The 72,089-nt window shown below is 34.9% G+C and overlaps 1 non-coding gene and 1 pseudogene across 1 annotated transcript; one reads left to right on the forward strand and one right to left on the reverse strand.

Moving 5' to 3' along the window:
* Positions 1–8,044: 8,044 nt before the first annotated feature.
* On the forward strand, positions 8,045–30,947 carry LOC107868886 (annotated as a pseudogene).
* LOC124898266 lies at positions 29,464–29,568 on the reverse strand. Its single transcript, XR_007055241.1, has one exon. It is a non-coding gene; the product is annotated as a small nucleolar RNA R71 (small nucleolar RNA).
* Positions 30,948–72,089: the final 41,142 nt, after the last annotated feature.

Genomic DNA, 72,089 nt, shown 5'->3' on the forward strand with positions numbered 1-72,089 from the left:
TATGTTATTTAGAGGTTGTTTCTTTGAGTATCTCTGGTATTCCTCAGACTTTAAGTAGAGTTTCACAGTCAATACTGTCTTTCACTTATGGTATTCTAACTTCAGGGGTGCAACCCTTTTTTTTGCTACCCCTATGTATATAGCTTACTAGATTTTAAATTTCTTTGAACGTTTTGATTCTATGATGTCTTTCGATGATCAAAAGGGGTTCAAAAGGTTTATTTGCTTATCTCCATATAAGTTTAGTAGTGTGATTAGATAGGATGCTTATGAGTTTCTAATTGATTTCTAGAAGTGGTTGCATAACCTCAGATATCTCGAGTCTCATAGTGTTGCTTATACTACTTATCAGTTGATCGATATGGATAGATAGCAGTGGAGGTCTCTTTCAAGTAGTAGACCATTAGGTTCATCTGTTATGTAATGGACCCAATTTGTTATGCTTTTCTAGAGAACTTTGTGCCTTATATTTTAATAGATCAAATAAGAGATGAGTCTTATTAACTAGAGTAAGTCTTTACATCTATTGTTAGATATAAGGCACACTTTTATGGTTTATCTAGGTATTCTACCAACAATATCTCCACAAAGCCAGAGAAGATCAAAAAAGTTCATCAAAGGAATGAAGGGTCTTTATTAGTTGGCTATAGCTCTTATGGTAGTATGATGAGGTTTATTTTATTGTATTTTTAAGAATTGATTGAGTTAATTACTTAGGCTACTAAGGATGGCAGCAAGAGGGTGCACCAATAGGGTGAGTTTAGTAAACATACATCCCTAGGTAGGAATTCCTCTAGTAGATATTTCTATTATTATAATAATAGGCCTGTTCATGCTACATTATAAGAATCAGGTGGTAGTCATATGGGTTTCGCGACTCTAGGTAGCTAGGTATCATGTCATGCGGTTGGAGGTTCCAGTTTTAGTTCATCAGGTAGAGTAGTTGTCCTATTAATTTTGCCTCTATAGATTATGTCAGGAAACAAAGAGTGTTATGTATGTTATAAGGTTGGTCATTTTATGAGTAACTATCATCGTTGTATGGTTGTTCCTACCCAATAGAATTCTCAAATTTAGCCTTGCCCTACTCTTATTTTTATATTCAGAAGTATTTCATAGAGTAGTGAGGGTGGTAGTAGAGGTTCTTGAGATAGATCTAGGATATATCGTGGTTGTAGACATAGGGTTGCTTAATTTAGGACAGACATATTCAGTGTTATGCTATACGAGAAAAACCTAAGGCAGAGACACTAATGTAGTTGAAATGGGTATCTTATCAATTACCATCATTTTTCATGATATTTAACATTAGTTCTACATTCTCCTATATGTGTACAAACATTATAATTTCTTTGGCATTACATATGATACTCTTGTTGTACCTCCTTGTGTTTCTACTTAGTAGAAGAATCTTTAGTAATGGATTAGGTGTAATGAACTAATGTAGTAACCTTTATTGGGCATGGGACCTGGGTATACTTGATTAACCCAGATATGGTTTATTTTGATGTTTTATTGTGTATGAATTGGTTATCTCCCTATTATGCTATTTTAGATTAATATGCCAAGCTCGTGACTCTTGATACTCTAGGTGTGCCAAGGTTATCTTTGAAGGGTACTCTTAATTTAAGTCTAGAGAGAGTTATATCATTTCTATGTTCTTATCACATGATAAAAGAAATGTCAATATTTCTTGGGTTTCATCCATAATACTAGTGTTGCTTGTCGCTTTCTTTGGATTCAGTTCAAGTTATTAGAGAATTTAATAATGTGTTTCCTCTATATTTTTCTCGTATTTCTTTGAATCATGATGTGGTGTTTGCTATTGATCTTGAGCCTAGCGCCAAGCCCATTTCCATACCTTTCATAGAATGTTCATAACTAATTTGATGGAATTAAAAGAGTAGTTTAAGGATATTTTGAGTAGGGTTTTATTAAACCCAATATATACCCGTGGGGTGCCACAATTTTATTTGTGAAGAAGAATTGTTCTATGCATATTTGCATTAACTAACAAAAGTTTCACAAGGTGACCATTAAGAATAAGTATCCTCTTTCTCGCATCAATAATCTATTTTACCATCTTCAAGGTGCTTTGGTATTTTCAAAAATTGACTTGAGATTTAAGAGTCTAGCTTATCTGTTAACATAAAGAACCATTGGTCTTAGAGGTTTAGTCTTTAGCTACCAATTGGTTAGACTTAATATTTTTAACACTTGAGCATGTGTTAGCCTTTATTGAGGCTTGATCTTTGTTGATAGAGTATAGGTATAATGATGATAGCTTGATGGTGATTTATGATATGGTGTTGAGTGGTGAGGCTAAGGTAACATCTTTTGATTCAAATGGTGTTTTAAAGATTAATGGTTGAGTTTTTATGCCAAGAGTTAGAGGATGGGTTAGATTGATCTTAGAAGAGGATTGTTGTTCTAGATATTCTAGTCTAAAGGTGGCAAAAATGTATCAGGATCTGAAAAAGTATTATTGGTTGATGGTAAAAAGAAGGATATTGTAGAGTTCACAGCTAAGTGTTTGAATTACTATCAAATGAAGTATGAGCCTCAATGATCGGGCGGTACAAAGCAGATGATTTCCATTCTCGAGTAAAAGTGGGAAATAATCACCATGGATTTCACTTCTATCCTACCCCTTACTTTAGCAAAGTTGGACTCCATTTGGGTTATTATGGATTGAGTTACTAAATTAGCCTATTCATACATTTAAAGGATAATTATAATATGGAGAAGTGGATCAAGTTTTACATTAGGGAGGTTATTCTATTATATGGTGTCCTATATCTATTGTATCTGATATAGGTATTCAATTTACCTCAGGTTTTTGGAGTACTATTTAGAGTTAGTTCGATACTCACCTTGATTTGAGCATAACATTTCATCCTTACATAAATGGTCAAATTGAAAGAAAAATTCAGGTGCTATAGGACATGTTACGAACATATGTAATTTACATTAAAGGACATTGAGACTAGTACTTTCCCCTTATGGAGTTCGCTTACAACAATAGTTAACATTCCAATATTTAGATGGTACCTTTTGAAGATTTATATAGGCAAAGTAGTAGATACTAATGTAATGGTTTGACTCATTTATGTCAATCTTAGGGTATAAATTTGTTGAGGGATTTGATGGATCGTGTATAAAACACCTTGGGTTTTGGTCCATAGGAATTTCTTAGGTTATGTAATTTCAGGACATTATACGACTTAACATACTAGTTATATAGTGAGGGTACAGGTTAGGTTATCCAGTTGTATATTGTCCTGTTTGGGTAGTTGAGTTTCTAGAATGGGTATGACTTATATGGGTATGAGTCATATGGTGGGTGATAGGTGTAAGGTGGGATTTTGTTCACTTAAATGGAAACCTAGAAACTTAACTTGGATATGAGTATAAGTAGCTGACTATGAGTCTTGAGATAGGGTGCGAGTGGTATAGTCCAACTTCTATGTTGGACAGTGTCAACCCCTCTTGATTTTACCTAAGTCATAGGATAAGGGTACTTGTCATATATTTAGGTACGATTGGGGATTCGTGGTCACATGTTTCTTAGTGTTGGGGGTCTAAGTGATGCCTAGGGTACGAGTGGTGGGTACTACTCATATGATAGTGTATGGGTTGTATGGTGGAGTCTTACCCGCCTGCGGGAATTTTATACAATTTAAGTTAGTGGTAGTTTAGACATTTCCTCTCTAAAGCTATTAAAGCCCAATGAAATATATCACTCCTAGGATATCATTTACCCTAATATTCTAATCTTAAACACATAAACTTTCTCATATTAACTCAAAGGCTCTTGGGTCAAGGAACGCTAGGGTTTTATCAATAGGATCAATTTTGGGATTACAAGGGTGATATCTCTTCGTTATCTTTGTAATATAAGGCATGTTTCTCCTACCTCAGTGTTAGTACAACTAAAGGCATGTTTTTATGAATTGTTTTCATAACATAAATGTTGTATGGTTTTGGGTTTTCAAATATATGATGAGGGATTTTGTTAGACTGGTTAGTAATGGTTTCCCATGTATTTTACTTATAATTTTCTTATTATTGTGGTGGTTTGAACATTTGGTTTCATGGGAATGGTTAATTGGTACTTGGTTTTGGCCATTGGAAATACTATGGCCCCAACATGTTTGATGAAATGCCTATGCGAATGTTTTTGGTTAAATTGTTGGACTTTCATTCAACTATTGCATGATATAACTTGGTAATGGAACCCTAAATGGTTTAAATGGATAAATGGTAAGGTATTTTTGGTTATGATGGGTTTAATGGAAAGCCTTGTGGGGTACAAGGGAACCCCCCAACTAAGTATAATAATGATCACTTGTGGGGTACATTGGATTCCCCCAAGTCAACTTTATAATGTAATATATGGGATATAGGAATCCCTTATATTTTAAAAGTCGGCTAAGAAGATTATTTGCAAGTTATAGTCAGTATGATGATACAACTATTTATAACCTTGATTAATAATAAATGGAGTGGTGGTTTGGTTGTGTGGTAATAGTTTGAATTGGGAAATAATAGTGGGGTGTGATAGCTAACCGTGAAGGTATGAGTCCAATGGATAAACACTGGAAAGTAATGATTGGTGATGTGAGGATTGGTCATGACTACCATATATGATACTTATGGGGTACATGGGAATCCCCTAAGTACACTTGTACACATGTATCATGGAGAGCAAAGGGTACTCGGGAATACCCTAATCCTATGGTATCTCTGGTTCGTGCGGCTATATGTATCGCGACCCGTTCAGAAGGTTACAATGGACCTATATGTCCCATGGGTGGTTCTAGGATGGTTATGCTACACATACCTAAGTTAATGATTTTAATGGTATTCTAAAACAGTTTCCCTTCCCTAGATGGTTATATATATGTATGTATGGTTGTGAATGGATATAGTAGGTTTACTTAGCTTTAAAGGTTGGCATTATTTTATCCTTATCCTAAGTACTTGCTAGTATTACTCACTAGCCCATCTTTATGTGGATGTATCCTCATGCGATGCAGGAACCAACCATTCTACTCTTCCTTCTTAGTGATCGAATTCGGTATCAGCTAGGTTGGATTGAAGTGGTGAGCTTCCATATTTTAGAAGGCTCCATTTCATGTCATGGATGTCTATACATACTTTGGTTACTTCATGGACATTGCTATTAGCTATGGTTGGGGGCATGTACCAACCAAGTATTGTTTTACTTGGCATGTACCAACCAAGTATTGTTTTACTTTCAGTAAGAGGTTTTGTGGAACTACTATGGGTTGGTATGGGTCACTATGAGAAATTTTATTATTTGAGATGAATTATTTTGCAACTTATAAATTATATTTTTTCGCAAAGGATTTGGCGTGACGATAAAAAATTTGTCAATCAATCGTCTCCAAAAGTGGGTCGCTAAAAGTTGACAAACACTAATTTGTGCTTCATCGCTAAAAAAATTGAATTAGCTATAAAAAAAAGAAATCGTCCCCAAATGTGTAACATTGATGACGAATATTTTTGTCATAAAAATATAATTTTTTGTAGTTGATGATATGCTTTTGTCACTAAAAAGTTATCAATACTGACAAAATTTCATCGTCCCTAATTATTTAGTTCAATCAGCGACGACATTAATTGTCTCTAAAGTTATATATATTTCGTGGTTGAACAAATATATTTTCGTCACTATTGACAACTTTTTGTATACAACAAAAATTTTTGTCCTTAAATGTATGAATTAGTGACACATTTATTATTATTATTTTGTCGTTAAATCTATCCTTTTGTCACTAAAAATAGAATTTTTTTATCGACGATGTAGAATCATCACTAAATTATTATGATTACCGACAATTATGATTGTCATAAAATACAAAAATAATTTGTATCAAATAAAAAAGAAGATATTGAGACAAATACATTTGTCACTAAGTATAGTCAAACTTATGCCGAACTAGTTTATTTCGTGACGAAAATAATTGTCTTGAAAAATTTAATTTAATCGTTTCTAAAAGTTATCTTTGATAATAAAATCTTTTAACACCAATTCAGAAAAGGCTTAATTATTTCGTATTGATATTATTGTTAATTAGAATTGAATAAATAAAAAATAAAATTATAAAATATGTTAGATTGATAAAATTCACCCACAATCATACAATTGAAATAACTAAAATTGTACTAAGGTAATATCTCCTCACAAGGCAAAGAAAAGTAAAACAAGTCCACCATAAAAGAAATCTAACTGAAATGTAGTACTAAATATTACTCCTATTCTAAACTAAGGTATATATATAGAGGTTTCTTCCAAAGTACCAATAACGTATTGAGCTTGCAATTGGTCTTCATTCAACTCTCACTTCTACACCTATGATAAAGAGAAGAAAATTAAAATTGATGCTTTCATATTTGATAGTCAAAATGATTGTACATGCTACTGCTATTCCATGCCACAACTAGAATCCATTAAACATGTAATTACGAAAAGCGAGGCTACCTAAAAATTAGATAAATACTATCCAGTAAACACGTCAAACTTTGATAACATTAAAAATAATAGACCCGATGTATTCCCACAAAGTGGGATTTGGAGAGGGCAAAGTGTTTATACTTTCCATAAGTTACTGATCTAAACTCTTGCATGCACTATATCAATCATAATAAACTATTTCCCTAAAACTAGTATGATCGCCTTCATACAGTCATTTTTTCATAGCAGTAATCACTAAAAGTTCATGCATAGTGTCTAGTACTAAATATAAATGGAAGAAATTATCCTTTATTCTACACAAAGATATATCTTTTAAAGTAAAATCAAGAAATACTAGTCTATTAAAAGTTCATGAAATAGTCGATCTTAATCGCTCGTCTGTCTAATTACAACTTGTTAGCACATTCTACTTCAAAACATCATTATTACTTATTCACAATATATCTTTTTTTCTAAACTATGTTCTTAAACCTGCAAGTATCATAGGGTCCTTTCTTAAAAACCATAAAAATCTAGCCTAAATCTATCAATTTTTGACTAATTTATCCTTCTACTCACAATTTATACTTGCACTTTACTAACACATAACGTGCCATCATGAACTTCTTTCCTATTTCAAGCATACTCTAAGTTATTTTAACCAATAATAAAATCTCTACTTAATACCATGAAATCTCCAAACAAAGGACAATAAACATAGTCGTAATAAAATATGTACCTTTTTGGATCTCTCTTACTAATACTCCTCCAACATTCCCTCTCTGCTCAATCACGTTCTCCCTCAGCTCTAATTTACTTCAACACTTTCCTCCCTTTATTTTCTAATCTGCTGAATCTCTCCTTCCAAACTCTTGTGTACAACTATTTTATTTCTTCCATCTTAATACTTTTTTCCCTTAACACACGGTGATACGCTCAGATTGGAGGGAAAACATCCTCTATTATCCCCACCCCAAAAACAAACTACCTCTTTCTGAAAACAAGAAACATCACCAGGAACTCACTTCAAAAGGCCAAAAACACCAATGATCTCCTCTATAGAAATAACACGAGACATTCACCAACATAAAACCATCCGCTGACTGAACCAATAGAGGAGATTCAAGGTTCATATATACATTATTTTTTTTCGCACTCCATTATATTGATTGCTTAGAATTTATTATCTATCTTTAAGTTGTTCACAGTTACATTTCTAGCTTTTTAAAAGAAACTCAAATAATGAATACAACAACAACAACAAACCAAGTGTATTCCCACAAAGTGGGGTTTGGGGAGGGTAAGATGTACGCATTCCATACCTCTTCCTTCGAAGAAGTAGACAGGTGGTTTTCGATAGATCTTGACTCAAGACAAAGAATAGTATAGGAACCATATATATAATCTTTTTGTCTACTAGAAAAGTAAATTTGTCTGTCATACCTTGATCTGAGGACCTCCTAATCCTCTTCTCTTTGTCTTTCTCCAATTAGTTAACCCACCTGTAGAGGAATGCAAATATTTGGTTATGTATAGGCAGACATATTTACTCATGATAATGAAATGAAAAATTGTAAAGGGGATGCTGAAATGGCCACGACAGGTAAGTGATATGTTCTTTGTGAAAGAAATACAACTAAATCTATTACTCTAATTAACTTCCTTGAAATACTAAAGGCGGTGGCAGCCAGGTCAGTCTGCTATCACTCCTTAGATTCCAGTAGTAGTTACTTCACTAGTTAATTGCAGTAATTATTGTCTTGTAGTAGGAAACTACAGTAGTAGTTACTGTACTAGTTAACTGTAGTTTATAAGTCCATAAGTATTTACTTTTTTTGTAGTTTTGCAATTTTTCATTCCAGTAATGCTAGGGTATCATGTACTCATTTCTAAGGTAAGTTATCTTATCCATATTTTGTATTTAGACTCTTATGTTTATCCCAGGAAATCTAGGTAACAAAATATTTTAGTTTTTGAGTTCTTTAACTCAAGACATTGCAGGTTCTGTCTTAATGAACCAGTATCGTACGTCATAGAAATAAAACACCAGATTTCATCTTACAACATCCCATAACTAGATCCATATCTGGGGCTGTAAGTAGTCATACAATTTCTTTCACTATATCCAAAATGAGGTTTAATTGGGTCAAGCAAAATTGTGTTTGATTTAGTTTGTAACCAAAAAAATTATAATTCTGTAAGTACAACAATGTTTAAGTGAGATCAAGAGATAGCAACACATATATTAGAACAATTTTTAGGAACTGCTTTTAGGAAACTTATTAGAGAAAAAGGTAGTGAAAAAATGTGTTTAGATGTAGTTTTTGTCAAGATTTGTATATGGTCAAGAAGCTTTTTTAAAATTATGCCAAGGCTTCTTGAAAATTATGAGTTTGTCCCCAACATTATGGCTACAGATGTATGAGATAGTTACATCAATTTTGAAAACAAAGCTCAAATTAGTGCTACTCAACCAAAAGATTTTACTAAAAAGAATTAAAGTAATTTACAATGAGCTTTTGAACAACAACAAAGGATAAATGTTTGATTTTCCAAGAGAAAAACCACCATGTATGTATACGCTAAGAGTCACATATCTAACTGTGGCATATTCTTGGAAGGTTATTTTTACCAATATGCAGTCTATTGCATCTCAGTTGACATGTCCAGTGTTGTATACTAATGCCATTAATCATTTATATGAGTCATCTAACATGTTCCCTATTTTAAATGTCTATGTGGTACATTGGATCAAATTTTTGGTTTTTCTGCAAATAGGGAATAAGGCCACACTGGCGTCGCCTCAGTTAGTAAGGTCATGGGATCCTTAAACACTTATCTAGAACAATCTCTTTGGTACCATTTTGGATAAATCTAATATCTTTATAGCTACAGAAATGATCCAACCGGATGTATTATAGTGGATTCAATGAAGGAAATCCATTAACTACTTTGTTTCTACTTTTTAGACTTTTCACTAATGGAGCTGAACCCTCACAAAAAAGCATATCCAATACAAATAAAAGCTAACTAAATTAGTGTCATCAAAGAAAAAAAGGTTTTGATTGGTAGTCTGTGCGGTTTCTGTTTTGTTTCGGCTGAACCTAGTTTTTTCTAGTTAATATTTGCAAAACTTCAGTTTTAACAACTCTACCTGCAACAACCCCATCTAGAACATATTGGAATGCATTGATCCACAAAATTTATATCTTTAATATAGATAAAATAAATAGAACTTATCATATAAATTTATGTTACCTCTAACCTAGACGACGATGGGCTAACAAGAAGTTGTATTTTCTTAAGCATTTCCTCTTGGTGTGCCACTACAGTATTCAACTAAAAATTTAACACTTTGATCTGTGACTGCTGTTCTTGTATCTGTGATTGCTAGCTTTCTACCATAGTTTTGGCTGTATTATATCATTTCTGTAACTCATTTTGGGCACTAGCTGCTTCCAGTTTCATCTTATTGAGGGAGTCTTCTAACTCTACCATTTTCCTTTGTGTTGCACTTATAGTATTAGGTTTAGGACCATAACCAAGACCTTTAATGTACCCCAACTTAGTGCCAAGTACAACATCCATAATTTCATCAGTAGTAATAGAAGACTCTCCAAAAGTATATAGAGCTTACAAATCGCTCATATTGTTCTTCCTAAATAATAACACATTTAAAGAAGACATGAAGAATATTAATCAAATAAATATAATGGTATGTTAGTAATATATTAATTTTGTACATAGTTAGTCTCAGCTTTTTCAGATGACCATCCTTTTTCACTCGTGTAATGAGTATCCTTATAGAACTCAATTCTGTTAGGCTCTACACCTTTAGATTCTTTTTCACCATGTATAGCAAGAAAACAATATGAAATAGTGTTTAGAGATATCTGACTAAAATGGGCTATAACTTACATGCCTGTTCTCTTATTTACCAAACAACACAATATTAAATATTACCAAAGCGTCAATAGTGAAACAATTAAAAAGGGTATAACTTACAATTTTAGTATGAGCTGCTACAAATGCTTTTGATCCCATGAAATGATTAGATTTAAGCTTTGTTTGATTGTCCTTGTTTATTTAGCATTATTTCTTCAAAGAAAATATAAACATCATAACTTAAATATCAACAAGAATAACATGAGTATAAATTACCTTGTGCTCTGGATCATTCCACATGTTGCAAAGCTTATTCCAATTTTCTGAGGTCAATTGTTCGACTTCTATTTTACAAGCCTCTTCCACGGAGCGATCACTTTCAAATTTTTGTTTTAACTTGTAGCACCGTTGTCAGCTTCTATTTTCAGAATATCCTCACAGCTATCTTCCACATAATACTCATCTAAATTAATTCAAACATCTCCTAAAAAACAAATAAGTACAAAAGAAACACACAAAACAACTGAAATCCCTATTAATTTAAAATTAAAATCATAACATCTAATAACATGCTTAGTACCTTAAAACTCCGATGTTCTTAAAAGCATAAATTTTTGTTTGTCAAGTTATATATAAATTTTAAAAGAATACAAAATCCTTATGTGGCATCTAATTAGTGTTGTATCTTTGTCCTCTCTTGTAAGTTCCTACCACTTGTTTGGATGTGGAAGAAAATTTTGAGAAATTATCCCAAATTCATTGGATAGTTTGGCTGATTGAATTGGCTTAGTTGGCTTTCCTTTACTAATTGGGATCTCTATTTTCATCTTGCTTCCCATTTCCTTCTTCATTTTTTCAAGACCTTTTCCTCTAGTCTTTCCACGACCTTCCTGAGTCTAGCGAAATCATCTGATGAAAAAACATCAATTCAAAATACCATCTAAATCAAAAATGGTAGAGTATATACATAGATATATTTACATATATATTAATAATACTCAAGATAAAGACAAACAATCATTTAATTTTGGTTTATTTTGTTGTGTCTTAACAACCAAGTCAAGATATGCATTGACAAAATAGAGAAAATATAAGAGAGCTAATAGCATTTCTTTGAACTATTAGAAAATTTATGAGCACATAAAAGAATTATCTATTGCTATGTAGCATTACATTTTCTCAAATGCTTTTATCACTCTTAAAACTTAGTGTCCAAGTTGGCCTTGTTACTATCAAATGTCAATGATATCTTTTACTTGATCGAAAAAAACTTGGGATAAAAAAAAGAGTACATTTTACAGTTATGTCTTGATCTTTATGGTGTGTACAGGTTATTTTATTTTAGTACTTTTGGATCAATATGTAATATATATTTTTTTTGAGAAGGTTGTTGATAAGTAATATATTTGTAGATCCTTTCAAGAAGGCAATGGTATAACTTGTTTTATCCCTCTGGATATTTGTAACTAGCTTATGATTGTTCCTCTGGAAGAATATTAGATAAAATTTTGTTGATGTCATAGTCTTTAAGAAAGTGAGTCTAGAGTTATATTACTCCCTTTTTTTCATAATAAGAAAATTGTGAGATTGAATTAAAACGGTGATCTATTCCCTGAATCTTGGTGTCAACTACTATTAGTAAAATTGCATAGTTACGATTATTTTTCCTCTAAAAATACAAAATCCTATTAGTAAAACTTTATAGTTACAATTATTTTTCCTTTAAAAATACAAAATCTCTCTCTTTATAAGAATGCATGGTGTTTGTATATCTATAACCTCCTTCCCTATACGCTGTAGGTGGGGGGACTAGGTCAAACTACCAGGTTTCTGTGGCACTTCACTTCAGATCATTTTTTGGATTGTTTGTGGGATATTTACCTTTGTACTTCCAAATGTACTGCTTTTTAGATCCACTTTTGGTGAAGGCTGCAAGAAGAGAACGGGTGAGTCATCCGCCTGCATGGAAGATGCGTCAAGCGGGAAGGTATATGGTTGTTTATAGAAAGTTTGTAGAGAAACATACATCCTTCAGAAAGAGATCAGAGTCACCCAAACTCATTAAGGAAATTTCTTTGCAGCCTTGGGAAGCTTTTCATCCAAACGGAGTAATCATCTTTTTGGAAATACTTATCCCCCCACCCCACTTGTATATGGTGTTCAATTTGACATTAAAGTCATTAGAGGCCTAGTTATTCAGTATCTCATTTGTTTTGAAGAGGGATTGAAATCATTCACTCCATTGAATTGGAGAAACTACAATTTGTGGGAAACTCACTTATGATATTGCGGAAGGATATATTTGTAATGGTTCCATGTTATTTGTGCTGATAGGATTCTTACTATGATGTCTCTTAATGTAAATTTAAATGGGACAAAATGTTAAAAGCTAAGGTATTTATTCCCCTCCCACAAAATGTCAGGTTGGAGAGCAAGCTGCAATTTTGGGTTTTTGGGGAGCTCTTTCACCAATTTCTACCTACATAGTTGATGGAGGTACAACTCGTGCATTGATAAAAATTAAGGACATATTTCATACTGCTCCAAATGTTTTGAGGGCTCTGTTATCTCATTAATCAAAAGCAATTCCTGAGTATATTATTTATCGAGTGGAGTATGGAGCTCATTGCATCCAAATATTTGATTTATGGGTTGGGCAACTCCTACCTTATATGTGGGACTGGTGTTCAAAGCCTTATATTGATGAGGTTATGGAGTTTCTGGAATAATTAAGTTGTTGGAAGGTAATCAACTGAAATAAATCTTCATCTGTTTCAAAAACTCAACTGAAATAAATCTTTATCATATACTACCTCTATTGACTTTTACTTGTAACATTTTGCTTCACGAGAGTCAATTTGACTAATCTTTGTGGTTAAGTTCAATTATATTGGTTCAATATCTTAAATTTAAAATTTAGATGTTCGAAAGCTATATGATAAATACTATTGGTTACAATCTTTCTTATAGTAAAAAGGTGAAAAACTACATCTTAAAATATTGGTCAAAGTTTATACAGTTTGACAAGTAAAAGTAAACGGAGGGAGTACTTGGTTGTTACTGAATAAATTGAAGTCCAGTAATTTGAATGCTATGAATAAATTGAAGGTAGTTGATGAAGTGTTTAATAGCTAGAGACATGTATAGGGTAAAACCCAAGATCAATGAGTAATCAATTCAGGGATCAACACATGGAATACCAGACTAGAATTAGTATCTGGATTAGGTAAAGAATATCTAAGGACGGTGTAGTTCTGTCTAGCTCTAGAGAAATTATAACAGGTATAAGGAATTGCCCCAGTAAAGATCTCTTAAGCAAACCAGCTGTTATGTAGGATCCTGAAATCCCTCCCGACTGTTGGCTTGGGATAAAGGAAACAGTTAACCCTAGTGTTTAGATATAAATAGTCCTCATTATCATTTGTTGTAACCATTGCATGATCTTTGTATTCAAGGCCATTTAGCTTGCATTGTTCACATCTCTCTTTCAAGGCGGCCACGCAGGACCCTTATTCAGGATTTCATACTTTGATACTTTTATTATTGATCTATTAATTATTTACCATTTGATTATTGCAATCTATTTCATTATATATTCCTAATCAGGTAGATCTATTTCATTATATATTCATTATCATGTCAATTTAATCCACATTCCCTTAAACCACACTTATAAATTCAACTGTATTTCTTTATGGGTAAATAAAGCAGTAGATAGTTCACTATCAATCAACTACATCTGAAATTCTAAATGGTTAGCATTGACTATATGAATCCACTATTAGCTCTCTTTCTTTATCTAGAAATGATACCGTACATGCTCTTCTAAGCTCACTACTCACCTAGGAAGAGTTTGGTAGATACTTTAATGGAGGGAAAAGTTAATGTGCTTGGGCTAATGGGCTTTGTTTCTTTACATATCAGCAGTTAACTATCCCTAAGAACTTCAAATAACCCATTGTTATTTGTTCTTCTAGTGCAAAAACCAACAAAAATCCTCATATAGTATCACACAACATCAACTAGTAATAGTATTTACATTTCAAAATTTTAGATTCTTTTGCTAATTCATCTACTTACATTTATCAGACAGATATTAATTTATTAGATGGGTGAGCTAAAGATGTGTCATGTCTTATCTAATCATCTCTCTTTAATTCTTTCTTATTTTACCTTTACCTCTCTTCAAATCTATCATCGTCAACTTCTCACATCTCTTCACCAGGGCATCTAAACTGTAATACCTATACATTCAATCTGAAATTATGTGTTATAGTCCAAACTTTGCCATTCTTTTTGTAATTAATAGTATTTTCATAAAATATGGGTAAATCGATATAGCTCTGATGATTTGAATACAATGATAAATGAATTGTGTTAAGAAATGGATCTTGGACTTAATTCAACCTTAAAAGCTATCTTATGAGTCGAAGATTATCCAAGACTATATAAGGATACAAAAAACCCTCTCTCAGTAAATGGGCAACAACTTAACATCCTAAAAGGTCCCTACTAATTTAAGTGTGGACAATATAACAAGAGGGCCCAATATTGTCACACATGATAATAGGAATAGGTCCGACTCTGATACCATAGTGAGAAATGGATCTATGGCCTAACTCAGTCCCAAAAGCTAGCTTATGAGATGAGGATCTACAAAACCATATAAGGATATAGGCAGGTGATTCCTCAACCACTTTGGGATAACTTAATAAGCTGAAAGTAGTTAATGGATGGGATAATAGTGTAAACTTATTTGAAGTTTGAATATTTTTGTTATAGCAAATAGGTTTCAACTTATTATTTAATATTTTCCAGTTTTCCTTTTAAAGTTGTTGAAGTATAAATATCTTGGGTGGGTGGGTTTCATTATCTAGTGAATATGTGATCAAGCCAGTTCTTTGCATATCAACAATTAAATATTTTTAAGAATTTTGCACAACCCATTTTCTTCTAATAGAGCAACCTGCCAAAATCTATGCATTGTATCTTAGACTAATAGCGTCACCTGTGTTTGCTTTTTTTTGATAAGTTTTATTGGTATTCATGACACAAATTGATTCATAAATAGTAGTAGACGTTCGTAGCTACTTTCTTTGGTGTATAATTATCTTCTAAAAAAAGTTGTCCATTGAATAACATTAAGCTTAAAATAGTACAAACATGAAACATGGTCATAAATATTTAGTTACTCTATCAAGTGTCTATAGTTGGTGAAGTAGCTTATTGTCAAAGATCAAGCCATTTCATAACTTTTTAAGGATTTCATATTTTTGGGGTTATACTAGTTCAGGTTCAGTTCCTAAGTTCTATTTCTCCTTCATTTTTCCCTAATACTTCACTCCTGCCTTGATATTAAGCTGGAGTAGAGGTCAATAGTGAAAGTTTACTGGATTTCCAATTTTGGTATGTTGAAGCATCCCTGAAGGTCCGAGTTGTTCAATAATGTGGTATTTAGTAAATAAATTATGTGATTTTAGGAAGAGTAACGTCACATCATATATCCGATACGTATATAATACTGATGAGTCCTTATAGTATTTGGTGGATTAGGCATGGAAAGAAGATATAGATTACTGTCACAAGTGTTGCATATCGTGAATGATATTTGGAGTAAAGAAGGATTCTTTGGGTGCTTTAATCATTGTTCGTGTGGAAATATCATTCCTTTCTTAATCATTATGTAACTTTCTCTCATTATATTTCCTTTTTGAACACCTCTCAGATTTTTGAATACAGATATTTAGTACAATCAAAAGAAAGTGACCACAAACACCTCTAGTCCTATGCATTAATAGAGATGGTGGACTTCTTGAATGGATAAAAACTATTGGAGTTGATGTAATTGGACTTAACTGGATAGTGGATATGGCATATGGAAGAATGTGACTGCCAACCAATATCGGTAAACAAATACCTTACTGCATCTCATTCGAAGTGTATTGGTATTACTAGTAGTCTTTCGCCTAAGGGTGATTGGTATTTCCCTGAATGTCTGGCTGTCAAAAAGAAGCTCTGGTTGAATTTGGCATAATGAATTCGAGGGGCAGAGCAGTTGGCAACTGATCTATACGGCTGAATGTACTATTTTTTCTATGATTACCTATTAGTGTAAGATCCATACGAAGACGAATTCTTACCTAAGAATTACCATAAAAATAATTTAGATCTAGTTATTGGGATGATGAAGTCATTAAAAATTATTTATGGAACTGTTTTAAGAGCAATTTTGAAACTTATGAATACAAATTGTACGGCTACAGGTTCAAAATATGATCTGGATAGTCAGCTGAAAACTATGTCCTCAGATTTTCTAGTTTTGATTATGTCGCAACATGAAGAGAAGGTAAATGAAAAAAACAAGCAGAAAATATCTCATCATGTTTTGATGATGTAGGATATGGCAAATCAGAGACAGTTAACCCATTAATGAAGATGAGAAATATGATGCAAGGGTCTCAAAGATCAGATCATAGCCCTTTAATTCTAGAATATCAAAATTGGGAAAAGTCAAATTCATATTTCAAGTTCGAGAATTAGTGGTGCAAACAAAGAACTTAAAGGATGGTGAAGATATGGTGGGACTTGAACATTTAGGGGAAGGCATGATTCTATCTTAGCAAGTAATCTTAGACACTTGAAATAAAACTCAAAGAGTGGAGCAGAACGAGACAAGGGAAGCTAGAACTGAAAAATAAAGGTGGAAAATAGAAGGAGGACTCGATTCTGGGAAGATACTTGGGTGGGGCACGAGAACCTAAAAATCATGTTCCTTGATTTATTTAATCTGCATTTACAAAAAAAGGTCCACAATCGGAGAAATGACAGATAGCCAGGGATAAGATCTTTGATTCAGAAGAAATCTTAATGATTGGGAGGTCAACAGAGTTACTGAATTATTTAACATTCTGGAGCAGCACAAAGATCCAAATTGTGAACTGAATTAATATTGCTGATTTGTTTCCCAAAAATATTGATCTTGATGTCGATGAGGATATTGTGAACATGAAAGCTCAATTTGAAAAAATTCTTGAATTATGTGCAAGTGAGGAACACGAAATTAACTCATCACTCTATGGTGTCAATGGTACATTTCAATTTGGTATACATCAAGTTCCGTAGTCCATGATACCTTATGTCATTGATCTTGACTATTATTTTGTACCATGATACCTACTAAATCGTATTCTCTTTCTTAAAGACAGGCTTACCCAAGGGTTCTGAGGCACTCGTAAAGACACTAAGCATGTCAGATCCAAAATCTCCTATCGAGCCTCCGAAGTACTACGAGAAGCCAACAAAGATTTTTATCCCAAAGAACAACCTTATATAGTCAGTCCATTGAGTATTTGTGAAACACAAGGATACTGAACAACATCACAAAGATATTTATTTTCTCATTTGATTGGACCATACAAAGCATTTAGTTCTTTCAAAACTGCCCAATTTTTTATCGGAGGAAGAAGGCCCAGAAAGTCATGGCTGAAGCTAAAACTCAATTAGATCGGTGAAACTTCTCAATTCAACACTGAAAGTCTTTATTTCTACCAGGCCAATGTGTCATTTAGCCAAGTATCGTAATTTTCACATCTATGATATGAAAAGTACAAAAAGATTGGAGATGGAACTAAACAACCTAGACTACTATGTATGATGAAAAGGTAGCAAGCGTCTTTCCTCAAATCTAAGACCCACTAATATTCATGAAAATTGTGTTCCAGGATAAGTTTAAACTTTAAATTGTTAGCAAGATTAGATTCTTAACAAACTTATGTAGCTTCCAGATATAAATGTAATTGGTTAGTTTAAATGAGATTAGACAGATGACTATAGTCTAAGGGACCAATTGATGTTCAAAACCCACTTTTCATAATGAAATAAGACCTTAAACAATAATATTATGAAAGTTTTCTAGCATTGTGCAGTCTATAGAAACTGCACCAGTAAAAAAATTCTATCAACATGAGGGACAGAATAAAGAAATTATACTGCTCCAGCCACCTTGGTCCATGGAAGAGCTTGTCAATCCTATATCCATTGCATCCTAGCTCCACTTCTCCATTTGGGTTGATATATCCATAGTGGATGAGTTAATACATCCACTAGAGGATGAGGCAATGCTATCAGGTTACAGTTGTAGAGAAGAATAGATCCCAGCTATGATCACTTCACTATCGAGAAAAAACCTGATGTTACATATAATGATATAGGAAGATGTAAGGAGTAAATTGAGAAGATGCGAGAGGTGATGATGAGTGCTCATTCGTCTATTGTGTTTTAGATTTTCTTTTTCCCCTTTGTTTGGTTGACAAATTAGGTTATGCTCTTTTTCTTGCTCAATTTGTCAAACATGGAATTGATCCCCCTTAGGGTGTTCTCTGCTATGGTACTCCTGGTACTGGGAAAACATTTTTTGCCAGAGTAGTTGCAAATCATACAGATGCATACTTAATTCGTGTTATTGGTAGTGAGCTTATTCAAAAATATGTTAGTGAGGAGGCTAGAATAGTTCATGAACTATTCCAGGTTAGCTCTTTTTTTGTTCTCTGTCAATCCCCAGAACACTTGTGTTTTCATCATAGTAGTAAAATATGGGTTTTCTTTCATAGAAGAAAGAATTAGTATGTTATTCCCGACCACTCAACAAATTTCTTACTTCTAGATAAGACATGATTTGATTAGAAATTTTTTGGAGTACTTTGATGTGGTTGTTAGTGTTGCAAGATAGACTAATGATCAGCATTGGGCAGATTTATTTACTTCTGCTGGGAGATCGACTGAGTATGTAAAAGAATTATTCTTTAACTTGTATGTTACTACTGAATTTTAACAAATGAGTAGCTTTAATCTATAGCAAAATCCTATTAGTTAGATCATAGATGGTAAAAACTTAATTCTGATTGTGTCCAAGTCCATTATTAGCTAATTAGTCTCTATGTTTAGTCTATTTGAGGAATGCTTTCAAAGGAGATGGTATCGGACTGTCGCTTGCTATTTACTAGTAACAGTTACAACCTTACAAGCATTCATTTCAAATTTTTGTCTCCAATTTTCATCTTGCCTTCGTCTACAAATTTTATATCTTCGCTAAGTTTCCCTTTCTTTAGGAGGGGTCCGGGTCTACTTTAGTTTGTCTGGCAAGCTTTGTGCAATATCTCTCAAGAAGTTGTACCTTCAGGTTTTTTTACTTAACGTTCCCCTGGTGTGATACCAGAGGTATGGGGTTGGATTACTGTCTGCAAGAATGTTAAAATAAGAAAATGATAACCTTCATGTTATCAAATCAAAATGTTGGTTCTGGAGGCCAATAAATAATGCAGTTTGTTTCTAACAATCAAAGAATCACAGAAAACTTAAGAGATTAGGTATACAAAAATTCAGTAATTCTATACTAATCAAAAGAAAATCTAAGACCAAATCTACATCACTTATGGATCCATAGTGAAGTGAAGTCTTTCTACTTGTAAACTATCTCCGTGACAGTTTCAATTACTGGACAATCTATGATTCTTTTCTAATAGAACTTACTATTTGTATTGTCATTTGTGTTATCATATCATTTCCTATGTCATATATATCATTATGAAACACTTATGCCATTGTGTTTCCAGCCATCTGTTGATATCAAGACAGTGTTTGCTCATATGGTGAATAGGTTTTCAAACTAGACTTCTTTAAGTGCATAAGTTAGTGCCAAAAATCAAACCACTCTGCAACAAGATAATACCTACTGGTTTCTGAATAATTTCTTCCTGCCGATATTACCTGAGTTTTTTCGGGTTAAAGATTTCATAAAACTAAATAGTGCCATAGGCAAGGTATTGAGATTACTATTTTTCTCCTGATCTGTAATGATTTTAGTTATGTATTTTCTTTAGTTAAGATGATGGGCATTATGATACGTGTCCATCTATTGTTGCAGGTGATGGGGACTTCTAGAATTAATACAATTGTTATCTAGAAGGTGGTTATTTTAAGCCTTCAAGTATTATGGACGATGTCTCGAGAAAGAACCTATATGTGCATGCAAAGTAGGTCAAACCACTAGAATATTACTACATAAAACAGAGAAAGGTCCTTGGTTTTCAAGAAGCTGGAGGACCTATAGAAATATTGCAAGGTCTTTTGGTTGCTTTGCATCTTCAACACAGGGATGCAGTTAGTTCTGTACATCTAACTGCAAGGTGCTAATTAGATTTTATAATGATCTTCATTCTTTTTGCAAGTATATAATAGGTATAAGAAATATGAGTGTAACAAACTCCTACTATTTTGGGTAGGAATACACATAATTTTTTCTCTAAGGGTTGAATCTAGTTTTATCTACAGAAGAGAGAAAAACATTGAGACTATTAGATAAGCTTACATTATACATTTAAGCAAATGCGTATGTTATTTGTAAAACTTCAATGGAATTGCTTCGTTTATTAGCTTGTTTGTGGTAGTTGCACCCATATCATTCTTGATCCTACCGTATTTTGCAAAGACTGGCTGTCAAAGTTATACATTTCACTTCAATAATACGTATTATATTGTCCTAAAAAATTTTAAATAGTGACAATAATACAATAATCGCTAATTTTTTTTTAAATAGTGACAATAATACAATAATCGCTAATTGTTTGAATTATTAGTTAAAAAGACTATGGTCATAATTAAATATATATTTTTATGGCAAAAACTTACACGGATATCTACAAAATCTAGTCGATCATATTTAATCTTAGTCTACTTAGAATGTTTCCACATGTGACAAGATTAACACATTGACATTGCACCCTTACAAAAAATTCATTCAGTAAGTTCACTTCAATTTCACATTCACACAATTAGATCAATTCATATTTTCTATAGCCATATCGATATACAATGGATTTTCTATAATCATAAACAAGAATAGCCAAAGATTAATTTATACTTAGCTACGAAATTTTTTTGTCGCAAATAGTTAAATTATCCCACTACAAATTTAAAATCTTCACTAGTTAACGATGACATATTTTGTGATAAAATTATGTCGTCACTAAATCACAAATTTATTAGAGACAATAAAATGCTCGTCACTAATTTCTTAAAGTATTAGTGACAAAAACTGATATCACAATTAAATACCAAATTTTGTACCTAAAACTTACAATATTTAACTACAAACTTTAATTTGTCGCTATTGCGACAATTTATTTTTCATGAAAAATTTTTTTGCTATCTAAAATTATAACTAATTCAAGTAAAAAAATAATTTGTCACCAATTGGATTCATTATTAGCGATAATAAAAGGGTGTCACTGAAGAATTAAAATTCATCACTAATGACACTTAATAAAATGGCGCCAAAATATTTTTTGGTGGAAAACTTTCAAGGACAAAACTTTGCTATAAAATTTTATGCTTCGTCACTAAAAGTATGTGTTGCATGTATTTCGATACTAAATTTATTTTTCGTCATAAAAGGTGAACAATTAGTGATGAATTTCATCTTGTAGGTAATAATTTCATATCCATATATAAATTTTGTTATAGTGGATGGTGTCTGTAGAGTATCAACCTTAGTATTGGCATTGGTATTGGTATTGGGGCTGATACCATTTTACTTTATGTATGATTGTTCCATTTTTTTTATGTTATGGACCTGTATTTGGTTATTATTTTGGTTTTGGTATGGTTGTTAGTTAGGTATTGGATGGTTTGACTTGCTTAGGTTGGTCACTGTTATGGACCTATCCCAGAGTTTGGAATTGTACAAAATGCTATCTAGTTAAACATTTAAAATTTATCCAACTCAAGGCATGTGTTTTTAGGTTGGGTTGGGTAACTGGGGTGGTCTACGGTCCTAGATGGACTTGGGATGCCCATTACAATAAGGCCATGGTTTGGATCATGTTAAGTTGGTATCACAACTTTAAGTTCAACGTCAGTTTGGAGTTTACAAATCTATGTCGAGTAGAGTCTATTTTAAGGGTGTGTAGAGTGTCACACTCATAAAGGAGAGGGTATAAGGCATTTAGGAAATATTTCTCTTCTTTGTGTTCTATTTTAAAGCTCGGAGTCTAAGTCCTGGAGTCTTCTCTAATTCCATTTGTTCAATTTTATAATCATTCCGGGATGATTTAAAGTTCACAAAAACTCTTCTTTCCCAACTGGGGAAGGTGTTAATAGGACAAGCTCTTCTTTTGGGATCCATACTTGATCTTGTGGTTTGGTCCCTAATTTCTCTAGAGTTCCATCATTTCCTTCCAGTCGACCTTAGCATCCTCAGGCTAATTTGATGAATATTGAGTTTCATCAGTTAATTATTATTATTACTCAGTTGATAGCTTCTCAAGCTGAGTGTGGGGCATCTGATATTGTATTTTTGACGTCCACAAGGGATGTCCAGTTCATAAGTTTAAATCCTCTAACTTTTACTGGTGTTAGGGTGGAGGAATATTCTCAAGGTTTTCTGAATGAGATTGAAATGATATTAAGGGTAATGTAGGTCATAAATATAGAAGGGGTGAGTTTTTCTTCCTATCAGCTAAAGGATATCGCATACCAATGGTACGAGGTATGGGATTAGGCAAGGAGTGAGGTTGATGAGTCACAACTATAGGAGACTTTCTCTAATATATTTTTGGATCGTTTTTTTCCTTAGGAGTCTTAGGAAGCAAAGACGAAGAAATTTGTTAATCTAAAAAAAGGAAAGATGCTAGTCAAGGATTATGCCTTGAAATTTCACTAGTTGTCTAGGTATGCTCCGGAATTAGTATCTGATATGAGGACCAGGATTAGAAAGTTTGCTTCAAAACTTTCTCGTAAGTGGATCCTTGAAAGTAAGACTGCATTGTTGATTAAGGACATGGATATATATACGTTGGTTGTTCATATACAATAGGTGGAAGAGGAAAAGAGAAAGTAGGATAAGATAGGAGAAAAGAAGGGTAAGAAGTTTAGGTTCTCTGAGCAGGGTGGTCAATATCAAGGTGGTAGAGATGGTTTTAAATGGCCAAAAAAAGTGGGGGAGTTCTGGTTCTTTCCCCATAGTTAGTGCTTCTTATGTGATATAGTCGGGTCATAGGCATCAGCAAGAGGGCGACCACTTTAGGGCATAGGGTGCCCAATCTCAGGCTAGTAGGGCTCAGTTGGACTCATTTTGTACTTCTTGTAGGCTCTGTGGTTGGTTATATCAGGGTTTCTATGATGAGGGTAGGGACAGGTCTTTCAAATCTGGTCATCCACGCCATATGCTTAGAAATTATCTGGTTAGTAAGGTTGCTTTGAGATTGAACAGAGTCTTAACTGCCTTTTCACTTCTCCTACACCAAAGTGTACTGCTTCTACATCTATTTTTGCTTCTGGTATCGTCATAGGCCAGAATCAATTATATGGACTCACTACCCAGTAGAAGTCTGAGGCATTGCCTAATATTATGATTGGTATGTTTAAACTTTTTTCTCAGGATATTTATTATTTACTTGATCCTGGGTTTTCTTTTTTCTTTTTTGACCCCATATGTGGTTGTGCACTTTGATTTTGGTTTTGCGGTTATTTTAGACCCTTTTTTTATTTCAACCTCAATAGGTAACTCTGTGGTTGCTAAAAGATTCTATAAGGTGTGTGTGCTACCTATTAGAAGTAAGGAGACTTTGTTAGATTTGAATGAATTAGATATAGTTGATTTTGATATCATTTATAAGATGGATTGGTTACATTCATGCTACGCGTCCTTAGATTATCAGACCCATAAGTTTTTCTTTATGTTCCCTGGTGTACCAGTTATTGAGTGGCAAGGTGGTTCCCTAGCTCTTCAGAGGAGGTTTATACATATCTTAAAGATCAGAGGTTAATCTTAAAATAGGGTCTCTTTCATTTAGTTTAGATTAAAGATTCTAACTCGCAAGGACTTTCGTTGTATTTGCTTCCAGTGGTGAATGAGTTTCCTAAGGTCTTTCCAGATGATCTTCCTAGTTTTGCTCAAGATAGGGATTTTGAATTTCAGATTGATCTGGTTTTGGACACTTGTTAAATATTTATTCCTCCTTATAGAATGGCTCCAGCTAAATTGAGGGAACACAAGGAGTAACTTAAGGATTTTTTTTCATAAAGGCTTCATCTGTCCTAATGTATCCTAATGGGGTTCACCTAGTTTATTTATGCGTAATATGGATGGTTCTCTTCAAATGTGTATAGACTACCGATAGTTGAATAATGTGATAGTTAAGAACAAGTATCCTCTTCCAAGGATAGGTGACTTGTTTGATCAATTGCAAGGTGCCAACTTATTTTCAAAGATAGATCTTTGGTCTGGGAATCATTAGCTTAATATTAGGGAGGTGGATATCCCTAAGACATCTTTTTTACTTAGTATGGGCAATTTGAGTTCTTAGTGATGACTTTTGGGTTGGGAAATACTCTGACAACATTTATGGATTTGATGAATAGGATATTTCATTAATTTCTGGAGTTTTTTTTTCATTCTGTTAATTGATGACATTTTGGTGTAGTCTCAAATTAGGGTGGATTATGCCAATCAACTTTGTGTTGTGTTGCAGACCTTGGAAGATTAGTAATTGTATGCTAAATTCTCTAAATATGAGTTTTTGTAGAACGTTGTCACTTTTTTTGGGTCATATTATTTTTAATAAGGGGATCATAGTGGATCCACAAACTATTACGGTGGTTAAGAAGTGGACTAGACCCTTGACTTCAACCAGCATTCTAAGCTTCTTGGGCTTGGCTGGGTATTATAGTAGGTTTATGTAGAGGTTTTCAATGATAACTACCACATTGACTAAGTTGAATAAGAAAGAGCTTAATCTTAGGTAGAGGAGATAGCTTCATCTTCTCAAGGATTATGACATGAGTCTTCACTACTATCTATGTAAGGCTAATATTATTACTGATGCTCTAAGAAGGCTGTCCATGTAGATTTTAGCTCATATGGATAAGGAAAGGTGGGAGTTGGTGAAGGATATTCACCACTTGGCTAACTTTAAGTTCATCTTTTGGACTCTGAAAATAGTGGTGTGTTGGTACAAGAAGTGGTACGATTGTATCTTGGTGCAAAGATCAAGGAGAAATAAATGATAGATCCTATCTTGATATTAATCAAAGGTGATATAGGTGTGTAAAAGGTAATGGTATTTTAGATTAGTGGTAATCGTAACTTGTTGACGTCGATGGTTTGTGATAATAGGTATTGGCTGAGGAGTATAAATCGCGCTACATTATTCATCTTGATTCAATGAAAATATATTATAATCTTAACGAGATGTATAGATGGAATGGCATGAAAAGGGATATGGCTGATTTTATGGCCAAGTGTTTGGTGTGTCAACAAGTGAAAGTTATGCACATAAGGCAGGGGGTTTTAATTAGGAAATTTAATTTCCTAAATGGAATTGGGAAGTGATCAATATGGATTTCATTACTGGTCTTTCTCGGTATTAGAATTATTTTTATTCGGTTCGGGTCTTCATAGATAGAATGAAAAAGTTGGCTCACTCTTTGCTAGTGAGGACTAACTTTTTAGCTGAGGATTATGTGAGGTTGTATCTTCATGAGATTCTGAAGCTGCATGGGGTACCTATTTTGAGTATTTCTGATCGTGGTATGTGGTTTTTATCTCAATTTTGGTGGTTGTTTTATAAGAGGTTGGGTACTAAGTTTAGTCTGAGTACTGTCTTTCACCTACAGACGGATGGTTAAGTAGAGAGGACTATTTAGATATTGGAAGATATTCTTTGTGCATATGTGATTGACTATGGTGGTAATTGGTTGAACATCTATCTCTTGTAGAGTTTGCTTATAGCAATTGCTATTATTTTAGCTTTGGGATGGCCCCTTTCGAGGTATTGTATAGTATAAGATATATATCTCATATTGGGTGGTTCAATTTTTGTTAGGAGCATATGTTTGTCCCAGATTTGGTTTATCAGACTATAGAGAAGATAAAGGTAATTAGGGAAAGGTTTCAGACTTCCCACGATCACCAAAAGCCGTATGCGAATGTAAAATATAGGGACTTGGTGTTTGATGTTGGGGATAGGGTGTTCCTAAAGGTGTCTCCCATGAAGGGAGTAATATGGTTTGGGAAAAAGGGGAGGCTCAGTCCCTGATATATTGGTCCTTATGTTGTTTTGAAGAGGGTTAATATAGAGTATTATTGGAGGTGCCTTCTAGTTTGAGCTCCACTCATCCCGTATTCCGTTTCTCTATGTTGGAAATGTGTATAGGTGATCCTACATCAGTTGTTCATTTAGAGGGATTGGCTATCTCAGATGCTTTTTCTTATAAAGAGATGTTGGTAGTTATCTTGGATCAGTAAGTTCATCGGTTGCTGACCAAGGATGTAGCTTCGGTTATGGTTTTATGGTGGAACCACAAAGATGAAAAAGCTACTTAGGAAGTGGTAGAGGATTTGAAGTTCAAGTATATGCACTTGTTTTCTGCTCCAGATATTCGTGCGGAAGGTATGTTTTCGTTATCACATCTTTGTTTTCTAACTTGGTTAAAGGAAAGGTTAATTTTCTTAGATCTTTATTTTCTAACTTGGTTAAAGGTTGGAATGGTTATGTTGGGGGTGTAATTCATGCTTATACTATCTGGTCCATTATTTAGGGATGAATGATCCTATTGGTGGAGACTAAAACACCCTGGGATTTGATCCTTAGAAATTTCCTGGGTTTTGAACTTTCTGGACATCATACGACTCACCATACTAGTCTTATGGCTAGGGAACAGGTTAGGTGACCCAGTCATATGTTGTCCAGAGTTGGGTGGTATTGCGTGGTTGAGTTTTATGAATTGGTACGACTTGGGTGGGTACGAGTTGTATGGTGGGTGATGAGTTAAAGGGTAGGTTTTTCTTCACTTAATCTGAATCTTAGTAACTTAACTTAGATCTGAGTACAAGTGGCTCATCATGAGTTATGAGATAGGGTACAGTGGTATAGTCCAACTCGTATGTTGGATAGTTTAAACACCTCTTGATTCTACGTAAGGTACGGGTTAAGGGTACTTATCGTATGCTTGGGTATGATTGGCTCTTGATGGTTGTATGTTGGTCAGTGTTGGGGGTCTACGGGATTCCTAGGGCACAAGTGCTGAGTACCACAAGAATGATAGGGTACGGGTGGTATGGTGGAGTTGTACCCTCCAATGGGAATTTTATGTAGTTTAAGTTGGGGTTAATCTGGATATTTCACCTCTTAACCTCTTAAGGCATCTGGATATTTCACCTCTTAACCTCTTAAGGCCCAATGACTTATATAAGTTATTTAACATTATTTACCCTAATATTCTAATCTTAAACACTTAGAACTCTGTCAAATTCTATTCAAGGCTCTTCGGTCAAGGAAGGCTAGCGTTTCATCAATAGGATCAATTTGGCGATACAAGGGTGATTTCTCTCCGTCATATTCATAATCTAAAGCATGTTACTCCTCCCTCATTGTTAGTTCAACTAAAGGAATGTTTTTATGAATTATTTTCATGACATAAATATTGTATGGTTTTGGGGTTTCAAATATATATTGAGATTTTTGGTTAAAATGGTTGTATATGGTTTTCCTGTGTTTTACTTATGTCTTTCATATTATTATGGTGGTTTGAACATTTGGTTGCATAGGAATGGTTAATTCGTACTTGGTTTTGGATTTTGGAAATACTATGCGCCCAATATGTTTGATAAAATGTCTATGAGAATGTTTTTGGTTAAATTGTTGGACTTTCATACAATTGCATGGTATAACTTTGTAATGGAACCCTAAATAGTATAAATGGTTTAAATGGTTTAAAATGGTTAAATGGTAAGGTCTTGGTGGTTATTGTGGGTTTAATGGAAAGCCTTATGGGGTACAAGGGAACCAAACAACAAGCATAATTATGATCACTTGTAAGGTTGATGAGTGGTGATGTTACCACTCATTTGCACTAAACATGTGTGCACAATACTATGTTTTGTATATGAAAATGAGGCATCATCATGATTTAAAATGCACTAATATCCAGATTTTGCAGGTATATAGTTGAGAAGGTGAAAAGATATGGATTGGAGCTAAAAAGGGATCAAATGGAAGCAAAAGGAGCTGGAGACCTAGAGCAGTTCAGCCTCAGTTACCACAACTGCAGTCCTTAAGCCGCGTCGCGGTCAGTCAAGATGGTCAGCATAATATGATCACAGACCACAACCACGGTCACAAAGTCACAGTCATGGGCGATAATAGCGGTTCAATGAGAATATGAACCAGGGCATTTTTGTAAAGTTGCATAGACGAATCACAAACCTCATATAGGCAAAAACCCTTTCTTCTTTGGGTTTTGCTTACCTTAAAGAAAATTTTGAATTTGAAGAAAGAAACCTTAATTGGGCAATTAGGTAACTAGTTTGGAAGGATTAATTTCTTATAATTTTTGTGAAGAACAAATGCTATGGATAATATTGATAGTATACCTTTATTTACTTTCTTCATGACTAGCTTAATAATTTAGTTTTGGATTATATTGAACTAAAGTGTATTTGTGTATGGGCGTTGAAGTGTTTGCATGATTTTTAGTTATTGATTATGGAGTCCACCATTGCTTGATCTTATTAGTTGAAATTTGTGGGTAAAAACCCCAAATCTCCAAATGGGCTTGATAGGTGAAAACCCTAAACTCTAGAAACCATTCATCATCCTTAAAAGAGGGAATAAGGTGAACATGAGGTAACCCATAACATCCTTGAAGGAGGGTTATAGGGGGACAAGGCAATGGTGGACAATTAAGATTATGGTTTACTACCTTTTTCAATCATAGAAGTACGTGTAATTGGAATGTAAATCATGTCAAGAGCATCATCCTAGAAATAGGGATGCTTGATTGTGGTTTTGGGTGATTACGAATTGTACACTTGTCAGGTACTCGAAAGAGCCAATGGGTGAAGTCATTGTGCTTTTATGGAAAGATTAACCACAATGATCTTCGACCTATCCTATCCTTTACTTAATAACTAGGTTTCATATTAAACCATCATCAACCCACATGTTTTTACTTTTGGGTAGACATAATAGAGAGATACTAGAGCATCATCCTATTGTTGTCTTTCTTGATTGATACTTTTCACCATCTAAAATGCTTCAAAACCTAGACGAGATTGTGAATTTTTGTCAAATGAATGGAGAGCCTTTGTTTGAAGCATGGGAATAGTTTAATGGAAAATTGGTCCAATGTCCAAATCATGAAGTCCTAGAGAAGATGATTCTTGAGATCTTCTACCAAGCCCTGGATCCATTAAAAAAATGGTGGTGGCTAATGCGGCGGGTGGATTCATAGATAAGATGCACCATCATGCACCCTTTCTATTTATAGGATAAGTGCCAAAGCAAAACGAGGGTTGGCATACCCGGGATACCGATTTCCCAAGATCCCTTCCACTACTTCCATGGTGGATAATGAACAAAGAAAGAATAATAAAGAGAAGGAGGAGACCATGGAAAATATCATGTCCCAAATTGAACTCTCGACAATGCATTTTATGGGTGCACCCGCGAAAGTGGTAAACACCATAGAATTAAAATCTTATGAAGATAATAAAGAAGCAAAGAAGTAGGATGAGGAAATCCAGTATTTGGCTAACTACTCGGGGGTTTCCACCTCACTATTAAAGCTAAGGTGGGAATCAAGGTTGGATGGACCGCGATCAGGATAGAGATTGGAGGGATAGGGAGCGTGATTATGACTATTATGTTCCCTCTCATGATTGAACTAAGATCAAGGAGACATTTTTCATTGACCTTAAAAAATTCAAGATCGAGGATGTTTTAGAAAGAATATTAATAGAGTGAAAGGGACGAAAAAAATGGCCCATGAGTTAAAAGGTGACTTCTCTCAACTATCTTAAATCGAGCTGTCTCACTCCGCCTCTATAAATCAATTGGAAACCCAAATTGGAAAAATATCAAGGCAACTAAATGCTAGGCCTGTAGGTGCACTCTCTAGTGATATGATTGCTAATCAAAATAATGATGCTCAAGTTATAGGAATTGTAACAAGGAGTGGAAAGACACTTTGTGAGCCCTTAAAAATTGAATTGAGTGAGAAAATTCCCAAAGGTAAAGAAAAGGAGGTATTACCACAAAGTCAAGAAGAAAATGATACGAAAGAGACCGATGAAAGTGAAAAAGAAGCGGTTGAGGTTAAAAATCCATAAAGTGGAGAAAGGCCCATAATCCAAGTCCTTCTCCCATTCCCTCAACGATTGCATAAAAAATAGGAAAGTGACAAATTGAAGTTCTTGGGAAAACTTTGCAATCTATCGATAAATATCCCATTGCTCGAGGAAATCCAAGAAATCCTGGTATACGCTAAGTTAATGAAAAAGTTGAAGTCCAAAAAGAAGCTTTTTGAAGGTGACACCATTGAGGTCACTCATGGGTATAGTGCTATCAGGGATAGTAAGGTTGTGGAAAAGACAGACGACCCCGGAGCATTCACCATTCCTTGCATAATAGGGATGCATGAGTTTGCAAAAGCTCTACATGACCTTGGTGTGAGCATCAACTTAATGCTTTTTGTGATCTACAATAATCTTGGATTGAATTCCCCTACACCGACGTCAATGTGACTCTTAATGGAAGACTGGTCGATCAAAAGTTTGATGGGAATTTTATTTGATGTCCTTGTTAAGGTGGACAAGTTTATACTTCCTGCGAATTTTGTGCAATTAGATCATGAAATAGACCAAGAGGTACCTATCATCCTTTGCCGCCCTTTCTTGGCCACAGAAATAACCATTGTTGAATTGGAGATAAGGGAAATGAAGTTTAGGGTACAAGAGGATGAGGTCTCTTTCAAAATTAGGAGGACAAAGAAACAAACTGTGGAACTTAAAGTTATGTCTGTGGTGGGTAGTGAGGGTGAAAAGGTGAATGAGGAGGGGCTTGAAGACCCTCCTTAAATATGGATGAAGGAATACATCGTGCCACAATATTAACTTACGTATTAGGTTGGAGAAGACCCACAAATACCACTAAAGTGGCTCGTATCCTTTTTGTCATGTTTTTGTAGTGTAGATGTTAGATTTTTCATATGAATAACTCATGAATTTATATCATATGGAGTGCATTGGATGAGCTTAGAGAGAGGGAAGTGTTCAATTTTACATTAAAAACTAAACATGGGAAAAATTTATAAAAATTGAGCAAAGAGCTAATCAGGGGAAAACAATGGAGCAAAACTGCTCTTACCATGATTGCGGTCCCCAACAACATTCGCAGTCACCCGCATGTACGGGATCGCGGCCACCTGACCTCTGTCGCAGTTACTTCAACCACTTAATCCCTAATTTCTCCTATTTCTCTCACACTGTCTATTAAATTTTACTCGCTAATTGGGCTAAATTCTAGCAATTATTGTGAGCTCTCCAACAACATCCTTGCAAATTTTTAGTAGTACAAATTTGGTACGTTTCATGAATCCATACTTTGATTTTCTTGAAAATAGGCCCTACAATGCATAATTAAGAGAAGGCCTAAAGTTTTGTATGTTATGTTTTCCATGTTGTCCTACTTGGTATTGGTGTTTTGTTAGCTACTTGAGTAAGGTGTGCACACCTGGAGGAAATCTTAAGTACCCACAAATATGTGAAAAATGTAGACAAATAAGGTGTGCACACTAAGTGTTTGATACATTTTCCAAATGAACATTCAATAAAGATATTTTTATGTTAAAGGGCACATTGAAGCACTTGTTAGCATTGTTTAATTGGTCTTCATGTGAATCCATATTGTTGACCATGCTAATGGCCTAAGAAGTTGGAAAAAAGTGAAGTATGAATAGCTGGTAGGAAACTAGCCTCGGGTATCACAACCGTGGCCACGATTCACGAATGCAACAATGCGAACGTGGTCATGGCTCGCGATTATAGTAACCGGGGCCTATATCCTTTCATGCTAAAATCCTGCACTTCAAATTTTTAGCCAAGCACAACTAAGCACCCATCCAAATGCGCTTCAGTTAATATTGTGGTAAAGTTGCATGTTAAAAAATTCATTCAATGTTGTAATGTATATCTGGTGCTTTATTGACTAACTAATAGAAAAGTATGAACATATATAATTCATGGAACCTGAGTTCCATATTCACTACTACAGTGATCTTCTGAGGACAAATCTTCTCCCAGAAAGAGGAATTTACTTGGAGAATATGTCAGAGAAACTACCCGCATTTCATGACAAATTTGAAGTCACAGGGTGGCGATGTTTTGCCTCGGATCCATGTATTGCAAAAGAACAATGCATTGCCAACATCAGTTATGTGTCTTTCCCAGATACATTCAATGTGACTATTAAGATACAGGGGAAATCGATTAGATTTGGGGTGGAGCAAATCAATGATGTTTATGAGCTCCAACATGATAACATAGGTGAGTTCAAAGAAAAAGGGTGTAAACCAGGGAGTTGGTTTGCGTAACATCTATGCCCCAGAAAGAAAGTTTCTTGGTCGAAGACTAAAAACAACATCTCCATGAATGATTTCACTTTTAAGGCTCAGATATGGTTGCATATTACTTATAGCCGAGTCTTGCCACGTAATCACATGACAGCAATACCAAATATGTATACTTGGATGGTTACTTGGATTCTAGGTGGCATCCCATTAGATGTAATTCGTCTCGTGGTCTATGAAATGGATTATTTCAAGAACTAAGGTAGTACGTATCTCTTTCCCCCTATTTGATTACTAAGCTTCGAAGGAGAGCGGGGGTTGAAGAGTATGCTAGTAATACAAGGGTGCATCCTGGTGCTCGTATTTACCCCTTGAGGATTCGAGGAAATGGCGTACCTAGAAAAAAAAAGAAAGATAGATGTGGAAAATTCAGCATGTATTGAGATTGAGTCTCATAAGCCAGCCACTACCAGACCACTTAAAGAGAGTGGAGTTGATATAGAAGCCATGAGAGAGCTTATGTCTAATTTACCCCAAGGACTTGGTGATCCTTTCACCACTCACCATTCCTATCTGAAAAGGCCCGATCATGAGTAGTACTAGAAGGATCAAAAGAAATAAGAAGCTACCATTGCTAGTTTTGAAAAAGGCTACTCCTCTTTGGTGGAATCATAATGAGATATTCGAAGCGCATATGAAAAGATGACCACAAGAGAGAATAAGATGGTTGAATTTTTTATCAAAATGTGGAAAAGGGTTAAGGGCCTATGAAAGGTCCTAAGACCCCATAATCGACTTCCTTTCTCTTAGTTAGAGAGTAATGATGAGGCTCTAGCTGAGTGGTCTAATCTTGAGGAGAATTGGGATTATGCAGATTCTGAGAGTGATATAAACCCTTGATGTAGTTTTAGGTAGCACCGTAATCTCTTATATCCTTGATTATTTATGCAGTGGGGACACTGCTACCTTCTTAGTTGGTGGTGTATCCTTATTTATTTGGTTTGCTCTTATATTGTTGATATTTATGCATACTTTGCTGCTCTCTTGGATGATTCTTATTTGAATTTAGTCTGTAATATTTGGGCACTATAATGGTGCCCACACTTGCATAGATTAGTTACGTTGTTACTAAATTTTTTCTTTATTTTATTTCTATAGGATGAGCTTTTCCCTATGATAGATTGAGTGATGCCATTCTTAAGTGGAAAACATCATAATTGGGTTTTTAACCAAAGATGCAGGGGAAGTCTGAGTACCTATGGCATCATGGTCAATGCAAAGGAAGGCTGAGTACTTATGGCATTGATGATTTGGGATCATATTCATACCCATTGGCAAAATCTGAGTAGCCATGTGGGTGGTTTGCCTTATTAGAGCCATAATGTGAGACAATAGCTTATGTTGTTGCCATTTTTAGCAATTATGTATGGTGCAGATACAGAGCAAGCATCCCCCTCTATCTAAAAATTTTTGCAAAATTCAAGGGTATGGACGTGAGCAACTTTTTAACAAAACATTATCTCTTTTTATTACTCTGAAAAAGGAATTCAAAAATATTTAGAACACCAGTTTTATCTTAAGCGGGTGGAACAATTGAACCCCTTTGAAGAGCTTCACATGCTATGAGTTTGAGCTAACTTCTCTATATTTCATATGTACTTGCACCATCTTGAACTTTCCCCATTAGTCTTTAAGGCTAAATTTATATTGTGCTTGGTTGGTAAAGTGATCATTGGCCATCTTGTGACATTGGAGGCCCACTTTAGCCTAAAAAGTCTAACAATACATGAGAGTTACACCTAGTTACCCTCTTTGAGACTTTGGAATTTTCTTTGGCATATACATTACAAGCCTTGACCCTTCTATTTTCACTCTTTTGAACCCTACCCTTCTTGAACATAAGAATACAATTTGTGGCTAAAATCCTAGGCTGGGGTTGGTAGAAATTTAAAAGGGTATAGTTGGGCCATTAAATCATAAGCAAGTGCCTACAAGCTTAAGCTAATAAAGAAAAATGATTAAAAGAAAGAAAAGATCCAACAAAGGAAAAAAAGGCATGATTTATGCACAAAAAAGAGAGGAAATAGGAAAGTGGGAAAACTAAGAAAAGGTATAGTTGGAAAAATAGTATTGGAAAAGTAGTTGCCCAATAGCCAAAAGTGAATAGAGTGGGATGTAGAAGTTCTAGGAGGGTTTAGGTTATTTTCTGAAGTTGATTCCTACCCTACCCTAAACCTACATTACAAGCTTCAAAAATCCTTTGTGATTCCCAATCAATTGTTGTCATTGTAGTGGTGATTGAAAAGAGAGGAAAACCTATGGCATGATACTTGTTAACATTGAGAATTTTTTTTTGGAGAGAGTATTTGCACTTAAACTCCTTGTTGTCGTGCTTATAACTAGGTGTGTTAATTTTTTTTTCTTGTGAGGAGGCATGTCAATAAGTTGTGGTGGGTGATTTTATCAACTTTCGCACAATGAGATAAATCAAATAATATTATGGTTGCATTCAAAAAGTGAGTCATTTCTAGAGTGAGTAGTAATTGTCACATGGTTGCTCCTCGAAGCCTATTGGGTCCTCCATTATCTGATTTTATGTTGAGGTGCATAGTTAAAAATTATTTCACCTATGTGTGAAGAACTTTTTGTTGTAATAATCAAGTTGGAGTGATCATGATCATTGGGTAATAGAGTGTGAGTATACATGTAAAGTTGTCTCATAGAAAAGAGTAGTGTTGCTTGAGGACAAATACGGTTTTAAATAGGGGCTGCAGGTGATTGGTGATTTTACGACTCATTTACACCAAATATCTGTGCACACTACTATGTTTATATAATAAAATGAGGCATCATCATGATTTAAATGCATTAGTATCCATATTTTATAGGTATATAGTTCAAAAGGTGAAAAGATGTGGATTGGAACTAAAAAGGGATAAAATGGAAGCAAAAGGAGTGGAGTAGTAGAAATGGAGCAGTTCAACCTCAGGAACTGCAACTACGGTCCTAAGGCTACGATCACGGACAATCAATATGGTTATCATAATGCGATCAGGGTGGTAAATCACAATTGCATAGCTACAGTCGCGCTCAAACCTACGCAATTGCGATTCAACGGGAATATGACCTATGGCAGTTCTGTAAAATTACATAGACAAATTCCAAAACTCATATAGGGAAAAACCCTTTCTTATTTGGGTATTGGTTACCTTATACATAATTTTGGATTGGAAGCAAGAAGCCCTATTTGGGCAACTGGGTAACTAATTTTGAAAGCTTGATTTATTAGTATTTTTGTAAAGAATGAATTCTATGGATAAGCCTAATGGTAGACATTTCTGTACTTTTTTCATATGTAGCTAAGTAATTTAGTCTTGGGATTATGTTGAACTAAAGTGTATTTATGTGTGGGTGTTGAAGTGTTTGCATGATTTTTAGTTGTTGATTACGGAAACCACCATTTCTTGAGCTTATTAGTTGAAATTTGTAAGTGAAAACCCCAATTCTACAAATGGGTTTGATGGGTGAAAACTCCAAACTCTAGAAACATTCATCATCCTTTAAAGAGGGATAAAATTGAACATGAGGTAACCCATAACATCCTTAAAAGAGGGTTATAGGGGGCAAGGAAATGGTGGACAATTAAAACTATGGTTTACAACCTTTTGAAACCTTAGAAATAAGTGTAATTGGAGTATAAATCATGTCAAGAGCATTATCCTAGAAATAAGGATGCTGGATTGATGTTTCGGGTGATTACGAATTGCACACTTATCAGGTGATGGAAAGATCCAATGGGTGAACATTTCGGTTTTATTGAAAGATTAACCACAATGATCTTCGACATATCCTATCCTTTAGTTAATAACTAAGTTTTAGTTAAGTAAAACAAAGACAGGGTACTTGGAGTGTAAGTTTAGTAATATGTCGTAAGAAGATGGAGTGGTTGTGAAGCTAGACTCTCATGCCATTCAGAAGAGGGAGATTTTCAAGTATCTGGGGTCTATAATTCAGGGTAATGGTAAGATTGAAGAGGATGTTATGCATCATATTGGGGAAGGGTCGTTGAAGTAGAGGCACGCTTCAGGAGTCCTTTGTGCTAAGAAGGTTCCCCTGAAGCTTAAAGGTAAGTTTTATAGAGTAGTAGTCCAGATGGCTATGCTGTATTGAGTGGAGTATTAGCCAGTTAAGAACTCCCACATCTAAAAGGTGAAGGTGGTGGAGATGCAAATGTTGCGATAGATGTGTGGACATATAAGGAAAGATAGGGTGAGAAATGAGATTATTCGGGAGAAGGTGGGAGTTGCCTCGGTAGAGGATAAGTTGCGAGAAGTGAGGCTTCGTTGGTTTGGGCATGTGATGAGGAGGGGCCCTGGTGCTTCAGTTCGGAGGTGTGAGAAACTCTCTATGGATGGTTTTACGTGGGCTAGAGGTAGACGAAAGAAATATTAGAGGGAGGTCATTAGGCATAATATCGAGTAATTATACCTTACAGAGGACATAATCCTTGATATGAAGGTATGGAGGATACGGATTAGAGTAGAGGGTTAGGGGTGGGAGCGCGACGGTAGTAATAGGGGAGTGCTCCTTTGGGTCTGGATTTTCTGGTTCATAGTGTTGGGCCTGTAGTTTTTGGGGTTAGTCGTGTTGGCTTTTTGGCATCCCGTACTAGTTTATTATGCATTTATCTTTTGTGTTTGTTATACTTTTTGTTTTCTGTACCATACTACTTTGTATCCACTTACTTTTTGTATTTTTTATACTGTTATTGGTCCTAAGTCAGGGGTCTATCGGAAACAGCCTCTCTACTTCTCTTGAGGTAATGGTATGGTCTGCATACACTCTACCCTCCCTAAACCCCACTAGGTGGGAATACACTGGGTATGTTGTTGTTGTTGTATGTTAAACCATCATCAGCACACATGCTTTTACTTTTTGGTAGACATAATCCTAAGAGCTCATCTAAACTTGTTCTTAAATCCAGAGTGCTATATAGTGAGTTTTAAATCAAAAATCATTACAAACAAATACCAAATCAATTCCCCCATTTTGTTTTACATGTCGTGTTTGTTAGCATTCTGGGTAACTCTTTAGGAATTAGAAAACCCATAGGGCTTGAAATTTGTAATTTTCTCCTTGTGGATTTGTCCCTAACTCGAGTTGTCTTATTAACAACGACCGCCTAACCCCTCAATCATAATAGTGTGTTGAGCATTATAATGGCCCCATTTCTGGGGAGTGGAATATAGATTTCACTTGTGTGTTTGATTCTTACTTGGGAATACTCGAGGTGGTATAGTTTACTATATGTTTTGTTTTTGAATTTTTTTTAGGTGATCGAAGTGTTAACGGAACAATGAGTGATAACACAAGTAACATGGTCCCCTTTAATTGTCCCCTAGATGATGAGAGACAAATAAATGAAGTAAGCCAAACAAGTGCAATCCGTATCCCACCAACTAATGGGAATGGAATCTTCCATGTGACTAGCATCATGCTTCGCATATTGAAAATGAAGCGATTATACGGGGGTCAAGCCTTTGAGGACCTAAATGTTCATTTGAAGAATTTTGTGGAACTGTATGCGGTATTAAATATAGCAAACATTATTCAAAAATTCATTTAGTTTTTCCTCTTCCCATTCTCTCTAATAGGCGGGCAGTATTATGGCGTCGCTCACTTTCACCCGACTCAATTACATCTTAGGACGAGATTACTATGGTGTTTCGTGATAGATACTTCCCACCAACTAAAATGGTTCAATAGTGGGACAAGATTGGGAATTTTCAGCGAATGAATGGTGAGTCGTTGTTTGTAGCATGGGAACATCTTAATGGAAAATTGGCCCAATGCCCAAATCATGAAAATTCGGAGAAGATGCTTCTTGAGAACTTCTACCGTGCCATTGATCCATTAATAATATGGTGATGGATAATTCGGCGGGTGGCTGTATATTGAAAATGCACAAACATACAACCTTTCTATTGATAGTAGAAGTGTCAAGGCAAAATCGGGGTTGGCTTACCCAGGATACAAAGGTTCGCAAGATCCCTTCCACTACTTTCATGGTGGATAATGAACAAAGAATGTAGAATAAAGAGAATGAGGAGACCACGGCAAAAATAATGACCCAACTTGAACTCTTGAAAAAGCATGTTATGGGTGCACCCGCAAAAGCGTTACACACGGTAACATCAAAATCTTATGAAGATTATGAAAAAGCAAAGAAGTTGGATGAGGAAATATGGTATTTGGATAACTATTCGAAAGGTTCCCGCTCCGCCTATCAAAGGCAATATGGGAATAACTATTGCATGGACCGCTAGTGGGATAGAGATTGGAGGTATAGGGAGCGTGATTCTGACCGATATGTTCCCCTTCAAGGTCGAACTAATACCAAGGAGTCAAGTGCCATCGACCCTAAAAAATTCAAGACCGAGGATGTGTTCGCAAGAATATTGAATAGAGTGGAAGGTATAGACAAAATGGTCTGTGAGTTGAAAGGTGTTTTCTCACAACTATCTCAAACCATGGTATCTCACTCTTTCTCGATCAAGCAATTGGAAACCTAAATTGGACAAATCTCCATGCAACTAAATGCTAGGCTTAGAGGTGGACTCCCAAGTGACACGATTTCTAATCCAAAGAATGATGCTCAAGTTCTAGCAATTGTCATAAGGAGTGGAAAGACATTTAATGATACCTCTAAAGGATAATTGAGTGAGAAAATTCCTAAAGCTAAAGGAAAGGAGGTGTTACCTCAAAGTCAAGAAGAAAATAATGAGAAAAAGACCGATAAAAGTGATAAAAAAGTGGAGCAAGGCCCACAATCCATGTTCTTTCGCTATTTCCTCAACAATTGCATAAAAAAGAAGAAGATGACAAACTAAGGAAGTTCATGGTAAAACTTAGCAATCTATAGATAAATATCCCATTTGTCGAGGCAATCCAAGATATCCCGGGATATACTAAGTTAATGAAAAAGTTGATGTCCAAAAAGAATATTTTCAAAGGTGACAACATTGAGGTCACTCATGGGTGTAGTGCAATCATGGATATTAATGTTGCAGAAAAGAAATACGACCCTAGAGCATTTACCATTCCTTGCACAATAGGGGCACATGAGTTTGCAAAAGCTGTATGTGATCTAGGTCTAAGCATCAACTTAATTCCTTTTACCGTATACAAGAATCTTTGATTGGATGCCGTAACACCATCCTCTATGCTTTTCTTAATGGCGGACTTGTCTATCAAAAGGCCGGTGGAAATTTTATTTGATGTCCCTCTTAAGGTTCACAAGTTTATACTTTTCGCAGATTTTGTGGTATTGGATTCTGAAATGGAACAAGAGGTACCTATAATCCTTAGCTGCTCTTTCTTGGCCACCGGACAATCCATTGTCGATTTGGAGATGGGGGAAATGAAGTTTAGGGAACAAGAGGATGAGGTCTTTTTAAAAATTTGCAAAACAAAGAAACAAACTGTGGAACTTTATGTTGTGTTCATGGTGGATATTGAGGGTTAAAAGGCAAATGAGGAGGAGCTTGAGGACCCACCTTGAAGATGGATGAAGAAAGACATTGTACCACGATGTTAGCTAAGCTTCTAGGTGGGAGAAAACACACAAATTCTACGAAAGTGGCTCGTATCCTTTTGATCATGTTTTTGTAGTATAGATGTTAGCTTTTGCATATGCATAACTCATGCATTTTTGGCACTATTGAGTGCATTGGATGAGCTTGGAAAGTGGGAAGTGTGCAATTTTTAATTAAAAATGAACAATAGAAAATTTGTAAATATTGAACAAAGAGCTCAACAGGGGAAAATAGAGGAGCAGAACTGCTCTTAGTTACTGCGATCGCGGTCCCCAAGCACGATCACAATCACCTGCGAGTCCACATTTGCGGCCATTTGACCACGGTCGCAGTCACTTCACCCACTAAATCCCTAATTTCCCATAATTCTCTCACTCTCTTTTATGTTTTACTCTCATATTGGGCTAAATTTTGGCAAAGTTTATGAGCTCTTTAACAGCATCCTTACATCCCTCTTGCATCAAAAATTCGGTAGATTTCATGAATCCGTACTTTGATTTTCCTGAATATAAGCCCTATAATGTTGTATTAAGAGAGGGCCTAAAATTTTTTTAGTTTTGTTTTCCATGTTGTCCTACTTGGAATTAATGTGTTACTAGCTGCTTAAGTAAGGTGTGTACACTAGGGGGAAATCTTGAGTATCCACAAATGTGTGAAAAAGATAGACAATTAAGGTGTGCACATCAATTGTCAGATACAAATCCTAAATTAACTTTTAATAATGATATTTTCATGTTAAAGGGAACATTGATGCACTTGTTAGCATTGTTCAATTGGTCTTCAAGTGAATCGATATTGTAAAGCATGTTAGTGGGCTAAAAATTTTCAAGAAAGTTAAACATGAGGAGTTGGAAGGAAACCAACCTTAGGTATCACGACCGTGGACATGGTTCGTGATTGTGGCATGACGAACGTGGTCATGGCTCGCGATTGCAGTTACCAAGGCCCATTTCCAGCCATGCAAAAATTCCTGCCCTTCCAATTTTTATGGAAGCACAACTAAGCACCCTTCACAATGAGATTCATTAAACAATGTGGTATATTAGCATATTAAAAATATTATTGAATATTGTAATGTGTGCCTAGTGCTTTCAGGATTAACTCATGGACATGTTTGATTATATTCGATTCATGGAACCTGAGTGTCACACTCACTAATACAATGATTTTTTTAGGACAAAGCTGCTCCCGAAAAGAGGAATATGCTAGAAGAATGGGCTGGAGAAACTACCGACATTTCATGAAAAACATGAATCCACATAGCGGCAGTATTTTCCCCCGAATCCATGGATTGAAATTGAACAATGGGTTAGGAATCTTACATCAACATCAATGAAGTATCTTTCTCGGACCCATTCAATATGACTATTAAGATACAGGGAAAATCAGTTAAAGTTTTGGTGGTGAAAATCAATGATGTTTATGGGCTCCAACTTATAGATACGGGTGAGCTCAAAGTAAAAGGGTGTAAACCAGGGAGTTAGTTAGTGCAACAGCTATGTATTTGAAAGCAAGTCTCTTAGGATAGACTGAGTGACGATACTCTTAAGTAGATAACATCGTAATTTGGTTTTTAACCATGGATGCAGGCGAAGTCTGAGTACTCATGGCATCATGGTCAATGCCAGGTAAGTCTGAGTACGTATAGTATTGATGATTTGGGATCATAGTCATACCCATTGGTGAAGTCTGAGTAGCCATGTGGGTGGTTTGACTGCATTAGAGCAAAATGTGATACAATAGCTTGTGTTGTTTCCTTGATTAGAAAATTTTCGTCATGTAGATTCAAAGAGAACACTTCCCTCTATCTGAAAATTTTAAAAAAATTTAAGGGCATGGATGTGAGCAGCCTCGTAATAAAACTTTGCCTCTTTTTATGACTCTGAAAAGTGCATTTGAAAAATAGTTGGTACTATATATTTTCTTGAGAGGGTGGAAAAATTGAACCCCCTTGATGAGCTTTGCAAGACATGTGTGTAATCTTACTTGTCTAAATCTCATGTGTACTTGTACCATCTAGAACTTGCCCCATTAATATTTCAAGGATAAATTTTGAATGTGCTTGGTTGGTAAAATTATCATAGGACATCTTGTTACATTGACAACCCACTTTAGTCTAAAAATCTTACCAATATATAGGAGTTACCCCTAGTCACCCTCTTTGAGCCTTTGGAATTTTCTTTGGAAAACACATTACAAGCCTTGACCCTTCTGTTTTTCTTTTTTTGAACCTTACCCTCCTTGAACTTAAGAATACAATTTGAGGTTAAAATCCTAAGTTGGGTTGGTGGAAATTGAAAATGGTATTATTAGGCCATGAAATCATAAGAAAGTGCCTACAAGCTTAACCTAATAATACGAAATGATTAGAAGAAAGAAAACATTGAAAAAAGGAAAGAAAGGTCTGATTTATACACAAAAAAAGATAGGGAAAGAGAAAAGTGGGAAAACCAAGAAAAGGCATAGTAGGAAAAATAGTAAAGAAAAAAAAGTGGACCAATATCAAAAAGTGAAGAGTGTGTGATGTAGAAGTTCAAGGAGGTTTTAGCCTTATGTACTTAGTTGATATCCTACCCTAACCTAAACCTACATTACAAGCTCAAAAAGTCCTTTGTGATTCCCAACTAATTATGGTCGTTGTAGTGGCGATTGAAAATAGAGGCAAGCCTATGACATGGTACTTGTTAACTTTGAGAATTTTTTGAGATAGAGAGTTTGCACTTAACTTCCTTGTTGCAGTGTTGGTAACTAGGTGTGCAAATTTTTCTTTCTTGTGTGGAGGCATGTGAACAATTTGTGGTGGCTGATTTTGACATCTTTCGCACAATGAGATAAAAGAAGAATATTATGATTGAGTTTAACAAGTGAGTCATTTATAGAGTGAGTTGTAATTATCCTATGATGGCTCATCAAAATCTATTTCATCCTCTATTATCTTATTTTATGTTGAGGGGCATTGTTAAAATTCATTTTACCCATGTGTGAAGAAGTTTTATGGTAATAATCAAGCTGAAGTTATCATGGTCATTGGGTAATAGAGTTTATGCATACGTGTGAAGTTGTCTCATAAAAAGGGGTGGTGTTGCTTGAGGACTAGCAAGGTTTTAGTTGGGGGTTTTGATGAACGGTGAGTTTACCACTTATTTGCATCAAACATGTGTGCACACTACCACATTTTTTATAGTAAAACGAGGCATCATCATGATATAAATGCACTAATATCCAAATTTAGCAGGAATATAGTTAAGAAGGTAAAAAGATGTGGATTGGAGCTAAAAGGTATCAAATGGAAGCAAAAGAAGTGCAGCTGGAGACCTGGAGTAGTTCAGCCTCAGTTACCAAGACCGCGGTCCTTAGGCTACAATTAAGGTCAGTGAATATGGTTAGCATAATGTGATCGTAGAGCACAAAATTGGTCATATAGCCTCGGTCGTGGTCGAACCTGCGCGATCAAGGTTCAACAGGATTATGACCCAGGGTAGTTTTGTAATACATATGGTTATATATTTGTATGTATCATTGTGAATGCATATAGTTGATTTGCTTGGCTTTAAATGTTGACATTTTTTTATCCTTATCTTGAGTACTTTTTAGCGTTCCCTTTCTAACCCATCTTCGGGTGGTTATATCCCCATGCAATACAGGAACCTGCCATTCTACTCCTCTTCTTTAGTGATCAAATTCAAAATTTTCTTGATTGGATTGAAGTGGTGAGCTTCCATATTCCAAAAGGCTCCATATCATATCATGGATGTCTTTACATACTTTGGTTATTTCATAGATGTAACGATCCAAGACTACCCCCTAGTACCCATACAGTACTTAGGACCCCAATTGATCCCAAGCTAACCCTTGTACATGCATAACTTGTGAGAAACTAAATAAAATACATAGGACTGAAAGAAATAAGCAGAAGATACATCTTTTTTGAATATGATCAAACTAAACTATATTAAAATGATTACAACTCTGATTATACAAGTCAAAACTGGAGTCAAATACATTAACTTCTACTGACAGTCTATGAAGCCTCTACTAGTATTGACTATAGGTAGCCATGACAGTACCCCCATCTATCTCAAATAATTAAGATAGAATAAAAAGAACTACTACTTGAACTATGACTGACTGGAACCCTTGAATCAAAAGAGCTCATCACTGACTGATTGGAAGTTGCAACTTTCTAATTATGGTGTACACGCTACAACTTGTACGTACATTATTAAACAATGTATCACATAGATGTTTATGTAAATTAGTACTTTTGGAATGTACTCAGCATATGGGAGTGAATGCATAAGTAAAAATAGTAACTAAATGTGCATAAAATATATAAAGAATGCATGCTAAGAGTAAATGACTCACATTGGCTTGAATAACATAAAAGCTGCGAAATATACACATACTGTAGTAAAGCATAAAGAAAATCTTTGTGAGCCATCACACTTAGTTCTAAAATATTTACTTTTATTCTTTCTGAGGGAGTTTCTTCTTATCAACATAAATTATGTGATATGTCATGGAGTTCAACATCTTACCTACGTTGGGGAGAGTTTTTTTACCTTTTCCATCAGAATAGAACCTTACCTTAATTGATCACTGACTTGGCCCACTATGGGAACTCATAAACCTATGGTGGTGTGTAGTTATGGGGCATAAGACCTTGGAATAATATGCAACTCGGTGCTGAATACTACTCCCATACTTATATGGTCAAACTTTTAGGAAATCCACCTTAAAATTGCCCAAGGGTTTATAATGAAAAATCAATTATGCTTCTCTTTCTTCAAATCATGATCAGACAAATAATTGTGGATTCCAATCTTAACTTATGATCAAAATATTAATTCTTGTCTAAAAATATGATTACTAACATATCAAAGAATGCATAAAACATAATCTTCTTGAAATATGAATACTTAAACATGGGGCTTCAAATCTATTGTTGAAACTCATGTCAAATCACAACAAACTTCATGCTTAATAACAGTAATCTTGGAATAACTTAACAATTCTATTCAATATAATGAAAATCAATTCTTCATATATGAAATCAAGTCACACACATAAATTTTTGAAAGTAGTTATTATTTGATTAATTGGATGTAAAAGCTTGAACTTTGAATCTCTAATGGTGTTCTTGAAGATTTCTCTTGAAGTTCCTGAATTAGGAATCTTGGGTTCTTGGTTTTATTTAAGAATATTTGATAAATTTCTTGTTTTTTTAGTGGGCTAGGTTTTGTTAGAGAGAAAAGTTTGAATAATAGTGTATTTAATGCTTTTGGGGGCTGAGATTATATGTTATGGACTATTTTGGGTGTGGGGAATTGACCAAAGTGACCCTAAACCCTTTACAAACTGAAGTAGGATGTGAAATAACTTTGTATCATGTTTGGGACAGTAAAGCATTGCATCACTCATAGCGTAGAGAAGATCGGCGCGTTGCACCCTAATCACATTGTCTTACTACCTCACACGAAAAATGCCATAACTTTTTACTCGAGTATAGGATTAAGGCAAAATTTGTATCATTGGAAATATAACTCAATTATATATAATTTCGTGGGTCTTGAGATAAAAAATTTTACATGTATCGAAAGTTATACACTTTTAAAGTATAACGTTGTAGAATCGAATACAAAGATTTAGCCGAATAAAAGGCTCTTAGCTCAACTTATCTCTAAGTGATTTCTATGAAAATTTTCACCTCGAAAGCACATGAAACATGAAGATAAAGATCATGACACATGAATTTAAATATAAATCATGGGATTATAATTTACACATGTAGGAATGACAGTGTAATTTCTATATAAAAAATATGGGGTGTTACATTATTTCCCCCTTAGAATAATTCATCCTCGACTGATCGATAGGAACCTTTATTTTTGAAGTCTTAGAAGTATTAAACAATGTAGACATGATGTCTATGCTAAGAAAGGATATAACTGAGCTAAAATATTAAATCATTCATCAGGAAACTGAGTTCTGATCTGACATGACTTTACTTACTGTAAGAAACTGATTCATGCTGAGAGTGTAAAACTTGCTTGAGGTGTTCATGATACAATCATACATACAGAACCCTGAAGTAATGACTTATGAAAGTATGAACTATGAGGCAACGAGACTAAGATCGTACAAGGGGTAATACACTGTTTGAGTTGAAATACTTTGAAAACTGAGATTATACACTGAACACATATGAACTGATTCATGACTAACTAACCAAAACTGAAACATGATGCTTGAACTAAACTGAATTCGCAATTTAAATGGATCCAAATAGATTATCTCTTGGAATGGCTATATGTAATACCCTTCAAAATTGTAAGCTTAATTCAGTCCGTTAAACTTGTCAAGGGATCTCAAACTTACGAATTTTAACTAAGTTTTTATACTTAGAGTTATTTTAGCCTTTATAAATTAGAAATCTTATTTATTGAACCTTATGACCTTAAAATATTGATTTTAAGATTGATTAATGATTAGGAATATCAATAGGTCACTTCAGATGAGCTTTAGATTTTTCGGACCTCATTTGAACCACATTTGCAAATTCAAAATAGTGTATTGATTCAAACTAGACATGCTACATCACCCATAACATCAATCAATATGATCCTTAGTTCCCAGTGCCAATTTTTAATAAGCCGATGTAAACTCGATGTGGTGCATTGACCCTATTAGTGCGATGCGTCGATCTGCGCATCACTGGGCATGTTTTCCAGTAATTAAAATAGCATCTAGAGGGGTATTTGGGATATTTTTTCTACTTTGAACCAGCCCCTAAGACAACAAATTCAGCCCCCACAAAGCAAAATTACACTCTTTTTTCTCAAATTGCTATAAAAAAACAAATCTACGCATAAAGGTATGATAAGTGTTAATCAAAGGGTTTCGTTCAACCTTGGAGTTTAAGAAACCTTTTGAAACTATAAGTTAATGGATTTGATGAATTTTCATGATTAGATTTCATTGTGTTCATGACTATGATGTTAATGGGGTTTCTAGTTCATGATTCGTTGCAAGATTTATGTGAAATCATTTACTTTGTGTATAGTATCTTATGAATTCATGCTAAAACTTTTGAATTGTGAATTTGTTATTTGAAATTGGGATTCTCACATGTTGTTTAGTATTATGTGCATATACTATGCCCTCCAAATGTTTGATGAATTATTCATGTGAGTTGAATAGTGAAATCATATCAAATTAGCATGTATACAAGTTCATGTCATGAAAGTGTTTGTCAAAATGCCCAATGAATAATGGTGACCAAGTAATTAGTTATCATGTTTCAAGATTGTGCTTTGTCTTATAATTTATGCTATCAAGTCCTGGAGGTATCTAATACCCGATATTCGAGATGTTTACCTAGAGCTATAGTTATTACGGAATAGACTCGGTAGTATCATGATCAGTAGTACAGTAATAAGTTCAGAACTCAATTAGTAATCAGTTCAAAACTCAGTCAGTAATAAGTTCAGAACTCAGTCCGTAGTCAGTTCAGAAATCAGTCAGCAATCAGTTTAGAATGCAGTGAACTTAGTTCAATTAGACAGTGTAATCAATAACAGCTCTATCCAGTCTACTACAGTTTAAAAATTAGTCTAGTGTCTATTCAGTTGGGAGTAGTATTCAACACCGAGTTAACCCAAGGAATGGGACTCACCTGCCAGTAGAGGGTGTGATCCCTAAACACAGTCCTTATGTTCCAGAACTACATATCTCGTGTAGGTTGAGACATTAACCTGCCAGTTGAGGGTTAATGAGGTGTCCTACCTGTTATTTGAGGGTTCCACCATTCTTATTCAAAGCATGTGTCAGAATAGGGTAACTCATTTTGTCTTTACTCGTGGCACGGTACTGACACCTTTCTAGCTGGGGTTACAGATTTGACCACAATCTATTTAAAAAAGGGTATGCCAGTTAGATGATTATTTCCCATAGTCTCAGTTTCAGTTCCAATCTCAGTATAAAAGTCAGTTCAATGTCAGATACCGTCACTCAGTTATTAGTAATACAGTATCAGTAAACTCTGATATCAATTAATCAGTATTCCAAACTCAGTATCCATTGTTATCATGATCTCAGTCTTAGTATACATATTTATGCATGTACTCTTATTCAGTCATACTAATGTCATTCAGTTAGTATTGATTATGCATATGAACTAATGTATTTTAGCCTACCTCACTTAGCATACTAGTATATTTAGGAAAAAGTTTCCCTTCTTTCAGTATTCATATAGTGTGAGTGAGCATGAGCTCCTATTAAACTCTCAGTCTAATTCATCTCTTCCTAATGCTTCCAGAACATGCCTCCCAAAAAAGCTAATGGAAAAAAAGATGAAAAACGACCCTTTTCTCCACTCGTTTAGGTAGATCCCCTGAATGTGCATGTCTCTCATGGTGAATCTAGAGATGCTTTTAATACATTAGCTTATTCAGTAGTTGCTCAGAATAATTTGCAAACTGTTGTCCTATCTAGGTTCTTGGCTTACCCTCAACAGCGTGAGGGAGAAGAGCGTAGGAAGAATAAAAGGGCTATAACAAATAATTCTAAGCCAAGTACAGGGGGTAGTAACCACTCCTAATTTTATTAGATATTCTCATCCCTAGTTATGCCTTCAGTTAGGGTGCTAGTGCTCAAGTTTATGAATGACAGTCAAAACAGGGCATCAAAATCTAGGTCGCAAGGTAGGGGAAAGGGTGTTCGTGCTAATCCGCTTTGCAGAGAATGTGGTAAGAACCATAAGAGAGTGTGTAGAATTGGCAGTGTTGGATGTTTTAGATGTGGTAAGCCAAGCCACAGGATGCAGGAGTGTAAAGTAATGGCTCATAGGGGAAAGGATTTAAGCTAAAATAGTCAGTCCAACTGACTTTCAGCTCAGTCTGGTTTCCCGAATCAGTAGGGTGCCACTTCTAGTACCACCAGTGGGTAGCGCCGAAATAGGCTTCATGCACTTCTGTCCCGACAACATCAGGAAAGTTCTCTTGATATGGTCACTGGTACATTATAGGTCTTCAATTTATATGTATATGTCTTGTTAAATCCAGGAGCTACTCTATCTTTTGTAACTCCTTACATAGCATTCAACTTTAAAGTCAAATTAAAAATCTTAACATAACTTTTCTTAGTGCCTTCCCCAGTAGGTAGACCTATTCCAGCCAAATGAGTATACAAAAATTTCTCGGTTACTGTATTTTAGAAAAAACCATTAGTTGATTTCAGTAATGGAGTCATCTCATTTTAATTTCTTGAGGGACCAATCCCTTGATGAAGGGGTAGTACCTCAGTTTCAGTTGATTTAAGTTTGAATCTCTCGATTAAACTAGTATAAAGAAGAGTAGAGAATTCTAAGTTAGTCAGTGTTGAGGTGGCTACATGATGATTGTTGGAGCAATAGAAAGATAATAATTATGTATTGAAAGAAAGTACTAGTAGTGGACCTTACATTATTAGGTATAGTCCTTTAGAATGAGTTTAGTGTTTACGAGTATTGTTTTATCTTAGACTCTAAAGTAACGTGGTTTCTGTTTGATTTATAGTTTATTAAGTTATTCACAGACTTAAAATAACGGCTTTAAGCTAAGGGGGAGATGGTTGAACAAATAACCAAGTTAGGCTTTTAGATTTTAATAGTGATGTCTGTATGTGTAGAAAAGCAGTGGGAAGGCATGATGCCTAACCTGTCCTTACCTCAGTGAAAAGTTTTGTAGTTCTGCTATCACGATATCTACTCATGACTTACATGTCATCTCTATGATAATAGATCGTATTTGTGCACATCATTGAAAATCATGCATGTTTACGGTTCTTAGTAAAAGGAGTTCCAGATCACGCAGTGTTACACATCATTTTCCATGCACATAGAAACTCCAAGATTAGGTCATGCAGCTCATGACTCATGTACTCATGTCATGACTTACAGTATGCACAGTTCCCATGACTCTTGCTACACTCTTAATGATCAATTTAATTCAGACTATGTCATGTATATCCTCATTTTAGATCTTTTCATAAACCCATGGTGTTAAGATTCTATTCCTTAAGCCTTTGTTCAGTGTTACGTCCTGTATATTGTCCATTCATGATTCAAGTCCTCAAATTTCAACCCTTCAGTGAACTCTCCTCATGAAATGATATAATGATGAGGGATTTTCTTAGATTGGAGAGAGTAAATATTTTATGTTAAGGAAAGATTTTTGCATACTTGTTCTGCATGAGGCTGTAGTTATACAGATAGGCCCAAATATCAGGTTAGTATGCAATTGAATGAGTAGTAAGAAGTTGCATTTAGATGTCTAGGGAAAGATCAGAATTCTTCATGAAATGAGAAGTGGAAAAAACCCAGAATGTGAGTGTCTATTCAGATCCTCGATTTATGTCAGCCTCTATCACGTAGTCATCGGAACTTAGTTATAGTCTCAGTTCAACATTTAGATCAGTAACTCAGTTAGTTTCAAGTTTTCTTGACCATAGCTTACAATTATAAATTATTTAGTACCTTAATTTGCAGACTATTTTAGAATCATGTTATACGCTTGGTCTTGCATTCTCAAATAATGTAGTTTTTCACATATTCATGCTTAGTTTTCTCATGTTACTCAGTCAGTCCCTTCCTTATATGTATAATACTCTACAGTTTCATTCTAGTTATTCAGACTAAGTACAATTCAGTCTTACATGACCTGTGTTTAGCTATCAGTCATTCAATTAATCAGATAAGTTAGTATATTTATGCATTCGTGCCCAACACCTATATGAATATTTTAAGTAGTCTCAGGTAAAGTGTCGTACTAAGGAGGAAATTATAGTTGAGAGAGTATTCGAGGAATATGTTTAACCTTGAAAATTTGTAGTTACAGTGTATAAGGCTTAGTCACTCTATTTTGGATGATATTTCATAGGCCTCGCCTCATGTTATAGAATTTCAGTTGGGTTGCGACTTCTTATTCAGATGTTTTAGTCAGCTCATGCCAAAATTCCTTGCAACCTAAAGTCACTAAAACTCTGTAGAAAGGGCGTCAAGGAAATACTCCAGTCGAGTATAAGTTTTCAGCATGAGTTAGGAAGTAAAGACAGTAATTCAGTCTAGCAGTTAGGCAAACAAGTTCGTATGGTGTGGTTTCCCATCTTTCCATTTAGCCATATTCTTCATGGGTACGACTATGCTACGATGGAGAATCCCAATAGTTGTGAGTTCAGCCTAGCTTGTGTAATATGCCTCAGTTTTAGATCTCAAATATACAGTCATGATTCAATTTGTAGTTGCCCTATACATTATCCCAGTAATTCCTATATAGCTCAGCCAAGTCATTATCCTTCAGGGGGCATAGTATCCTAAGGGGGAAATACACTATAATCTCCCAAGCTTTCATGACATAAACCTTCCACTTTCTCTTCACATAAAGAATCATGTTCGGAGTAATGGGTACTCAAAATTTAACCCTAACGTTCCAATATCAGTCGTAAGCCATATATTCAGGGGCTCAGTCCAGTTAATGATATTCAGTTCATGTATCATGTTTCAGACCCAATTATATTCTCACATTCCCCGCTCATGCGTGCTTAGTAGATGATCCCAAGTTGAGATCGGCAAGTTGTATTCTTGAAAATCTCTCCCATGGAAGGAGTGAAGAGGTTCGACAAGAAGGTAAAACTTAGTCCCCAATATATTGGTCCTTACTAAATTCTCAGCCATTTCAAAAAGATAGCTTACGAGCTTGAGATTTCTTCAGACTTAGCTTCAGTACATCTAGTGTTTTACGTCTCCTTGCTAAATAAATTCATAGGTGACTCAATAGTCATAGTCCCTTTGGAGGGCATACATGTTCAGAACAGTCTCTCTAATGAAGAGGTTCTAGTCGAAATCCTTGATTATCAGATACGCAGACTAAGGAACAAACAATTCCCTCTAGTCAAATTCTTTGGTAGAATCTGTCCATTGAGGGAGCTAATTGGGAAGCTAAAGCAAATATGCGGACCGAGTATCCTTACCTCTTGTTTTGCAAACTCAGATTTAGCTCAAGGTAACAATATTCCTAAAATTACTCAGCTTCATGTTCAGAGGTAGTTACCAATTTGGTAGCAAGTAACATTGCATAGTCAATTATGCATTCATGAATCAGTCCAGTCATGTACTCATTTATCAAATATGCATGTTTAGTATACAAATTTATCTTGTCAATAGTATCAGGCATGAAATTATGTTCCAGTTATGGATGTCCAGTATCTATCAGTATTCTCATCTTAGTCAGTCTCATTCGAGGATTAATGTTCCCAAAGAGGAGATATTGCAAGACCCTACAAAATTCTAAGCTTAATTCAGTCCTTTAAAACTTGTTAAGGGTCTCCCAAACTTAGAAATTTTAGCTAACTATTCATACTTAGAGTTGTTTTAGCCTTCATAAGTTAGAAGATATTATAAGCTTATGGGTCTACTCCATATCCTCAATATTGAGCCATAATTTCTAATGTCTATACATAAATTCTAAACTCACAAGAATAAACTGTATTTCGAACTTACTGGCTTCATTCTTGAACAACCCTTTATGTACCATCCTTAACTTCCTAGCTTCAATAATCAATATCAAAGACTTATACTTTTATTTGCAAACATATCTACCTTGATAAACAGATAATCATAGCCTAAGAAGGTCATAATTCAATACTTATATTTTTCCCAAATCGCAAGAATCAAGATCATACTTAAAAAAATCAACACTATCTGTCCAAAACTCCTTAACTTAGCTATTAAGAACACCATGTACTATATAACTAGCCTTCTTCCACTTAGAAACTCCAGGGTACTACTAACTACACACGAAAGTGAATATCTTTAGAAAATAATACAACCCCATATCACCTTGGGCACACCTCTATATCATACCTACAACATCATACTTAATCTCAAATTAGTAAACTTAAAATCTTGCATTCACTATTTCAAGCCTATTGGTTCACCTCCTTATAACTATAATCACTAGCTAAGCAACCATTTCATCCACCAAGATGATCATCCACTGTTTAATCTTAGTGTCTAGTGCTAAGAATGATTAACAACCCAATCTCACATACTTTTCTCACTTGGAAGCTATAACACAAGACATCAAGAAATACTAGTCCACTAGAATTGGATAACAACCATAATCGATCACAATCCTATAGTATACCTCATTAAAATCCATTAGCATATCCTAATTCTACACATTACGACTGCTTACCCATCTATATACCTAAATTACATTTATAGCTTTATAAATTTCAACTAAACTCCCTTTTTACAACCTCAAGGGAAGCCTAAATATATAATACTCAACCACTAAATACTTTATTAATATCCTTTACCTTTGTAACACAATAAATACCATCAATAACTCCTTTCCTACTTCAAGAAAAGAATAATTCACCCTAACTAATAAATCTTTCTCTACCTTTTACTAAACTAACACACAAAGACATATCACCTCAGTACTAACTCGATCATATGTAAAAGTTTATCTATGTATATTTGACCAATCACCATCACCACCTTTTTTGCCACTACACTTATATACATATGCGTCCAAATATGAGAAGGTTATACTACTTATGAATTATAACACTTTAGGTTCATACTATCTCCTCTCTTGAGCGCTATTTATATAGAAGGATTAATAAGAAATCTTAATACATATTTTTTTCTGTCTCAACTGAACTACTCATAACTTATGGAACTTGTAACATAATAGTGAGCTCCTCCAAAGCCCCTTATTTGACTTTTGAAATTATAGATAGTAAATATGAGAGCATCATCTTAGGAGGAATTGTAACTTGCTAATCATAATATCTCAATAATATAACGTAGATGGAGAAGTATGGATTAACACATGAATTGACAAAAGTTTCTAAAGAAACTACTTTATAGCACGATCTAGAGTATGAAATAAAGAAAACATTTCATAAATGTCCTGTAGACTCTCGAACAAAAGTCAGACATTTTCGTGTCATTCCGTAAAACTTTACTAGACACGACTTCATAGACACCCTATGACATTTGAACTATATGCTCTGATACCATGCTTGTAACGACCCAAGACTACTTCTAGTCATCACAAGTTCTTAGGACAATAAGTGATCCTAAGCTAACCCTTTTACTTGCATAACTTGTGAGTAACTGAATAAAATACCTAAGTTTGGAAAATATAAGAAGATACATCTTTCTTGAATATAATAAAAAAACTACATTGAAATGATTACTATATTATTATACATGACAAAACTAGAACCAAATACATTAACTTCTACTAATAGTCTATAAAGCCTATACTAGTATTAACTAAAGGTAGCTGAGACATGACCCCTATCTATCCTGAATCAAAACAATAGAATAAAAAATAAAACAAACTGCTACTCAAACTATGACTGACTAAACCCCTTGAATCAAAAGAGCTTATCGCTGGCTGATTGGAAGGTGCAACTGTCTGATCATGGTGTACATTCTACTACTTATACCTACATTATTAAACAATGTAGAACATATATGTATATGTAAATCAGTACTTTGGGAATGTACTGAGCATGTGGGGGTGAATTCATACATAAAAAAATTAACTAAATGTCCATATAACATGTAAAGAATGCATTCTAAGTGTAAATGACTCACATTGGCTAGAATAACATAAAAGTTGTGAAATATATGCACACTGTAGTAAAGCATAAAGGCAATCTTTGTGAGCCATCACACTTTGTTTAAAAAGTTGTACTTTTATTCTTTCTTATGGAGTTTTTTCTTAGAGTCCAACGTCTGACCCATGTTGGGGAGAGTTTTTCTACCCTTGCTATCCAAATAGAACCTTATCTTAAGTGATCACTGACTTGGCCCACTATAGGAATCTTAAACTTATAGTGGTGCATAGTTCTGGGTAATGAGACCTTGGAATCATACCCAAATCGGTACTAAATACTACGCCCATGCTTATATACTCATAATTCTTGGAAATCCACCACAAAATAACATAAGGGCTTATAATGAAAAACCAATCATGCTTCTCTTTGTTTAAATGATGATCAAATGAATAATTAAGGATTCCAATCTTAGCTTAGGATCAAAAGTTCAATTTTTATTTAAAAATATGATTGCATATCAAAGAATGCTTAAAACATAATATTCTTGGAATATTAAGACTTAAACTTAGGTCTTCAAACTCATTCTTGAAACTCATGTCAAATCACAAAAAACTTCCTGCTCAATAACAATAATCATGGAAAATTTTAACAGTTCTAATCAAGTTAATGAAAATCAATTCTCCATATGTGAAATCAAATCATATGCATGAATTTGTGAAAGTAGTTATGCAATTAAACACTTGTATCACTTGTTACATCTTAAACTTCAAACAATGATAATTAGGTATGAACCCTAAATTGAGATTCATGTAAATTCAACTTTATAAACTAGTTTTGGGCACAAGGATGAAAGGAATATCCTTGTTCATAATCCCACATACCTTATTTGATTAATTGGATGTAAAAACTTAAACGTTGAATCTCTAATGGAGTTCTTGAAGCTTGTTCTTGAAGTTCTTGAATTAGAAAGCTTGAGTTGTTGCTTTTATTGAAGAAGATTTGATGAAGTTCTTGGTGTTTTTGAGGGGGATAGGGTTTTCTTGGAGAGAAAAGGATTAATAATAATGTATCTAATACTTTTAGGGGCTAAAATTATGTGTTATGGATGGTTTTGGGTGAGAGGAATTGACCAAAGTGACCTTAGAACCTTTAGGAACTGAAGCAGCGTGTGAAATAGCTCTATATCACATTGGGTAAATCAATGCATTATGTGGATAATAGTGTTGAGAAGACCGGCGTCCCGCGCCCCAATCACGTTGGCTTGTTGCCTCACACAGAAAATGCCATAACTTATTGCTCGGGTATTGTATTAAGGAAAAATTAGTATCATTTAAAAGATAACTCAATTATATACAATTTAGTAGGTCTTGAGATGAATAATACTACATGTATATAAAGTTATACATCATCAAAATAGACACTTGTAGAATCAAATACTAAGATTTAGCTGAATCAAAGGCTCTTAGCTTAACTTCGCACTAAGTGATTTCTATGAACATTTTTTTTACCTCGAAAGCACTTTAAATATGAGGATAAATATCATAACACATAAATTTCAATACAAATCATGGGATTAGAGTTTACACACGTAGGATTGATGGTTTAATTTCTAGCTCAAAAGTATGGGGCATTATAATAGACATTTGTTTGGGCTATGTTTTGGGACATGCACCAACAAAATTATCACGACCCAAACTAGGACCTGACCATGACAGACATCCCAAACCAATAAGGACGGGGCGTCCTACTCTATCTAGTAATTATGCACAACATTCACATAATAAAAGAAGATACGGAAATAAAATCTGATACGAAAACATGGTCATACTCTATATTAAGTTTAACAATAAGGAATAAAATACAATAATCACTAACAACATCTAGAGCAGTCTGCAAAATCTCTACTACATGATCTAAAGATAACTGTCTGAAAAGCTGGGACAAGGCCCCCAGTAAACCAAAACCAAAATTGATAATAAATGTTAGAAAATAACTAGACCTTTTAAAATATAGAAGGCTCGCCGACTAGACCCTACACTTCTATCTGAAGAAATCTACAGCTTATCAAGACCTTTAGATTGTGCCTCAGAACCTAGAATATATGTGAGGTCAATACAGATGTACTGGTATGCATAGCAATCCAAAATAAAGCTTTTAATATAAATAAAATAGTTGATAGCTAGTTATAAAACATCATATACGATATAAATTCCAAAATACATGGCAATTTTGATAATCATAAAACCTTTCTGTTAGTGCAATTTTTGATCTTTGTATTACTTCTGAGTTAAGTGGTACACCCCTACTATTCTAAAACCCCATGGGCTATATGGAGTCCGCCATTGACTCAGCGGGGAAGCCCCAAACCTAAGTGTGCCACAAGGGTTGGAGTGTTTAAGTCTAATATGCCACAGGACACTAAGCCAGTGTAATATAATATACCTGAATCGGCAAATCACAATTTTGGGTAATGAGTTGTCTGACCTGTTGCCTTCTTCGGGGGACTAACTAACATCTCTTTATGCCCAATTTTATTCATTTCTAAACATGTATCATTATAAAATCTTAAGTCGTGAAAATCTTGTTTCTACGTTTGTCTGGGTCTGTTATAGCATTGTCTATTTTGGTATCGTCATACCAAGACTTTGCAAGTTATGTATTCTGAGCCATTATACAATAAGAGATTTCATTTTCTGAAAACACAAGTCAAAGATATGCAAAAGTTCTCATCCTTTCGATAAACAAGTGGTGGTCATGTAATCTTTAACAAACCATGCAACTCTTTTCATTATACGATTATGTTCAACATTCATCAACATAAACAACTCTATCTCTTTTGGATTTAAAATCATAATTCAAGAAATTTCATAACATGATTTTCAAGATGCATTGAAACGATTTCATAGTATATATAAGTAAATGAAAATCATCACAAGAGAGGGATTTTTCATGAATCATGCTCTCAATTCAATCATCAACCTTAAAACACATGGTTACATATATATAAAATTTCAAATCAATTTGGGGGAAGGCGTAAAGGCCAAAACAATATCATCAACTCTTCAAATATATGAATATATTCATTAATCCAAAACCCTTTTCTTAAAAACATGATTTCTATGCCCATGAGATTTTAGAAAAACCCTGCGTACCTCAATCTCAAAAAATAATAAATGATTCGTGAAGCCTACGGCGTGGGGATTCCAACTCTCTAATTATCTTCTAAAATCCATGGTTTAATCTAGAATTATTTGGGATTCTTGTTTGAAACCCTAGAGAGTGTTCGTGTGAATTTCTGAAGAAAATATGAATAATGTTGGCACTTGGGAGTATAATCCCATATTTAAGCTGATAAGGGGGTGGAAAAATACCTAATATGCCCTTAATGATACGGAATAAAATATAACTGGGAGCCTAATTTTATGGGCTACTGCGACGCGCCTCAATTGTGGTGGCTCACTGGAAATTGACGAATGGGAGTCTTAGGGTCACCGCGACGTGGAGCCCTTATGTTGTCCCACTATTTTTGACCTGGATCTTTAGCACGACGTGTAACAATTGCGCTAGAATACTAGAATTTTACAATTCCTAAATAGACCCACTCTGCGATGCGCCAAGCACCAAAATGATGGTGTTTTATGATTAGGACTTAAATTAGCCATAAGTTCTTGCCCGGGTAACATATTTAGGTGAATCTTATATCGACGAAAAGCTCATTCAATTTCCCACATGATAAAAAGTAGAAATTGGGGAAATTATATATGGTTTAAACTTTAATGATTTTGGAAGCCAAAAATGAGACTGTCTCTTTGACACTATTCTAGTCATTTAATTCTAAGAGCATATTACAATGATCTAACACATGGATGACTTTTCTGGGTGTTATATTATCCCCCCTTGGGATCATTCATCCTCAAATGATGACGCAGAACATAAACAAGCATGATTTAAAGTATACTAAGGCCATAAAAGACTAAGACAAGGATTGTACCTTCTATTTTGTCATTCACCAAATCAAATAAGTCTGGGTATTTATCTTTCATGTCATTTTCTGATTCCTAAGTTGCTTCCTCAACTTTCTAATTTTTTTACAACACTTTGATCGAGGCTATTTCTTTGCTCCTCAATTTCCAAACTTGGCAATCCAAGACTGCCATGGGCTCTTCTTCATAGGATAAGAAATCTGTCACTTTGACCTCCTCTATAGGCAATAATAATGAATGGTCTCCAATATATTTCTTCAACATAGATATGTAAAATACCAGATAAACAGAACCTAAACTTGTCAAAAACTCTAACTCATACGCAACCCCACCTATCCTTCTCAAAATCTTGTATCGCCCTATATAGCGAGGAGTCATCTTACCTTTCTTCCAGAATCACATAACTCTCTTCATAGGGGAGACTGACAAACACCCTATCACCAACCTCAAACTCTAAGTCTCTTCTCCTAATATCGGTGTAGGATTTTTCTCTACTCTGGATTGTTTTAAGTTGTTATCTAATAATTTTCACATCCTGCATCGCCTGATAAGCAAGATCTATCCCGAACAATTGAGTCTCACCTACTTCATACCACCATAATAGTGGTCTATAACTTCTTCCATATATAGCTTTAAATGGAGCCATCTTAATACTGACATGGTAGCTATTATTATAAGAGAACTCTATTAATGGAAATTGATCTACCCAGGTACCTTTGAAGTCAATAACACAAGCCCTCAATATATTCTCAAGAGTCTGAATGGTGCGCTCAACTTGCCCATCAGTCCGAGGGTGAAAAGCAGTACTTAGGTTCACTTGGGTACCTAAACCCCTCTGAAAAGACTTCCAAAACTATGAAGAGAATTGCATACCTCTATCAGATATGATGGATACAGGTTCCCTATACAAACTGACTATCTTCTCAATGTATAGCTTGGCAAAATCAATCCCGAAAAGTTGGTCCTCAGAGGCAGAAAGTGAACTGACTTGATTAGCCGATCAACAATTACCTAAATAGAATCAAACTAATTTTGGGACCTCGAAAGTCCCATAATGAAATCAATATTGATCATTTCCCATTTCCATAAAGGAAAATCAATATCTTGGGAATTAACACGAGGCCTTATATGGTCTACCTTAACTTTTTGATAGTTCAAACACTTGGAAACATAGTTAGCCACATCGTGCTTCATATTATTCCACCAATAAATAGTTTTCAGACCATGATACATTTTGGTAGAGCCTGGGTGAATAACATACCTCGATGTGTGAGCTTCATTAAGGTTTCTCTTTCATAGACCATCTACATCTGGCACACACAATCTACCTTGATATCTCAAAATATCATCACCACCAATTTCAAAGGACATCTCCTTCTATTGACCCACATCTTTCTTGATCTACATCAAGATAGGATCTTCAATCTTCTTCTCTTTAACTTCCACACAAAGGAATAATTTATCTATGTCATGAATAACTACCCCTCCATCTTCAGAATCTAAGAGTCACACTTCAACATTTGCAAGTTGGTGAATATCCTTCACCATATCCCTTTTTCCTTCTTTAACATGAGAAACGCTGCCCATTGAAAATTTGCTAAGGGCGTCGGCTACCATATTTTCCTTACCCGAATAATAGTGCAGGCTCATGTCATAATCTTTTAGCAATTCTATCCAGCGCCTTTGCCTGAGGTTCAATTCTTTCTACGAGAAAACATACTGTAACTCTTATGGTTAGTGAAAATATCAACATGAACCTAATAAAGATAATGCCGCCAGATTTTAAGTGCAAAAACCACAACCACTAACTCCAAGTCACGGGTGAGGTAATTTTTCTCATGCATCTTCAACTACCTGGATACATAAGCTACCATCTTACCGTGCTGCATAAGTACATACCCAAGTCCCATACGAGATGCATCATAGTATACAACAAAACCCTCTGTGCCTTTCGAAAGAGTTAGAATAGGTGTTGTAGTCAATTTGTCTTTCAACTTCTTAAAACTACTCTCACAGGAGTCAAACCACACAAACTTCACCTTTTTCTAGGATAACTTAGTAAGTGGAGCAGCTATGGAAGAAAATTTTTCTATGAATCTTTTGTAATACCCTACAAAACCCAAGAAGCTCTAAATGTCAGTTGGAGTCGTGGGTCATGGCCATTTTCTCACTGCCTCAAACTTTTGGGGATCCACCCTAATCCCGTCACTAGACATAATATGCCCTAAGAAAGCAATAGCACTTAGCTAAAATTGACATTTCGAAAATTTCTCTTATAACTTATGATCTGTGAGAGTCTGAAGAATGATTCAGAGGTGATTGGCATGGTCCTCCTCACTCTTGGAATAAATTAGAATATCATCAATGAAAACTATAACAAACAAATCTAGAAATTGATGGAACACCCTGTTCATAAGATTCATAAAGGCTGTAGGGGAGTTAGTCAACCCAAATGACATGACTAAGAATTCATAATGACAATATCTGGTTTGGAACGCTATTTTGGGAATGTCTGACTCTCTAACTTTCAACTGATGGAATCCCAAACGAAGGTCTATCTTTGAAAAATATTTCGCACACTGAAGTTGGTAAAAGAGATCATCAATCCTAGGAAGAGGATATTTATTTTTAACAGTGACCTTATTTAGCTGGCGGTAATATATGCACATATGTAGGGAACCATATTTCTTTCGCATGAAGAGTACAGGTGCACCCTAGGGACAAACACTGAGATGTATAAAACATTTGTCTAGAAGGTTTGCTAGTTGTTCTTTCAACTCTTTCAGTTCTGCAGAAGCCATTCTATATGGTGGAATAGAAATGGGATGGGTGTCTGGCAACAAATCAATACAAAAATCTATCTCCATATCAGGTGGTATTCCTAGGAGATTATCTGGAAAGACTTTTGGAAACTCATTTACCACAGGGAATGACTGGAGAGGAAGACTTTCGGCATTAGAATCTTTAACCCAAATAAGATGATACAAACAACCTTTGGAGATAAGTTTATGGGAACTGAGATAAGATATAAAGTTCCCTCTAGATGCTATAGAATGCCACTCACATTCTATCACTGGTTCATTCAAAAAAGAAAAGGTAACTCTTCAGGTTCTAGAATTTATTATAGCATAACACAAATAAAGCAAGTCCATCCCTAGGATAGTATCAAAATCAATCATATCTAAGTCTATGAGGTCTTCCATGGTATCTCGACCACAAATAGTCACCACGTAATTTCTCTACACTCTTCTAACCATAATAGAATCACCTACCAGAGTGGAAATAGAGAAAGGTTCTGAAACTTCATCGGGCTCAAACCCAAAACTGACAGCCATATAAGAGGTCATATAGGATCAGGTAAACCCGAGATTAATTAATACATAAGTATTACGGGAAAAGATTTGTAATATACCAGTGACTACGTCTGTCGGACAAAGCATACAACCAGTCACGACCACTCTAGGCAGCTAAGATGGCTCCCTTTTGGGGCGGTGGTAGTGCAGAAGAATTTTCCTGTGACGTAGCTCCACCAACATTCCTCCTAGCGAAGGGACAGTCTCTTAGAAAGTGACCCGACTGACCATATGAATAACATGACAAAGTGCCCAACTGACACCTCCTTGGGTGTTGCTTTTTGTAAGTCTCACACCATAGAAAATGATGATACTGCTGAGCCACACTGCCCTGTGGCTGAGTATCCTGAGCTCTGGGTCCATGATTAGTCTGAAAACTTTGAGATCATCTATCAACTGGGGGTCTGGGTTCTAGGACACTAGTTGGGGACTGTGCGTTACTCCAAAAATTCTTATTTTGCCATCTATTCCCCTAATTACTACTTTGTGGCTGACAGTGGTTCTAATCTACTATTCTGGCTCTCTTTGTCTATCTTTCCTTCTCCCTAGACTCAATGATTATCTTCTTTTTCTCCTCTACATTCTATATATACACTGACAGCCTAGAGAAGTCCATGTCCCTGTTCAGCTTAGCCCCCTTACTTTCAAGCACTAAGTCATCCGAAAGGCCAGATACAAATTTTCTCATTTGAGCTCTATGATTACCAGCTATCTTCGAAGCATAATGAGCCAGTTGGTTGAAATTTAGAGTATACTCCTTGATACTCATTTCTCCTTATTTAAGGTTCATAAAATCCTAATCTTTGGCCACTCTCAATGCAAGGGGAAAGAACCGATCAAGCAAGGCTTCAACGAACTTGCCCCATACCGTGGGCTCAGAACTCTCATCTTTAGAATCCTCCCACTCATTATACCACTGGTTCACATCTTCTTTAAGCTGGTAAGCTACCAATTCTACCCCTTCTACATTATCTAATGCATCACCTTAAAGATCTTCTCCATCTCATCCATAAACTCCTGTAGATCCTCCTCTACTTTGGTTCCCAAAAACTTGCGCTGGTTCATTATCATGAACTGACCCACCATAGTAAACTCAAATATGACCGATGCAGACCCAACATCTTCTGGCTGTTGAGTCTGTGTGGCTACCAACTGAGCAAGTATATGAATAAACTATCTGAATTCTGCTTTAGATATGTCCCTCTTAGAAGACTGAGGATGATTAATATTTGTTCTGGGGTGTACGCTCTATTACAAGTCTGCATCCCATGGGTAGGGCAGACTTCATCATCCTGAGTATTCTAATTGTTGGAGCGACAAGGAGACATGACTATTTTCTGAAATACAATAAATCACTGTTTAGGGGACAATTCTAATTCATACTCTAACACACAAACCGTATCATAAAGAGGGGAAACACTTTCCTAAACACCTAGTAGCCTACTGCTTATAAGTGTTGTAAGCTACACACCGATAAATAAGACTCTACCTAACATGATTTTGAAAATATCCTGGGACCATGAACCGTGCCCTGATACCAAATTTGTCATGACCCAAACTAGGGTCGGGCCATGACAGACATCCCAAACTAAGAAGGATCAGGCGTCCTACTCTATCTAGTAATCATGCATAATATTCACATAATAAAAAAAGATGCGGAGAGATAATCCGATATGGAAACATGGTCATACTCTAGATTAAGTTTAACAATAAGGAATAAAATTCGAAAATCACTAACAACATCTGGAACAATCTACAAAATCTATACTATATAATCTAAAGATAATTATCTGAAAAGCTGGGAAAAGGCCCCAAGTAGAAAAAAACCATAACTGATAATAAATGTCTAAAAATAACTAGGCATTATGAAATATAGAAGGCTCACCGACTAGACCCTGCACTTCTATCTGAAAAATCTACTTCTTATCAGGACCCCTAGACTGTGCCTCAGCACCTAGAAGGTAAGGAGGGGTCAATACAGTGTACTGGTATGCAGAGCAATCCACAATAAAGCATTTAATACAAATAAAATAGTTAAGAGCTAGTCATAAAACATCACATACGATATAAATTCAAGAACACATAGGCATTTTGATAATCATAAAAACCTATTTGTCAGTGCAATTTCTGATCTTCATATTACTTTTGAGTTAGGTGGAACACCCCTACAAGTCTAAAACCCCAGGGGCTTCATGGAGTCCGCCATTGACTCGGCCGGGAAGCCCCCAACCCAAGTGTGCCGCAAGAGTTGGAGTGTTTGAGTCTAATATGCCACAGGGCACTAAGCTAGCAGAATATAATATACCTGGATCGACAAATCACGATTTTAGGCAATGAGTTATCATAATTCGTACCTTCTTCATGGGACCACCTAACATCTCTTTATACCCAATTTTATTCATTTCTAAACATTTATCATTCTAAAATCTTAAGTCATAAAAATCTGGTTTCTATGTTTGTCTGGGTCTGTTATGCATTGTCTATTTAGGTATTGTCATACCAAGACTTTTCAAGTTATGTCTTCTGAGCCATAATGCAATAAGAATGATCTTTTTATTAAAACATAGTTTAGACCACCCAAACATGTAATTAACATAGGAGATTTCATGTTCCAAAAATATAAGTCAAAGCTATGCAAAAGTTCTCATCCTTTCGATAAACAAGTGGTGGTGATGTTATCTTTAACAAACCATGTACCCCTTTTCATTATATGATTAGGTTCAACATTCTACAACATAAAAAACCCTTTCTCTTTTGGAATCAAAATCATACTCCAAATATAACATTATTTAAGACATTTCATAACATGCTTTTCAAGATGCATTCAAAAAATTTCATAGTATATCATAAGTAAATGAAAATCATCACAAGAGAGGGATTTTTTCATGAGTCATGCTTTTAATTCAATCATCAACCTTAAAACACATGCTTAAATATATATAAAATTTCAAATCAATTTGGGAGAAGGCTTAAAGGCCAAAACAATATCATCAATGCTTCAAAAATATGAATATATTCATAAATCCGAAACCCTTTTCTTAAAAACATAATTTCTATATCCATGAGATTTTAGGAAAACCCTGCGTACCTCAATCTCAGAAAATACTAAATTATTTATGAAGCCTACGACATGGGGACTCCAACTCTCTACTTATCTTCTAAAATCCACGGTTGAATCTTGAGTTATTTGGAATTCTTGTTTGAAACCCTAGAGAGTGTTCTTTTAAATTTTTGAAAAAAATATAAATAATGTGGGTACTTGGGAGTATAATCCTATATTTAAGCGAATAAGGGGGTGGAAAAATACCTAATATACCCTTAATGAGATGAAATAAAATATAACTAGGAGCCAGATTTTATGGGCCACCACGATGTGCCACAATCGTGGTGGCTCACTGGAAATTTCTGAATGGGATTCTTAGGGTCACCACAACACGGAGCCATCGCCTTGTCCCACCCTAGAGCTTCAGCGGGATGCACCACAATCGTGCTAGGCTACTACAATTTTATAATTTTTAAATAGACCCACTCCGCGATGCGCCAAGCACAAAAATGATGGTGTTTTACGATTAAGACTTAAATTAGCCATAACTTCTTGCTCGAGTATCAGATTTGGACAAATCTTATATCGACGGAAAGCTCACTCAATTTCTCACATGATAAAAATTAAGGAAATTATATATTTTTTAAACTTTACTTATTTTGAAAGCCAAAAATAAGACTAAGTCTCTTTGATACTATTCTAGTCATTTAACTCTAATAGCATGTTACAACTAGTTAATGCATGGACAATTTTTGTGGGGTGTTATAAAAATATAGTTTCACCTTTGGTTTGACTCTTTGTGAAACTACTATAGGTTTGTATGGACAGTGTCGACATGGGTTTTAGCCTTAGTATTAGCATTGGTATTAGGGTTTATACCATTTAACTGTATTTATGATTGTTCCATCCTTTTATTTTATGGACATATGTTTGTTTATTTTTTTGGTTTGGTAGGTTGTTGGTTAGGTATTGGATGATTGGACTTGCTTGGGTTTTTCATGGTTATTAACCTATCCCAGAGTCTAGAATTGTACAAAATGTTATCTTATTTTATGTTTAAAATTCATTCAACTTAGGGCATGTATTTGGAGGTTAGATTGGGTAACGATGGTGGTCTCCGATCCTAGATGGACTTGGTATGCCTATTACGACAAGGACCTAGTTTGAGTCATGTTACTGTGAGACTTATTTAGCAGAGGCTATTATCTGCACAAAGTAGGCAAAAATTTTATGTCAATCATTGAGCCCACATGGTATTATATGTTATTTTATATCGAGTTTTGTTGAAAATTTCATCCAAGAAAGAAGAGATAAGGTTCAGGAAGAATGGGAAGATTAGTCTTAGATTCATTGGACCTTTTAAGGTCTTTGAGAAGTATTGTAATGTGGCCCATAGTCTAGATTTATCTGTACATCTACCAGTTGTTCATCCTATTTTTCATGTCCCTATATTAAGGTAGTACTATCTAAATGATACTTATTTGATTCAATAGGACTCTGTTGTGTTAGACCCCAATTTATCCATTGAGGAGGTGCCTATTACAATCCTAGACAAGTAGATTAGGAAGTTATGGTCTAAGAGTATCAATTCTGTGAATGTCAGCAGGAGTCATTGCCTAACTGAGGGGGCTACTTGGAAGGTCGAGTTTGACATGCATTATAGGTACCCCTAACATTTCTTTATTTCAGATACTTTGTTTTCTTTTAGTTCAAGGATGAACTAGCGTTTTAATGGTGGATAATGCAACAACCTGTGATGTGAAATTTTTCATTTTATGTGTTTTGATTATTTTTCTCTTCCCCATATTTGTTATATTTTAATTATGAGGTTTGGGTATGGTTGGCACGGTCCACGACATAGTTTATAATGATTTAGGAGAGTTTGAGACCCTTATGGTCTTTAAAGAAATTAGTAGTTTTGATTTTGTCAACTTATTGTGGTTTGCATGCCAGATGGTGATTTGTTTAGTTTCTTTAGACTGAAACATTGATTTTGGGTTAGTAGCAGGGTTGGTTTGGCTTCAAAACCTTTATTTTACATTTTAACCCATATTTTGAAAACTAGTAAAATGCCTAAATAGGGTTGAAGGGGATTATTTGTTGAAAATGACTTACTTCATTTTCATTCACTCTAGGATATTGAAAGTAGCCTTGTAGAACATATGGCTTATTTCAACAGAGTCCCAAATGAATTCCAAGGGTCACTGTCGAATGCGGTCCCATCATTTATCCACGATCCCAAATGAATTCCAAGGGCCCGTTTAGAGAATTTTAAAAGTTGCATTTTTGATAAGGTAAAATCCTTCTTTACATTTGGGATCGTGGATAAATGATGAGACCGCATTCGACAATGGTTTATTTATCCTGGTCAGGTTTTTTCATGTCTTCACGAATACGGTTGGGATGTCACAAAATCCAACATTCAACTTATCGTCCTTTAAAAAGCTAAGACCTAGCCGGAATATTACGGCCCATTATTGGGCCAGATCAATAATGACCCTTGCAATTGATAGGATTGGTTCGTAATCACGAGGTACTGTTCATAGAACAGTATAAAAACATTATTTTTTGTTATTTCAACTATTTTTTGACCTAAGAGCTTTGGCTAGAGAAAATTTTATGTGTTTTCATCACCATTCTTTCTTGGGTAAGTTTCTAAATCATCTTCCCATTATTTCCTATTGACTGTATCTTCAAAAATCATTATTGCTCGTGATTTCACACTAGAATTTGGGGTATTTCGCCCCTAAGCATTAGGATATTTTTCCTTTGATTTTAGACTCATATTTAGCTTATTTTCACTGGGGATTTAAACTGTAGACACCTATAATATTAGGCAACTTGTTTCACAAATAAAATTTTAGTCTTAAACCTTCTGTTTTGAAATCAATTTGGCCCTATCTTAAATATAGTTTATGTAGGTATCATTAGCTTCCTTTTAATACGTAGATTCCATATTTGCATGTTATATATTATTCTACAATTGTTCTAAAGGGTAAGGCTCCCTATTGAAGGACCCAAGTTTGGATTTTTGTCATTGTGGGATAGATTATAGCGTAACTTTATTTAGACTAGGTTGGGTAGTTAATAAATGAGTAAAGCATGCAATGGGTTGGGAAAATTACCCATATGAGTGTTATTTCAAGGTTATTATTATCTTGTGTGCCCACATGGAGCCTTATATGCGTTATTGACTTGAGATGTAATATATTGCATATTGCCCGTGTTAAGGTTTTATTTGACATCATCGAATTATTTGTGCATTATATGCCAGTATTATTATGTGATGCATGTATCGAATAATGAATAGATATTAAAGGCATTTTGTGCATTTTTTGCTCTATCCTGATGAAAATGCTCGAATATATGGTTAAAATGATATTATTGGTGTCTTACATTCATATTATCCTTGTGGTGCTAAGATAGAACTGATATTGTGAATTATGACAAATTGAGTTGATTCTGAGCTCACTTAAACATTTATTGAATGGATTTCTACCTTTATACATATTGGTAGTGAAATTTTCATCCTTATTACATACATATTTGTGAGACATTGGTACCATTAATAAACATTATTTAAAAAGAAATATGGCATTTTTATAAAACCCTTGATCCATGAACGATAATAGGAGAGGTGAATGTGACACTTTAGAAACCCTTGATCCGCGAACATAAGCGAAAGAGGTGAGTTGAGATTTGTGATAGTATATGGGTCGCAAATTTCCATGGGTCCTATTTTAAAAGCGTTGGGGCTCGGAAGATGAATTCAGAAAAATCACGTGATTAAGTACTCATAGTGTCTTCTACTATGTCAAGCTTATAATATTTATTTTTTAGTGGAGACAATGTGAGCTACTATATACGAACTTCTCAATTTGTATGTGGTGTGCTTATATTGTTTTTAATTTTATTATTTACTTATTCAATCATGTCATGGCCCAAGCGGTCATGATTGGTACCCACCCTATCCTTTGAAGAAAGAACTATATTGTTACTCTCTCATACAAATCTCCATGAACTAAATAAGTTCAAAAGGGTTTTAATAAAATAAGATCATAGTCAACAATGCTGTTATCCATAAAATGAATATCGTTTGAAAACCTCTATTTATTACAATTCCTAAAAGTTGAAGTCATCATACAAGAACATCTAAAAAGAACAATTGAGTATAAAACTAATAAGAATATCCAAAGACCTAAAAAAATTGGAAATTGTTTGCCAAATCAAAGGACATAACATCATAGAACATCTAAAAGTTTCCCGAAAATGGTTCTCTCCATCAAAATTAGGACTGAATCACTATCTATAGGCAAGGTCACATGCCAAATACTGGAATATGATCTGTACTTATCAAAAAGTATAGTGCCAGTATTATCAGTACATTAACAAGAACTAGTAAGTATCATCGATCGACTAACTTAACAATGTTCAAGTAAATAAGTCAAACTAGCATAAAAGTGGTCAAAAAAAGAATCATAATAAATTATATTAATCAAATAACACATCATATGTAATTATATAATTACATTTAAAAGCTTACTTTACAGTCTTTCATACTTGATCATTTCATCAATCATTCATCCTTACAACTATTCATCAAATAACACTCAATGCATGTGAATGCGTGTGTGTATGGAAGATGTAGACATCATCTATTATTCATCTAATCCTTCTCAATCACCTCAATACATATTAATGTGGTTCCTGACCAATTAGCATATCGTATCTTATTGTACTGATTATGTACCCGCCCCATTATCATAATGTATCATATAGTACTGACATGGTACCTGACCTAGTATCAAAACATATTATATTTTATTGGTGTGGTACCTGACTCATTATCTCAACACCTTATCATAGTGCAATAAAAATGCAATGAAGTCATCAACTCACAAACCATGGTAGAAATCAATCGAAGATGTTCAAAGCCAAGAAAGTCTAAGTGATACATAAGAACATAGACTAGCTCAAATTTTATCCTCAAATTCAACTTTAAGCCACTCCTTTTCCACTTTGTTATTGTTCTTGATCTATACAACCACCAAATATACACGCATTTTAATAATTCAACCTCATTTAATAACTGGGGATCAAAAATCATTGATTTTAACCATAATTTACCTTATTTCATCCTCTTAGGGGTTCCTTATAATTTTAACTTCATGAACACTACTCAAATTATTCATAATTCTTGTCTCATTAATGTTTTATAAAACCCTAGGATCATTATATATTGAGTTTTACATTTCTATCACTCTTTATCATTTCCCAAGGAACTAGGGATAAACCCCCAAAACCCACCCTAAAATTATTTTCAAGTTATTTTCTAAGGTTACAGAAGTAAATACAAGTGTTGAACGTAATTACTTGCCTCCAAAGGAAAAAAAACTTTAAATTTCTATTGAAAATTGCCTCTCCCTAGTGCCCTATCGCTTTATCAAAAAGTTGTGAATTAAATCATTTCTTGGGTTTTAAAACTGAAATCATTTTATAGCACATTACTACTGAAGCCGTTCACGGATATATTACTGGAGGCCGCAACTTTGTTTTTCCTAAGCATTGCCATGGTACCACTACAACAATTACTTTTTGAACTGTAGTGGCTCGAGAAAGAAACTCAGGACCCCTCCTCAATATTTCTTATTTTACAACACACACTATAAATCTATACAACATAACCACGTCCTCCATGATAAACACTATAACTATAACTATAATTCGGGTGCTTAAAGTTGCTATGAATTCCTATACTTTTTGTTTATACAGAGTTATGTAAAAACCAAATATTACTATTCATATCAATATTAAATTTCAGTCAACTACCATACTCTCAAATTTGAGCCAAAACTAGACTACCCTTGTATTCCTCTAATTTAGGTTCAACTTTTACTGCCTAATTCAATGTAATGATAATTGAGGTCATTACATTAGATTCCAATTTACCATTCGTTCACCCCTAAACAACAAGTGGCCTCAAAATAAATTAATTAGATTAGGATGTACCAGAATTAAAGAACAAATATGGATACTTCATACACACATCCACTTCTATCTACCATATAGCTTCCTTAATGACACGCTTCCTCCACTCAGCTATCACTCATGGTGTAGCTCATGTCCTTAATTTTCTCACATCTTTAGCAAAAATAGCAATTGGTTCCTCTTCATAGGATAGTTCCTTATCGAATAATTTTTGGTTCCAACAGATAAGTAGTCACCATCTCCGTTATATTTCCTTAGTAAAGATACATGGATTATGTGTTAATCCCTAAAAATACTACAGGGTACAATTAGCACAAATGCTACTAAGCCCACCTTCTGTAAAACCTCATAATGTCCTATGTACCTTGGGCTAAACATTTTATTCTTATCGAATTACAACATACCTTTATGGGTGACACCTCTAACACTACCTTCTCTCTCTTATAAAACTTTATGTCTCATATTTTTTTATCTGAATCCTCCTTATGTCTACTTTGAGCGACTATTAGCTTCTCCTATATCAATCTTACTTTTGTCACAATGTCCATGATCATATCGGTGCCTCAAGGCTTCACCTCAAATTCTTCAAATAACCTAATTGGGGACCTGTATTATAATGACCCTATCCATTGTTATGTGCAAGTCAAACATTTAAAATCCCATATCCAAATTCTTACCAATTTGAAAGTTTTAAATTTTATGATACCCTGGTTTTAATTAATTTTTGAGTAAGGTATGGCC

The sequence above is a fragment of the Capsicum annuum genome, chromosome 4, assembly GCF_002878395.1.
Source record: "Capsicum annuum cultivar UCD-10X-F1 chromosome 4, UCD10Xv1.1, whole genome shotgun sequence".
Taxonomy (NCBI): domain Eukaryota; kingdom Viridiplantae; phylum Streptophyta; class Magnoliopsida; order Solanales; family Solanaceae; genus Capsicum; species Capsicum annuum.